This window comes from Juglans microcarpa x Juglans regia, chromosome 7S (genome assembly GCF_004785595.1).
Source record: "Juglans microcarpa x Juglans regia isolate MS1-56 chromosome 7S, Jm3101_v1.0, whole genome shotgun sequence".
Lineage (NCBI taxonomy): Eukaryota > Viridiplantae > Streptophyta > Magnoliopsida > Fagales > Juglandaceae > Juglans > Juglans microcarpa x Juglans regia.
The window spans coordinates 13036168-13108256 of record NC_054607.1 but is presented as its reverse complement, the minus strand read 5'-3'; the positions used below and the strand labels follow the sequence as shown (position 1 = coordinate 13108256).

The 72089-nt window shown below is 35.8% G+C and overlaps 3 protein-coding genes across 3 annotated transcripts; 2 read left to right on the top strand and 1 right to left on the bottom strand.

The window, feature by feature from the left end:
- Nucleotides 1-5830: 5830 nt before the first annotated feature.
- On the bottom strand, nt 5831-6871 carry LOC121240839. The gene is made up of 2 exons (XM_041138363.1): nt 6731-6871; nt 5831-6511 (listed from the first exon to the last, which is right to left on the bottom strand). Exons 1-2 carry the CDS (start codon nt 6869-6871, stop codon nt 5831-5833), a joined length of 822 nt encoding a protein of 273 aa, XP_040994297.1.
- A 2972-nt stretch (nt 6872-9843) lies between these two features.
- LOC121240838 lies at nt 9844-11001 on the top strand. Its single transcript, XM_041138362.1, has one exon. It carries the CDS (start codon nt 9844-9846, stop codon nt 10999-11001), a length of 1158 nt encoding a protein of 385 aa, XP_040994296.1.
- Nucleotides 11002-45150: 34149 nt separating this feature from the next.
- Nucleotides 45151-50978, top strand: LOC121241402 (L-ascorbate oxidase-like). Its single transcript, XM_041139159.1, has 5 exons — nt 45151-45577; nt 45673-45765; nt 45838-46050; nt 47105-47299; nt 49858-50978. Exons 1-5 carry the CDS (start codon nt 45272-45274, stop codon nt 50809-50811), a joined length of 1761 nt encoding a protein of 586 aa, XP_040995093.1. The 5' UTR covers nt 45151-45271; the 3' UTR covers nt 50812-50978.
- The last annotated feature ends 21111 nt before the right edge of the window (nt 50979-72089 follow it).

The following is a 72089-nucleotide window of genomic DNA, read 5'->3' as shown; positions in this document are numbered from 1 at the left end:
TGGCATCATTTAAATCATCATTAAACACAAGGCATAAGCCTCAACATTTTTTTTCGTAGAAAGTACATACAGTAGATATTGCGTATAGTCATCCATTCACATGCATACAATTAATATTTTGGTTGTGTAAAAAGGGGTCAAGAAGGGTCATACATACGTATACCTTTGAACACTTACATTTAGCATATTTTGGTAAAACATCTTTTGTGCTGTTTCGTAAAGCATCGTAAGGGAAAAGCATTTCATTTTCATTTCCTATCTTTTAGAAAACTCTAGAAGAGTATGAACGTAATAGTTACCTAGACTCCATGTGATACTTATTTTATGCAGTCCATTCATGTGCGTGTCAGATGGCAACCTACATGCATACACATAACCTTAACGTCATTCTTTATCTAATGTATAAGCAACTAAACTTAGAATAGAACTACACTTCACTTGAAACACTATCCTTCTATCCCATGCTCTTACGTGTCCTTTACTATGCTAAAACCTTCAGGATCCACTTACGGTCACTACATCTTCCAAACTTAAGGTCTTACCACAAGTGCTCATCCACTAAGGTGAACCCATGATTCAACTAGTATTTCCATGTCAGTTTAGTCTGTCTTTATTTATCACGACCCTAAGTGCTAGGGTGTTGTAATATCCTAATGGAACTCCTTTGTTCACGTTGGAGTGTCTAAACTAGTGTGAAATTCCCTAGGTTGACAAGGTAAAGATCAACAGGCTTCAAATGTGGCTTAATTAACTGGTCTCCAAAGCGAAGTCAGGCACAAATGCCGATGGTGGCCCCCATATTTTCAATTTCAAGTTATACGTACTGGTGCTAGTGTAGATACCTGGCACGGGATACGTACAATATGTTTTCCATTGCAGGTGCAGATACCTGGGAACTGGTATGTATGTTAACGCACTCACAGGTGGTGCAGATACCTGTGTTGTAATGTGCTTAATTATTGAACAAGATTCTAAGTTTGTGTATTTCACGTTCATGTTTATGTTATTTAATGTTTAGTTAAGTTCATGTTCAATTTTAGTCACTTCACATTCAGTTCAAGTTCAATTCATGGTCAGTTTTAGATTCGGTTTCAGTCCAATTCATGTTCAATTCACATTTTGCTTTATGTCATGTTTAGGTCAAGTCAGTTCAGTTCTTCTCATCTCTACTCAGGTCATGTTAGTACACTTTATGTCAAATGTCAAGTCACGTCAAGCTTATTTATGATCATGTTATGCATTCATATATTTACTGTCATACATGCATCTTTAAACTGTCAGTTAAGTTCTTTGTTAACTTGTTGAGTATTCAAATCTCAGAGTAGTAGTCCCAACTACCATTCCCCCCAGAATGATAGGTACTGTGACAAGGATCGATGGAACCAAATTGGACTTGGCTAAGGTTGGCATGGCCAAAACCAAGTAGTATTGATTTTACTATAAGCGATCACTTTCGACCGATAGGCTGCTAAACAAATATTAATATACTGCTGGAGAAGGATAATGTGGGAATCTTGGAGGAGATCGTAAAACTTTTGGGAAGTACAGGATAAGGACTAAAATATTATACTTTGTACTAAGTACGACTCTTTTGAGGTTTGAGAGCATCCACGTTGTACAGACCTTATTTTTATTTATGCATGGTTTAAACTAGTCTCTAAATGGTTTATGTGAATTCAATATATGTGAATAGTTATGAATAAGTAGTTAAGTTTGTGAATACCATTCTGGTACTTTATGTATTGCTCAAAGAAAAAAAAAATTATCTGTTGCGAATATTGTATATTGCTAGATGCATGATAGGTGTATTACATCGTTAATTGTCTTGAACGAGGGTAGGTAACCTTATTTTACATGTCCCGATACGTCAAAGTCTGATCCCAAGCAGAATCTGGGGGCGTTACAGGGGGAAGGAAAAGAAAAAGAAAACTTACCTATACGACGTCGTTCTGCAAGCGAGCCTTGGCCTGGATGTTACACCAATTCTCCTCTCTTATTGTCAGCGTAGCTCTTTTGCCTACTCTGAGTTGTTGCCATCCTTGTGATGCCACCAGATTCCGCTTAGGATCGGACGGACATTCAAAGTGTTGGGACATGGAACACAAGGTTACCTGCCCTCGTTCATGTGATACCCCATATTATATGGATAAGTGTTGGTGGTGTATGGGATCCCACATTGCTTGGGAAGGAAAAGTTCTTGCTCTTTATAAGGTTCCAATGGGACTCCAAATGTATCATTGACTAATCCTTTTAGAGTATAGGCCATGTGGTTTGGGCCTTCCATTGGGGCGTTATAGTTTATGACATATAAGATGCAATGTTCCTAACATGCATCTAGCATTATACAATATTCGCAAAGGGTAACTTTTTTTTTAGCAATACTATGCACCAAACTTATAATATCCCAAATAGTTAAAACATAATCCATACATACTTAAAACATCCACGATTACAGCAAGGGTCTCAGAAAACTGTAGTCTCAAAACAACGGAGACCTGGCTCCACAATTACATTGCAAAAATACACTATTGGGTTAGTTCGTTGAGTAACTCGTGTAACTCGATAACGATGCCGGAATACTATCCAAAGACCTATCTATGGAGGTTACAAGCTCCGTGTTGCGTCTACGGTGTCTAGTCAACCTCCTCAAAACCGAAATCCTCTTGCATAGAAAATTATATCTTTAAAAATAATACTAAATATCTTCAAAATAACATCCTAACATGTATATAAGAGGCTTAGGATCATCATATAAAAATATCAAAACCTTTGGAATAAGATTAAACCACGAAAAATTCAAACTTTCACAAAACAAAAACCGTTTGTCCACGTCCCGTTTTCAAGTTTCTAAATCTAAGAAAATCTATCATCAAAAGCTTTATTCATGCAACAAAACCTCAATGAACATTCATAAACACATGCTAAACACTCCATAAAATTTTCGGACCAAGATATGTCCATTAGCTTGGTCAAAAACTTCGAAACATAGCATACTCTGCAGTTTCAAGCCCAGAATGACCTCTCCATGGTTAAAAATATTGTTGATTGACAAAATGAGTATATAATGAGACTAATAAGATATACACAAAACTACACTCAAATATGAACAACTTTTATGAAGGAGTCATTGTAAGAAAATACATACAAAGGGTCGAAAATATCCACACAACCAGACCCAGAAATCTGCCCGAAAGAGCTCTTTTGAGTTTCTCTCTAAGAACGGGGTGAAGAAGTGATAAAATAGGGTGAAATGTGTCTTGCACGACTTTAGAATCTTGGAGGGGGAAGTTATGGGCTTGAATGACCCTTTAATGGAGTTGGCTTTGTGACATAAAGTGGAGAACAGTGAGGGGCAAGGACTCCCTGCAGCCGCTGTGAGAGATGGAGGTTGATGGAGTGGATTTCTCTTCATATCAAGGCACTACTGGGTGCAGCCAATGGTAGTGGATGGTCTACCATGTTGGGGAGGAAAATTCTTCAAAAATCTTTGCCAAGGTGGCCAAATTCGTAGGCCTTGGTGGGCCCTAACCAAGTGGGATTCAATTTAGGGTTTGAATGGGGTTTGGTTAGGGTTTGAGATGCTATCAAGCCCAAATCCAATTTTTCTTGGCCCAATCAAATTTCTAAGGTTTAAAAGGTTGGATAATGATGTCATAACAAGGGTTTGATTAATTAATAGCATGTGAAAGTGATTTAATCAAGTGGTTAAATACAATGCTAGAAATCGGATTAAATAGGGTTTGGTGGCCAACTTTTGGGTTTAGGAAACCGTTTAGGGTTTCAGTTTCAACCAAGCTTTTGGAGTTTCAATTGGATTTCAACCATTTAGGGTTTCACTAGGATTCAAACCTTATTTGGTCTGGCACAATTTGGTTGATCAGATAAAACAAAGCTTTGCTTAGGTGGCATGATCTCACACCTTGATTTCCTTCACAAATCTATCTAATGGCTCCTCATGGTGCCAAGTGTCTAATACTATTCACTATGTGTGGCTAACATCTTGCAAAGTGTCCAAATAAAACTTTTCTAACCTAATTTGGACATTCCACACTGTGATTTTGAAAACACTACACTGGTTGCGCTTATCGAGGTTACTATTCACTCCGAAGAAATGCATAATACACTTAGTACTGAAAAATCCTAAATATTCATATTAACCTGTAGTGAAAATCGTTTACCAAAATTCAACCCCGAAGTGCCCCTAAAAATAATTTCACAATTTCGAACAGACATTTAGTCAAGAATTATGAAATGAGCTAGTGCGCTATAAAATCCTAACTAATCAACTGAGTCTAATGGCGTAGATCAAAACACATTCTGACACTTCTAACTACATCAAATAATTGAACTCATATTTCTAGCACCATAGTGAGTGATAACACTGACTTTGTTGACAGACTAAAATCTCTGCGATTGGTCTATTCGTAAAAACTTATAGGATTTTCACGAGGTTCCTATACTCAATAGAAATTTCACTAGTGAATTTCTAGCAGACTGTTACATCCTCCCCTCCTAAAAAAAAGATTTCGTCCTCGAAATCGACGGAAGTAAAAACATAAAACACGCTCAAAAGAAGAAGTTGTTTACCAACCTTTTGTCCATCGCTGGATGCGCACCACTCTCAAGGGGCATGTAACGTTCTTCTTGAGGTAACGCCTTCCTCTCGTAGTCAACACTATTCTTACCTATAACCATCACATGGTTATACAAAATAACTACCACTATAAAATAAGGGTATAACACTCCCAAAGGTTATTACCTAAACTTAATGACTTCTAGGCAGACCTTATAGGATACTGAATCCTTGCTTAAATGAAATCACTATTCTCCTTACTATTCAAAGAATTATCCACAACGTATATATATCTGCCATTCTTAACTCTCTCTCAAATCATATCAATTTGTACTAGAATCCTTCCTCAAAATAGGTCAAGTCGTACCAGCATACTCTTTAAATCTAAAACTTCAAGTATTCACGCAGTTCAATTTGGAAGAATTTAATCCATACACAATTGAATTCACTTTCTCTATTTCCTCAAGGAATTCTATCTACCTAGGACTAGCTTATTCCTTCATAATCACAATGAATCGTTCCTCCTCCTAGGTGGTACCTCGATAAACGATCAGCTAATAACCTTAACTCAATACTTTCTCTCTTATGATTGGCATAGCTCTTCTATCCATCATGAGCCGCCTCTTATTCTGACTCTAAACGAAAGGATCTGTTCCTACTGTTCATGTAAGTCCTCAAGACCAAGATTTACTACCCATATAAAAGTCTCCAATATAATGGCGATCTATGTTTTCCACAAACACAATGCTTTGCCAAAAACACTTACTGGCAGCTAGAAAAACTACCATCATAAGCGAATCCTACTACGGCCAAAGCCTCTCCCAAACACTTTACTCCTCTGAACACAAATTCCTTTGGATCCTCAAAATCAAAACAACTCCATATATGTGGAATACTAATTTATCAACCTTCAATATCCTTCCTCCAACTACTAAAGGGTATTCTATATCTACACTGATATGAACAATAATACTGTTAATGAAAATTGTTACTCTTACCACTTGGGTAACAATTCGGCTTCCAAACTAAACTCTCGTGTAATACCACAATCACTAAAGATAGGGACTCACTTGAATCAATAGCGTACAAATTACAAACTTCAATGACTTGACATTCCCCAAAATAACAATAATGTAACAATACAATCAATTGCAATCAAATCAACCTTACATAAGCTTAACAATACCTAGGTCTTAGAAAAATACCAGTGACAGTGCCAGCTTCTTCAGTTCCTGGGGCATCAGCATCTGCGTCTCCCTAAGTGACAGCATACACTCTCATGGGCACGTGCTGCGTTGGCTTTGGTTTGCAACCGCTATTGAGAGAAACCCCCTTTCTTTCATTCCTCAAAGCAACACTGGGGTAGTCTTTGATCATATGACTCAGTTGGCCACACCTGAAACAAGTTCCCAACGCGATTCTCCACTTGCCTCCATGGTGTTTACCGCACTCTCCACAAGGTGGAAATGTGATCGGTATTGAGCTCCCAATCTCAATGCATTTTCCTTTATCTGATCCAGTAAACAACTTCTTCCTTTCTGAACTTTCTTCAGTAGTGTACAATGAAGTTCTTTTTCGTTCAATATTGATTTGGATCACCAGACCTCTCTGCTCAACCTCTACTATCGCAGCCACGTTTACCAACTCTTGGTAATTCTCTATTCTTAGGCTAGCTACTTGGCTACGGATCCTTGGCTTAAGTCCTGCTTGAAACTTCTGCACCTGCATCCTTTGAGTAGAAATCAAGTGTGGTGCAAACCTTCCTAACACCATGAACTTAGCGGCGTATAGTTCTACGGTCAAACTGCCTCGAGTTAAAGTTACGAACTCCTGCGCCTTCAGCTGTTTGACAGAATCTGGGAAGAATCTACTGTTGAACTCTTCGTTGAACCACTCCCATGTCAAAGCAGCGAGGGTTCCTAGTTCCCATATCAGAAGCTGCCTTTAGGTATCCCGCCATATTCCAGCTTCTCCTTGGAATAGGTATCCAACGTATAGAACCTTCTAGTCCTCAGTACATCCATAGATCTTGTAGGTCCTTCTGAGATCCATAATCCTTTTCTCAGCTCTTAGTGGCCCTTCATTACGAGAAAAATTCAGGTAACAGTGGATCAAGAACTTCTTATACATACAACCCCTAACTTCAAGTCGGAATACATGCGCTTGTTGTTGTTGCTGTTGTCTAAGCACACCAGTCAGCAGACGTACAGCTTCAGCTAATCCTCCATCCATCGGGAAATTCTGATTCTCCTTATTTGTGGCTCCCTTAGGGTTTCGAGGTATCCTACCATGAGTCATGTGTCACTTCCAGAAACACACAAGTACATGTATTACAACCACGTATTATCTCTCATACTTCAAAAAATTCAAGCTTAATGAGGACTAAAATTTTAAGCCTAATATTTGGTGCATTTCCCAGATATGTGGATTTAAACCCAGAGATGTATTGCTCTAATACCACCTTGTGACGCCACCAGATTCTGCTTGGGATTGGACGGACATCTGAAGCGCCAGGACATGCAACACAAGGTTACTCGCCCCCATTCATGACATATAAGATGCAATGTTCCTAATATGCATCTAGCATTACGCAATATTCGCAGCAGATAATTTCTTTTTTAGCAATACTATGCACCAAACTTATAATATCTCAAATAGTTAAAACATAATCCAAGCATACTAAAAACATCCACAACTACAGCACAGGTCTCAAAAGACTATAATCTCAAAACAACGGAGACCTGGCTCCATAATTACATTGCAAAAATACACTATTAGGTTAGTTCATTGAATAACTAGCGTAACTCGACTAACGATGCCAGAATACTATCGAAAGACCTATATATGGAGGCTGCAAGCTCCGTGTTATGTCTACGGCATCTTGTCAACCTCCTCCAGTCTGGTAGTGTCTGCTCCTTGCTTTGATCCTGACACATCGCCTACCATTCGGGGGGACTGGTAGTTTGGACTACCACGATAAGATTTGATTTCAAATCTCAGTAAGTTAACAGGAAACTTCCACATAGGTTAATGATGCATGCATGGCAGTAAAAGCATGATTGCATAATCAAAGTCATAGGTAAGCATAGCATAACTTGACATATAGCATGGCAATAAAAGCATGAATGCATAATCAAAGTCATAGGTAAGCATAGCATAACTTGACATATAGCATGGCATAAATGATATAACTTGAACTGAAACTAAAACTAAAACTTAGCTTGACGTGACATGGCATGTACGTGAACTTAAAATATAACATGGACTAGAAACATAGCATGAACGTGAACTTGAAACATAACATAGACTTGAAACGTAGCATGAACATGAACATACATAATTTGAACATGAACTTGAAGATAACATGAACCTGAGCATAACATAACATAAACGTGAAATGGCTGCGGTGATTCCACAGCCTCTGCCTGATATTCACGTCGCCCCTCATGCGCCAAAAGTCATGGACGGAGAACTTTTCTTCCAGTTTTCGAAAGAGGAAATCACTCGTTCGGCTAAGCCATTCCGTTTCTCCATTGTGCTCAAGTTCCTTTGGCAATGTCCCTCCCTGGATTCTATCTGTATATTTATCCATAGCCGTTGGGGTCTGTCTTCTACCCCGGTGGTCTTTTCCATGAAACTTCCCCGTAATGTATTTGTAAGGCTGACCACAGAGGCTAACTTTGTCAAAGCTCTGTCCCATGAGTCATGCAAAGTGAATGGCATGGCTTACTATGCGTTTCACTGGTCTCCAGATTTTAATGAAGAGCATGAACCTTCTAACGTCCCTGTGTGGATCTTGTTCCCGGGGTTACTGCCTAATTTCTATCAAGAATCATTCCTACGTATTTTCACGGCACCTATCGGACGTTTTATACGCAGGAACAATCCCACTCGTTGTGCGACTTGGACGGATGGACCTAGAATCTATTTGGAAATGGATGCAACCAAGGAACCTATTCCCTATTTCTGGATAAGCACCCTTGGTTTGCCAACTAGCCAGAAACAGGAAATCTTATATGAAATGCTACCTACATATTGTGGAAAGTGTAGAGTGCAGGGGCATAATACTCAAACTTGTCGTGTGGGGAAATCCATGCATGGTGAGAAAATTCGTGGCAGCAAGAAAGTTGAAACAACTGGTGGAAACAATACTGGAAACATGCAGGAAGGTGAGACGTCAAAATCTGCAGTCCCTGAGAACGAGAATGGTGAGGCTGCTGAACCACAAGATGAACAACTGAATACCAAGGTGTTACTGTCCTCTGCTCAGGAGCTTAATGTTAGGCAGCAGCAGTAACAGTAGAATATGCAGATGGGGTGCTTACGCCCAGTGATACTACTGATGGGGGGAGATCGCGCCCAGTGAGGGTGCAAGTAATAGCTTAACTCCTATTTTTTCTTTCAGTTTTCTGGAGCCCAACACTCTGATTTTGGAGGAATCTCTTAAATCTACTCGGGTCTCCGACCCCTGTTTGGAAGATGTCACTATGAATGAGAATCAGGAACCCATGCTAGATGATGTAGTTTCTTAGCTTGATCCTGAATTCCCCCGCAAATACTACCTCAAGACAAAGACTATCATTCAGACGCTGAAGGCAAACATAATAAGAAAAAACACCAGAAGAAGAAATTTGAGAAAGTGAGAAGTTCTCTTCGAGTCCTTAACCGGTCTACCTTGCCCTAATGAGTGACTCCATCATTGTTTGGAATGTCCGATGCATTGGTACTTCTCGGCGTTGTTTAAAAAATTTAGTTTGTAAGATCCAGCCTAAGCTTCTAGCGGTTTTGGAACCGTTCCAAACTCTGGACAAAGCTTTTCGGTTGATGCATTCTTTACATTTTGATTGTTTATATCTAATGTAGCTGATGGTGGTAAAATTTGGATATCTTGGGACAATGTTCTTGATTTACAAGTGGTGCGGACAAGCTTGCAGTTTATTTCTCTTCGTGTGAATACAAGGTCTTATCAGTTCTTGTGTAATATTATCTATGCTAAGTGCAGCATGTATAAGAGGCAAAATTTGTGGGAGGAGCTCAGTTCTCTGTCTATGGGTTCGGAACCTTGCCTCTTTGCTGGAGACTTTAATATTATTCGTAATAACTCAGAGAGAATGGGTGGTTGTCCCAGTCCCAATGCTGCGATGGAGGATTTCAATGTCTAGATCCATCAGGGTGGCTTGGTTGAAATGAAATCGAAAGGTAAAACATACTCCTGGTGCAATGGGCAGTCGGGTCTTGCTCGGTCTTGGGCAAAATTAGATCAAGCATTCATGGATGTTCCTTTGCTCTCTTCGTTCCCGAATGCAATTTGTTCCTATCTCCTACGCACGACGTCCGATCACTCTCCCATGGTTATTGAATTTAAGATGGATCCTTTCTCTTATGGTCCCTCGCCTTTTCGCTTTCAACAAATGTGGGTGGACCATCCACAGTTTTTAATGTGTGTTCGCCAGGCGTGGTCTGCAACTGTTGTTGGTCATGGTCTCACTAAATTGGCAGTTAAGCTGAAGAATACTAAGGTGGCTTTGCAGGAATGGAATAAACATATTTTCGGCCGTACCACGATGCATATTACTTCTCTTGAGAGTCACATTGAAGAGCTGGAAAGTAAACTACATCAAAGCTGGGATGAAACAATGGAGAGGGATCTTCTTGTCTCGTCTTCGGAACTAGATATTTGGCTTCGTCGTGAAGATACAAGATTGGCTCAGATTTCTAAATTAAAATGGCACATGGAAGGTGATTGGAATACGAATTTTTTCCATGCTTGCCTTGCCAATAAACGGCGTAAAAGAGTGGTGGATATGAGGTGTTCGAATGGGATGGTTTTCAATTCGCTGGAGAGTCTTCATCAAGGGGCTGTGGATTTCTTTTCTAATTTTCTGCAAGGCGTGCCGACTAGACTGTTACCTGACTTGTCGACTCTTATTTCACCAGTTATTTCAGACTCGGACAGTTCTATCCTATGCTCAGTTCCTACTATGAATGAAGTTTTCTCAGCTCTTTCTTCTATCCCGTCTAATAGTGCTCCAGGACCTAATGGATTTGGGTCGGGTTTTTTCAAAAGCTATTTGGAGGTAGTGAAAGAGGATGTCTTGGAAGCCATATCTCAATTTTTTATTTCTAAGCAGCTCCCAAGATTTTTTACAACCTCTTTTCTTGTCTCAATCCCAAAGTTTGATAATCCTTATGGGTTTGATAAGTTCAGGCCTATTAGCCTATGCTCGGTGTTTTATAAAATATGTTCCAAGATCATTGTGACAGGTCTCCTCCCACAAATGATATTGTGTGAACAAGGCGCTTTCATCTCGGGAAGAAATATCTTTGAGAATATTAGCATTACAAAGGAAATGGTACAGTCAATTAATAAGAAGGCCCATGATGGTAATATCATGATCAAGTTGGATATGGCTAAGGCTTATGATTGAGTGGACTGGTCTTTTCTTATCGAGGTTCTTTGTTGTTTTGGCTTCTCTCCAAATTTTTGTGATCCTATCAGAACCTGTATTTCGACTCCATGGTATTCTATTATGATGAATGGCACTTTTAAATGATTTTTTCAAGGGGGCTGTGGCTTACGTTAGGGTGACCCCCTCTCTCACTATTTATGTATTTTTCTACAAGAAGTTCTCTCTCGACTCATTAAGCAAAGTGTGGAGGCTCGAAAATTTGGCCAATTCTCGCAGGCCCGAGGTACGCCTATAATTTCTCATCTTATGTATGCTGATGATGTGGTGCTTTTTTCTAATGGTAGTTCTAAAGCCATCAGGGAGATTTTAGCTGTGTTTCATAAATATGAAAGTTGGTCGAGACAATGCATTAACCATTCTAAATCTGCATCTACTGCTCTCAAAAAATTCCCTCAGCTCGTAAGAGTCTTTTATTAAGAATGACTGGATTTTCAGAAGGATCTTTCCCCTTCAAATATCTTGGTGTGCCTATTATCTTGGGTCGACTCAAACAGGTGTATTTGGAAGATATGGTGTCTTAAGTCCAAAAGAAAATATCAGGTTGGAAAATGAAAATTCTTTTGGCTTGGGATTGTGTTTGTATTATGGCTGGTACTCTTGAAGGGCATTCCTGGATGTGACATAAAAGTCTTCCTCTAAAGATGTCCATCAATATGCGGATAGCTTGGTATATGGCCCTGAGCGTGGACCATCATCTTCACCATATTGGCATTCCTATTACTTCTCGCTGTGATTGTTGTGCTAACGGTCATTATGAAGACCAGAATCATGTTCTGTTTGCAGGTGATATTGCTAGCACTATTTGGCGTCATTTTGGGGCTAGTCTTGGTATTCTGACCCGCCGCAATTGGAAAGACACAGTGCAGACTTGGTTTCACCGTGCGAAATTATCATCTTAAATTGGCATTATTGTAGGTCTTCTTCCGGTGGTTATTACTTGGAGGCTCTGGCAGAGGCGTTGTTTGGCGTGTATGGAGGGCTGCTTTGAAACCGCCTCTGACATCATTCATTCTGTTCGTCGGTGGATTTGTCTTATTTGTCGTGATATGCATGCTAGTTCTCACATCTCTGATTTTGATTTGCAGGTACTTGAGAGTTTGCAGGTCCAGCCTAGTTTCCCTCCCATTCAGCGTTGCAAAGCTATTATTTGCCAACGGCCACCGACGAGTTAGGGTAAACTGAACACAGATGGTAGTAGTTTGGGTAACCCGGGGGCCTCTGGCGTAGGTGGGATTATTAGAAACGATCATGGTAAGTTAATTCATGCTTTTTCTGCGTTTATTGGTACATGTTCTAATAATCAGGCAGAGCTTTTAGCTCTCCTTCATGGGCTCCAGGTTTGTAAGTCTTTATCCCTCAATTATGTGGAAATTGAACTTGATTCTATGACTCTTATTTCTTGGTGGAGAAGTAAAAGATGTGGGGTATGGTATCTGGAGGATATTTGGGAAGAAGTTCTTGACATTATGAGTTCCATGACTTGTTCAATTCACCATGTTTTTCGAGAGGGAAATAAAGTTGCAGATTGGTTAGCCCAACATGGGGCTTCTAGTAATGATTCAGTTTTTTCCCACTTGATGGAGACTCCCCGAGTTTTGTGTGGCCTCGCATGGACTATTACGGGATGCCTTCGCTTCATATTATTTAGTTTTGTTTTGTCTTATGCTTGAGGTTTTGTTTGTTTCTTGTTTTTATTTCTTCTGGTTTGGTTTTCTTTTGGCATGCTGGGTTGAGTTTGTACCCCAGATGCTTGATTTGTAACCACAGTTTTCCTTCGCCACAAGTGAGGATTATTAATAAATTTGAGGAGGGGCCACTATTGGACAGGTGACCCTAACTCTTTTTTTAAAAAAAATAAATAAATAAATAAGAAACGATCATGAACATGAACGTGACATAACATGAACGTGAACATAACCTGACATGAACGTGAACTTGAAACATGATATGGACTTGAAACATAGCATTAACGTGAGCATACATAACATGAACGTGAACTTGAACATAACATAACGTGAAACGTGACTTGAACGTGAAATACATGAACTTGAAATCTTATTCAATAGACTTAATTAATGAAAGTGACCATACGGGTGCTACACGAGTCCCCTTAAGCCATGTGTCCCTACCGATTACTGCATCACAATATAGGTGTCTATTCCAGCTGTGAGTGCGTTAATACATACTCCACAGTTGCTGTAGCCCCACGTATTCTACGTGTCACAATCGCTGTGTCTCATGTAGTGTATGCTCCACAGTTGTTGTGGTCTCATACTTCATGCTCCACAGTTTGTGCCACATGAATTGTTTTTGCCACACTTGCTGTGGACACATGTAACATAAAGTGTGGCTCCATTGGCTTTAGTGCTTAGCGCGCTTCGGTGACCAGCTAGTTAGGCCCCATTTGCAACTTGTTGACTGTACTTCGTCAACCCAGAGAATTTCACACCTATTTAGACACTCCAGCTTGAACAAATGACTTCTACTAGGATATTACCCTATCCTAGCGCTTAGGGTTGTGATTGACATGAATAACTTAACTAGCACACGTGACATTTCGTAACGTGACTTGACATGAACATGACATAAAAGACAGAAGTCCTGATGTAGCGTAACGTGACATGAACATAAGATGACAGACATAACATACTTTGAGACATAAATGTAACAGACAGCATTCCATAACATGGCATACATGTAACAGACAATATTTCATAACATAGCATACCATGTAGCTGACAACATTTCATAACATGTGACAGTGAATATTACGTGACATGACATACATGTAATAGATGGCATACGTAATGTGACATACTTGCAACAGATAGTAACATGAGACAAAGTATATTATGTAACAGATAAGATTTTCATGATAGAATAATTCGTGTAATAAATAAACATGTGATGACATGGCATATATAACAACATACAAATATAAACTGTAGTACCCTTACCCATCACACATACACAGTAAACTGATAGTAAGTTAAGAGCTAGCTCATCATGATAGTCGCGTTCTATGAGAATAAAATGCGAAACACGAGTAATTGTAAGAAGATATTCTAAAAGTTAGAAATATAATTTACTAACAATTATAAATGTCAAAAGAGACAACTTAGAGTAAATGACCATTTTACCCTCTACATGTGAGAAAATCACCATTTTACCCCTACTTAAAAGATTTTACATCCTAACTCAAAAAATTACCAAAACTTACATTCCTCATGTAAATTTTGTCCTAGACTCAAATATAAACTCAGAAAAATTTAAAACCATTCTCAACTATGGAAAACTCACTATGGCCGAAACATCCATAGGATTTTTCCCTTGATTTTTGTTTTATTTTTTTTTGTTGCAATTTCATCCATCTTCAAAACTCATAATTAAACCAAAATTTTGTAACAAATATCTTCCTATCCTAAGTTTAAAAACACACTAAAAATATCCTTTAAGAAAAAGTTAATCATCAAAACCAAACTTTTTGTAAAAAGACCGAAATTTTTTTAACAAAAAGTAAGCCCTTAAATTACAAGTTTTGACCTGAATAAAAACATCTTCAAGAATTTCAAAAAAATCAAATCTTACTTCTAACACATTCATAACATCATTCTAAGATCAACCATACTTTAAATCATCAAATAAAAGTCACTAAAAATCACAAAACAATACTCGAAGTTTTTGGTTTTACATTTAGTACAAAACAAAAACTTTTCTCTCAACTAACTTTGATCAATCTCTTGATCCATGGCTTAAAGACATGTGATCTTCAAACTAAAACATCCCATGGTTTAAAAATGTATCCTAAAGAAGATCCAACCATCAAACTTAAAATCACATGGCTAAAATTCAATAAAACATAGATCTAACCCAAAAACATCAAATCTTAGACCTAACTGAAATCCTCTTGAATAGAAAATCATATCTTTAACAATAATACTAAATATCTTCAAAATAATATCTTAACATATATATAAGAGGCTTAGGATCATCATATAAAAATATCAAAGCCTTTGGAATAAGAGTAAACCACGAAATATTCAAACTTTCTCAAAACAAAAACTATTTTTCCACTTCTAGTTTTCAGGTTTCTAAATCTAAGGAAATCTATCATCAAAAGTTTTATTCATGTAACAAAACCTCAATGAACATTCACAAACACATGTTGATACACTCCATAAAATTTTCAGACCAAGATATGTCCATTAGCTTGGTAAAAAACTCCAAAACATAACATACTCTCCAGTTTCACACCTAGAATGACCTTTCCATGGTTAAAAATACTCTTGACCGATCAAATGAGCATGGAATGAGACTAATAAGATATCCACGGAAACTAAACTCAAAGAAAAACAACTTTTATGAAGGATTCATTGTGAGAAAATACATACAAAGGGTTAAAAATCTCCACGCAGCAAGACCCACAAATCTTCCAGAGAGAGCTCTTTTGAGTTTCTCTCTAAGAACAGAGTGAAGAAGTGATAAAATGGAGTGAAATGTGCTTTGCACAACTTGAGACTCCTGGAGGGGGAAGTTATGGGCTTGGATGAACCTTGATTGGAGTTGGTTATGTGACATAAAGTGGAGAATAGTGAGGGGCAAGGACTGCCTGCAGCAGTTGTGAGAGATGGAGGTTGATGGAGTGGATTTCTCCTTCACATCAAGACACTATTGGGTGCAGCCAATGGCAGTGGATGGTCTACCATGTGGGGGAGGAAACATCTTCAAGAAGTTTTGCCAAGGTGGCCAATTTTGTGGGCTTTGGTGTGCCCCAACCAAGTAGGTTTCGAATTGGCGTTTAAGGGAGGGTTTGGTTAGGGTTTGAGGTGCTATCAAACCCAAATCTAATTTTTCTTGGCCCAATCAATTTTTCAAAGTTAAAAAGGTTGGATAATGATGTCATAACAAGGGTTTGATTAATTAATAGCATGTGAAAATGATTTAATCAAGTGATTAAACACAATGCTAGAAATCGGATTAAAAAGGGTTTGGAGGCCAACTTTTTAGTTTGGGAAACCGTTTAGGGTTTCGCTAGGATTGAAACCTTCTTTGGTCTAGCACAATTTGGTTGATCAGATGAAATAAAGTTTTGCTTAGGTGGCATGATCTCACACCTTGATTTCCTTCACAAATCTATCTAATGGCTACTCATGGTGCCAAGTGTCAAAATAAAACTTCTCTAACCTAATTTAGACATTCCACACTGTGATTTTGAAAACACTGCAATGGGTGCGCTTATCGGGGTTACTATTCACTCCGAAGAAATGTATAATAAACTTAGTACAGAAAAATCTTAAATATTCATATTAACCTGTAGTGAAAATTGTCTACCAAAATTCAACCCTGAAGTGCCCTTAAAAATAATTTCACAATTTCGAATAGGCATTTCATCTGGAATTATGAAAATGGGCTATTGCGCTATAAAATCCTAAGTAATCAACTGAGTCTAATGGCGTAGACCGAAACACATTTTGACACTTCTAACTACCTCAAATAATTAAACTCATATTTCTAGCATTATAGTGAGTGATAACACTGACTATGTTAACAAACTAAAACCTGTGCGATTGGTCTATTCGTAAAAACTTCTGGGGTTTTCACGGAGTTCCTAAAATCAATAGAAATTCTACTAGTGAATTTCTAGCGGACTATTACAATCCTAGCATGTATGAGTTTGACATGCTCAATCATCTCCTAGTTGATATCCAACCCAATCACCCTGGTTTCTCCTGCCTCATCCCAACATATCGACGATCTACACTCCTTCCACAATGCCTCGTAAGGGGCCATTTGAATAGACGCCTGATAGCTATTATTGTATGCAAATTCAATGAGTGGAACATGCCTTTCTTAACTACCTGAAAGAAATTCTGTAAAAGGGATTGCTTTAGACTTTAGAAACGTCACGAAATCCTTGGAGGATTTCATGAATCGAGCGATCGATTAGGTTTTAGTCCATTAGCGTAGTCAAATTATGATTCGCTAGAGGGAAAGATTGCCTTTTGATTTCTTTGAGGCACTTAGGAGCTTAATTTGGCAAAACATATTGCACCATTAGACTCGTATGAAGTTTTAGGATTTTATGGTACAATAAAAAGTTTCAAGTTTTTCCGGTTAAAAATAGGCCCACTAGAGAGTGCCACATAGCACCTAGACCAAACAACGGCCACATCACCATGTAGGATGTCCAAATCAGTCTAAGATCGTAGGAAATCTTTTTGGACACATGGAACAATCACAATGTTTCATTTGGAGCACACTTTACACTTGTCAAGTGGAGCAAAAATGTGTAAGGTGGATTGAGTGAAAATCAAGCAACCTACATGCCTTCTTACAACACCATGCCTTTCTTACACCATTTTACAATTTCAACCACCAAAAGTACACCATGCAGCCACCAAAGAGGGTTCAAAACCCTAAATGAAACCCCAAATCCTTGCGAGGGAACCGAAACCCTAAATGGGATGCCCTTCATTTTTGACTTATTTTGCTTCCCTCTTGGTTTAAACCACTTCTACAAGTGACCACCCACTCTTGTACTATCTCCTACACCCTCATCCACTCCCTTACACCATGGTACACCTCTTTGAGCAAATTAATTGCAAGTGGACTTGAAACCCTAAGTGAAATCCTATATATACACTAAATGGTGCCAACTGGAGTGCCGAATATAGTTCTAGTCAAACCCTTTCTTTTTCCCTTAGCTTTTCACACAAGCTTTCCCCCATTGAATGAACACTTCATGACCTCACCTCGTACCCTTGGTTCAGCCCGAAATAGTGTACTTGATCACAAGTCGAACACTCAATCTCTCAACACTCAACCTCACCATTTGGCCAAGCATTTCAGCCCCACCCTTCTAGCCGATTTTTTCACCCATCTCATAAGCAACCTTCACACCAACTGTCATGACTTCCACCCACCCCAAGTCAGCCCTCTCTTCACTCCCTAAAGCCCACACCACTCTCTCATTCTCCCTCACGCTTGAGCAACATTTCATTTCCTTCCTAGAGAGCAAACTGGATATGTTTATTGGAAGTTTGAAGGTTGGATGATGAGGTGCTCGGTTTGGAGTATGTTATTAAGTCATGAGAGTTTGTGTTGTTTTGTTGAGTTATCCTACAAATCTAGATTCCATGATGAGGTGCTTTGATATTTATACAAGTTCTTGGTTGGATTTATGGGGTATATGGTTTCAATAAAGTAGATTTGCATGATCCTCTAAGTGTTAGGACCGAAACCCTCCAAGCATAAGATTGTTTGGTTTAGTTTGTCATTCTAGCTTTAGAAACTTAGATCCATGGTTTTGCTTTTATAAACCCTTGTTCTTAAAGTTTTGATTTTATGGTTTAAGCTGGATTTTTAAAACTTTATGTCTAAGGTCTTGGTTGGTTTTTATGAACATGAACATGAACATGCAAAGAGGTACGTTTTTATGCAAAGTTTGGAGGATCTTGACTATTTGGTTTCTTTGGTGTTATTATTTGCTATGATATGTTGAATATGGTGCTTAGATCAAGTTATAACTTGAATGTGATGTATATGGATGTGTTATTTTAAGAATATATGGATGTAAATTAAGGATTTAGTAATTTTATTCAAGGCCAAGCTTGATTAAATTTTGGGTTCAAGCATTATCGTGCAAGCCAATTGTTACATGTTGAGCAAATAGATTTTTGTTGTTAATCATACATGTTATCAGCTAGGACTGAGTGATTAACATGTTAGAGGTTAGGATTTGGAGACTTTTGGAGCCCTTTGTGTCAAAATGCAAGTGAAAGGCCAAAGACACCAAGATTAGGTTTAGTTTGACCTAATATTGATGTTTTGTGTTAATTCTTTGATATGTCAAGTATATGGTCTTGAGAATGCATGTTTTGGTATCTTGGCATGATATTAGATAGGGATTTGATATTTATGAGTTGTTAAATTCGGGTCTAGGCATGATGGTGTGAAATGGCCAAAAGCAAACCAAGTGTAGTTTTTAACCTAGTTAGGTTTGGCCAATTGGAGTTTATGCATTAGATGTGAGGTTGTTGCTAGTTCTAAGTCCATTTACATGAAGTATGTCAATTTTGATAAATTTTGGAGCCCGTTTGTAATTTTTGAAACTTTAAGGACTAATTTGCAAATGAAGTTCTAGGACAGTAAATTATATTTTTATGTAGTTAAAAGAGAATTTCTAACCCTAGAACATCTCTAATTTCAACCCACACTACGTTTTCATTTTGCACGAATATTTGTAAGTTAGCTTATAACTTACTTGTCGCATATTTATGTATGTGAGATAGTAAGATTCATGAAATAAATCCATGCTTTATTTTCTGCCTATTTATTTTATATGTTATGTCGTGCCATGTCATTATAAGTATCAATCATGAATATTTGTCACATGTCACGATTGTCATGTCATAGCATTCAAGTCTGTCACTCAATCCATGTTAAGTTTGATCACAACCCCAATTGTTAGGCTGATGAATTATCTTATTGGAACTTCCATGTCCACTCTGGAGTGATTAAAATGGAGTGTAGCTCCCTGGGATGATAAAGTACAATTAAAGAGACCTAATGCCAGTGGGTGCTGAGACATGCTACAAGCACAAGCTATGGAATTACCTTTGGGTACAACTTTCATGATGACATACTCAAAACTGGTGCATGAGCCTGTGAGAAGTTAGTTGTGACTTGAGATCAGTTAGGATAAATCTCGTGGCTATGGATTTTCAATCTCGATGATTATTTAGGAATGAAATATTCTTAGGTAGCCAGAGGTAAAATATAGTGGACATAAGGCATGGACAAGTGGCATTGAGGATTTGATAGTGACGTAAGTATTTGATTAAGTTGAATGTAGTATGAAGGCACAAGTTGGATACCTTTGTGAATCGAGTGTAAGATTTAGGATCCCGAACTTTGAAGAGTTTTATTTTCGCTTTTCGTATGAGGTTATTATATTATATGGAGACTTTTATTTTACTATTTTATATGAAGTTACGCTAAGAATTGGGAGGAATTATTATTAGGCTTCTAATTCCATTGTTGAGGGTTATATTTCTAGATTTGAACTAGACCCTGGAGAGTATGAAGAGCAATACTATGTGTGCGAATGTGTATACATACAGGATTAATGAGGCACCGGGCGAAAATATTGGAAAGTTAGAATCTTGGAATATTAGTTTCGACATAATGATTTAGGATTAAAATAGGCATGGAATTGGATAAGTATTTTAAACTTTTCTTTAGGTGGAGCAAATTTTGAGGACAAAATTTAGGGGATGTAACACCCAAACCAAAAGCTTAGGTCTAACTCACGTAGGAAAAAAAAATGAGACAGGTGCTAAACGCGCAGTTTAGTCATGTGAGGGAATTCCTAAACCCTCCCCTGACAGTTTCTCCTTTTCCCTTCCATTTTTTTTTCTCCTCCCTGTTTCACTCCCCGTTCTCCCCCATTCACACCACTCCATAATTGTCCTCTCTGTATCTCTGTGCCCTACTCCCTCACAATTCTCTCTCTCATTCTCTAATCAGAGCTTCCTCATTGGATCCTTGTTGAACGATGGCTAGTTCCTTCTCTCTCACTCACTCTCTCTCTCTCTCTCTCTCTCTCTCTCTCACACACACACACACACACACACACACTCGGGTTTCTCATTCGTGAATTTTATCACACAGATTCTCTTTCCCTCTATTTTTGCTCAAGCATGGTAGCCCCTACAAACACTCATAAAATCCAATAGACCCCCTCGGTCGAACACCATGCATGTAGGACACCATTTGTTGCATCTAGGGTTTCTACCACTGTGATCATCTTGCATCCTCCTCTGTTGTCTGCCTCCTCTACATATGCAAATACTTGAATATTAATACATTAGCATAGATTCATAAAAGGTCATTTCATTCCAAGAATACATTGTGATGCCCCCAACCTCCGCTTTGAATGGAACGGAGACTTATAGCGTTGGGACATATAACACGAGGTTACATACCCCCATACATGACAGTTAATATGTAATGCATCCTATAAGTGCAACTAGAGAACGCAATAGTTGCAACGGATTAAGGGTGAAAATAAAACTTATGCCAGAATAACTAGAAACATTCCAATGCAATAATAACCATCATAAGTTCAAACCAAATAGTAGCATAATCTTATTACAAATAATCATAAAAAGTCTAAAAAGCTAGATCAACTACTTCATTCGCTCTAGAGCATAAAGGACTAGTGCCATAAACATTAGGATAAGGTCCAGTCTTCTCTCAAGGTCTGGCTCCTCCTCAATCTGTTGGATCCACCGTTCCATCCAGTCCGCCCTCCTAGAGTCCTGACACAACTTCTATCATTTCGAGTGGAATGATAGTGGGCCCCACAAGGGATGAGATTTTCTTGAAATCTCAGTAAGCTAAACAACCAATGTGCACAAAGATTTATGCATGAAGAATGATGAATATGAAATGCGGAAAATCATAAAAAGTCTCAAAAGCTAGATCAACTGCTTCATGTGTTCTAGAGCATGAAGGACTAATGCTATAAACATTACGATAATGTCCAATCTTTTCTCGAGGTCTAGCTCCTCCTCAATCAGTTGGATCCACCGTTCCATCCAGTCCATCCTCCTCGAGTCCTGACACAACTTATAGAGTAGAATAATAGTGGGTCCACAAGGGGTGAGATTTTCTTAAAATCTCAGTAAGTTAAACAACCAACGTGCACAAAGATAAATTATGCATGAAGAATGATAAATATGAAATGCGGAAAATCAGTGTGTGTCTCTCATCTAGATTCCTTGACATATTCAGAAAAGCTGAGACAGATTTTCATACAGAGAATATTTTTAACTTTACTGGAAAAAATAATCATAAATTTTCATCCTTATTAGCAATTCATATTTAATCATAACATCATAATATGTGGTATCATCACAGTTCTCCATATGCACTGTGAGTATTTGCTGGTGGCTGTAGTGCAACTCACGTTGAAACTACGTTATCTACAAACTTATTCCCAATGCATTGGTAACATAACATAACATCATAACATGTACATCAACCAGCCTTAGGTGTTATAACATTTGACTTCACTCTGGCATTCTTTAAAAATAACTCATCCGAAACTCGTTGACTGTTCTTCGTCAACCCAGAGGTTACCATTCCATTTTTAAACACTCTAGAGTGGACAGAGGACTTCCACTAGAATAATTCTTCATCCTTGACTTTGGGGTCGTAACAAAAATTATTTTTCATGCTATGTTGAAAAATATATTTCATGACATATGCATATGCAGCAAGCTTTCATGTGAAAATGACATTTATAGATGCAATATACTAAAATGGTGAAAATATCACATGTCATGTAATTATGCACTCAATGTATCATATAACACGATATTTTTTGCTCAAAATGACAATTATAACATGAATGTGGCATTTATCAATAAATCATAAATAACTTATTAAAGTGTAAGTTAGAGGTCAACTTACAAACTTCCTGATTTTGAAAAGTCGTAGCGGCTGAAATCAAATTCATACTAAGTTAGAATTTATACCTCTATGGATGATGTTCATAAACAAAGGCTTCAAAAATGAGTATTTACAAAAATACCCCTAAACTTACAAAAATTGTCACTAAGGCCCTAAATTTTTTACTATTTGCAAACAAATCTCAAATTTAACCAAACTTCATGGATTTCATATTTTTTATATTCTAAAACTATCTATACCCTTAAAATTGTAAAATTCAAAGTGGAACTACCACAAACATTCACAACCCGTGGCATCCACTCTAGTTGATGCCTTAGTGTGATTTCAACTATTGATCCCTATAAATACATAAATATGCAAATTTTCTTAGTCAAAAATAATCACTATGGTTCTTAATGATATGATAAAGGCCAATTTTTTGGATAAGCAAGTTCATCCCAACACTTAATCATGGCTAAAAACCTTAATCTTCATTAATCTTCCATTAATCAAGTTTGATGTTCCTAGTGTAAATCACAAAGGCATGCTTTCAAAACTCGCCCAAAACATGTGTGTTCGTTCTTATCCCAATCAGAAGGTTTCTAAATGCTTAATCATTAAGCCTAGGTGGAATAACTCAAACTTCATACCTTAATCACAAACTTACTTAAAACCCATGCATGTTTTGATGATCAACACAAGATAGAATTAAAACCTTTCATGGCATGATTCAAATCAAAAATCAAAACTTCCATATTCATTCTAAGAAATTAATAAGCCATATCAAAATATGATAAGACATGCCATAGATAAAATTTCCACTTAAAACAATTTAAACACTTAAACCATTTGTAATGAACCCGATTTTAAATCAAGCATGGTAACATATTTTAAATTTAACCAAAATTCAATCTAACACCTAAAAACAAGACTTGACATGTAAACTAAGATCTAGGGCAAGAAAACTAACAAATTTCATAGCCCACTCAAGCTTCTTGCACAAGAACTCACAAGAACTTCAAGAACACTCAAGCACACACACATGCACACACCGTTCAGTTTCTCTCAAAACTAAGGGAGTAGATGGCTCTCAATGCTCTCAAGGGGAGTTGGAGATGAGGTGTGAAGGAAATGAGGGGGTAGAGGGGCTTTTTATAGGTGGCCAAGGGGGTAGAGACGTTGGCGTAAGTTCATGGGGATTGGGTGATATGGACGGTGGTGTAAGGAGCTGAATTTTCAACTTGCATTCCATCACCTTGTGTCACTTGTGCAGAGTGAATAGTGCCCTAAGTCACCATGACTTCATCACCTGAGGTGCTACATTCATCCTATGGGTGCTGGTCAGGTCGTAGTGCAGAAAGCAGAGAAGAAAAACCAACAAAAACCAAATATGGAGCTGACGGGTTCAAGGTGGTTTTCCTTCGGCAGTTTTGATTATGGCCATGACTCACCCTCTTGTCTCATCTTCAAGCCTGATTTGTGCAGGTCATAAGCCATTATTGGAAGGATTTACAGGTGAGGGAAGGGTTCTTTGTTGGCTGCCAAGTGATCATGAAGTGGTAGCTCAAATAAAATGGGTGAAGGGAAGTGGTTGCCGTAATGAAGTGGCTTGGAGGCCTTTGGTTTGGTGCCTTTTTTGGGTGGGACAAACTGGTCAAAAAGGGCCATGATGACCATGAGGGCCTCTTGGGGATTTGGTGGAGATGGAGGTGGTGTGGGGTGGTGGCTAAACCATGGGCAAAAGGGAGGTTGAAACTCAACCACTTTGGTTCCCATCCAACCGGTGTCCAAGGTGAATCGGTTTTTGTGCTTTGGTTTGGTTTTTCAAACCAAATTCGTCCAAGGCTTGGTCTAGATCTAAAGGGATCGTATGAGGTATTTAAAGACCATAGTGCCCTTGAAAAAGAGGCACAAAAAGATTAGACTTAAGGGCAAAATAGTCCATTGCACAGAAAGGGCACACATGTGTGCCGATCGGTTTAGTTTGGGGTTTTGATATGTCATTTCTTCTAATGAAATGTGCGGAGGTTTATCTTGGGTCCTAATATGATCTAAGAATGATGTAATTGAATAATGAAACAAGAAATTTCATATCAAAAAGGCTAAAAAGATTAAGAAATAAAATTAAGCTCTAAAACATGGTTTAAAGCCATTAATCATGGGTAAGTTGATTATGGTCTTAGCCCAATTTCAAAACTTAATTTGGGTACTTAGGGTATGATATGGGCTTGAGAAAACTCATGGTATGGTGTATTGGGCTTCAAATTGAAGAGTGAACAAGGCTTTCGGTCTTGTGGGGCTTAAAAGGGCCATGAGTGTGGGCTAATGGTCCATGGCTTTTGGGTTTGAGTGGATGGGGACCTTGTTTCATTTTGAGGGATTAAGAGAGGCCTCAAGATCCACAAAGATTGGGCGTGAAAAGCTTACCTTGACCTAATTGGGCCATGGGTCAAACCTATACCAAGCTTGGCCCAAAGGCCTTATGCCTTCCTCATACTTGGGCCAAGGCTATCCCACCAAGACGTGTACTCCTATGAGGCTTGGTTTGAGGCTCCTAAGACTTGGCCCATAAATGTCCTAAAGTTCTAAAGGCCTTAATGGGATTGCTAATGGGCTTGCTTCTCTAATTTTTCATGCTTAATAATTAACGACACTAAGTGTCATGGTCTAATTAAATCTAATTATCTCCATTGAAATAAAGAAATAAAATAAACAAACAAAATAATATAATAATAAGTAATAAAAATAAATATTTAAAGCCCAAAATCATAAGCTTAATCTAAGGGCATTTAAAGATTAATCCTAATGGTTAATTAGGCTGGGTGTTACACTTTTCATTTTCTTTCATTTCTAGAAAACCATTTCCTTTTTCTTCATTCCATAAAAGGACATTTTTCTCATAAAAGCATTTTGTCTCCTTTTTCAAAAATAAAATGTTCATTTTCGTTTTTATATCTTTAGAAAACTTTAGAAGAGTATGAACATAATACTTACCTACACTCCATTCTATTTACATTTCATGCAATCCATTCATGTGCGTCTCAGATGGCAACCTACATACATACCTAACTTTCCTTCATTTCTTTTCCATTTACAATAGAACATTAAACATAGAATTGGCATATTAAAAATACTCTAACTCCTAGTTCCTTCTCTTCCAGGGGGCTTAACCTTCGATTGATTTCTTACTTAACTTCCTTTCACTTAAACTAGTCATGTCCAAATAACTTCATCAACTACTTACTTAAACACACTTAATGACCTTCTTGATTGTACAATTTACACCTCTAGGCATTCTTGAAACCCTTCCATTGAACTTATACAAGTCATCATTAATTCCTTGAAGCATAACCTTTGCCATAAGTCTTAGGCCTAAACTACGAATATAGAAACCCAACTTCATTTTCTAACTAATAAAGTGAGCTCCTATGCCTCACTTAAATGCCCCATCCATCACAAGACTACCACTCAATCCCACCTCACCATGAATTTCAACTAGAGTTACAATATCATTCCTCAAACAATACCCTTCCTCCATACACATACAATCCAATCCAACATCAAATTAAGTTCCCATTCACCTCCTCACCTACAAACATATTACATTTAACAAAACACAAGCTCCATCTATACTCAATACATTTAACAAAACACAAATCTATCCATTTAGAAACCAACATCATCATCATGCTTTTCAAATTCACGAGAACTCCATCATCTCATCCCAACACTTCAAGACAATCCATCCAAACTTCATATATTCGCCTCAAGCATCTCAATACAATTCAATTATGAACATAGTCCAACTCAAACATAATTGTGCATTTAGAAATCACTTTCGTCCTCACACATCCAAATGCAAATCCCAACTAACCCATCCAATATACAATAAACTCCGATTGCAAATCTATCCTTTACATACAATAAACTCTAATTGCAAATCCTAACTAACACATCCAATATACATAAAACCTGACCAGTATTTTAGAAACCAATTATCACCATACTCCACCACCATCATTCATGCCTAATACACCCAACATATACAAATTTGTCAAATTCTTGGACCTCATGGTCCTCATATAAATTCAAATCTATAAACCATTACATTCAAGTAAAATCAAGCCAACTCTTCGACTCAATTAATATACACACATAACTTAAATCCATTATACATTTAAACCCAATAAACAACAAACAACACAATCATATGGTTCCCCAATATCCCAACCTTCACAAACACTATTCTCAATCAATAAGCCTATTAACAATGAATACAACACACTTGTTCAATCCATCATCCATTTAAACTCAATATTCAACAAATGCAAATAATCATACATACTCCATAACAAGTTTCCAATCACCACATCAATTCTTCGTGGTCTTTTGAAACCTACACATTCAATACATAAAATCTGCCCATTATTTTTGCATCTACACAACACAAAGTCACAAAGCTTTATAAGTTACAAATCATGGTTCCACGAAACCACCACCATATATCACTTCAATAATTAGTACCAATTCATATCATCCCACTCCAATTTCCCATAAACACAACTTCTATTTATAAAACATACTAACTTACTTGTTGTCCATATACATAAATTCAACACAATTACGATATACAAAGATTAAGAAGCTTCATTCACAGCTACACACAAACCCAACCTCCAAAATTAATATATTCAACTAATAAGCATCTTAACAATACATATAGCACATATACTCAATCCGAAGTTCAACTAACTCCACCTAGAGCAACCAACACAATCTCCATAATTCAAAATCTCCATACTTCACTTACAACTTCATTTCAATTCTAACCACACCCCACTTCTTTTCAATCTATCACAACCAATACAATCAATATATATAAATATTAATTTGTCTATTTTCAAACATAATACCAGCAACATCCATACAAACTACATGACATAATACTCTTTAAGGCATAGAGATAGAATTTATACCACAATGTGAGGGGTTGAGCAGCGAGAGAAGCGTGCGGCTGAAGTGGGTTGGCTCAGGGCTGAAGTGGTCTGAGGTGGGCTGAGCAGTGGTGGGTAGTGGACTTTGCATGGAGGAACTTGTGGTGGTGCTGCGCAAAGTTGGTTGGTCATGCATGGAGAGGAGGGGAAAAAGCTAGGCTTTGGTGTTGGTGTAGAGTAGACGCTCATGATGGTTGTCGATGGTGGAAGGAGGTGACTTGGCATGGGTTGCCACAGTGGGGGGGGGGGGGTGCTGTGAGAAACCTACAGTGGAGAGAGAAACAATCATACCCATCTGGGTGGGACTACTCAGGGGATGGCGTTGGGTTAGGGCGATGTGAGGTGGGTTGTAACACCCCACCTATTTACCCTTATAGATTAACTATTAGATCAACACTAGAATTTAGAAGAGTAGCTCAATAGAGTAGTCCACAACCCTAAGAGCTTTGAAAAGAATTAAATTAAGTTTAGAATCTTGGTTAAGAGCATTGATCGATTACCACACAATTAGTGATCTTGAAACCATGTATTAAGTTTGATTTTTATTCTTATCATTTCTCATCCTTTTGTTCTAAAATTTCTTTGTTTGGTTATCCATTTTCACTACTCATACATCATATTATAATTTAATATAAACCTTTACACATGTTATTTAGGGTAATGACATGTCAAATCCTAAAACCATACCAACTAGCACCCATGTGTACTTTTGTGTGCGATGGACTAATGTGCCCCTAACTCGAATTTTTTTATACCATTTTTATCAAGGACATTTCTATCATTGACCCCTCATTTAGTCATGAAACTTCCTACCAAGCTTGATTTTCGAAAACCCTAGCTAAAACCTCAAATTTTGTCAAATCCGAAAATGCCCTTGAATTTTCGACAACCACCCAAGAAAATTTCCCATTTATTTAATTTTATTTGATCACCACTTCACCACCCAATCCCCACCATCTACCACCTAAAGAGGATACTCAAGTATGCCTTAAACTAGCCACAAAATGTCAAGAGGATAGTCCAAAAGAATAAGACAAAGAGTTTTGCCTTGTGACTTACCCCATACCCGGTGGCACCATTAACCGTTAAACATTGCATTAATTGCACCACCCTTTCACCATTACCACACGGCAAAGCCCCTCTCCCTATAGCCATTTCACCCTACTCAAAGGTGCAATGATCACCAAGTTAGCCAACCACCCAAGTAGGATCTATGCTAGGCGACATCATCACCATCGTCCAAACCCCCCAATGGAATGCCACACACACCCCTTGGAGCCTATATAAACTCCACTCCACCCCCACTTCTTCCTCACTTCACTTCCTCAAAATCCCTTGAGTGTTCTTGAGAGTTCTCATCCTCTGGTTCTTTGAAGTTCTTAGGTGTTCTAAGTGAGTTCTTAAGCTGTGAGCTATGAGTAGGAAGCTTCAAAGGCTACAGAATCTTTGTAAGTTCTCTTTCTAGATCTTGGTTTATATCCACCATGTTTAGCTAGAAGCCAAAATATTGGTGGATAGGTTTATTGTTTAAATTATTTCGGTGAAAGTATTAGTTATGGCATGCCTTGATAATTTATGATATGATTTGAGTATGTCTTAGAATAATTTTTTAAGGTTCAGTTTGAGGTTAGAAACATGCCATCATAGGTTTTAATCTCTATCTTGTGTTTATCATCAAAGCATGTATGGTTTGACTTTTAATCATGCTTCATTTGAGGAAATTGACTTATTTTACTTAGACTTGAAATATGAGCATTTAGAAAACCTTTTGATTGGGATAAGAAGAATGCATGATTTAATTCTAGCATGTCATTGATAGAAAGGTCATACCATGCATCACTTGAAGTTTAGCTAGAATTTAAGGATTTTATTAGGCATGACTAAGTGCAGGGATGAACTTGCTCAAACTTAAGCTTTTATTTCATCAATAAGGATTTATAGTGGTCATTTTTTTAATTGGAGGAATTTTTCATGCATGCCTTATGACGATCAATAGTCAAATTTCGTATAGGCATCATCTAGAGAGCATGCCATGAATTGAGAATGAATAGGCTAAGATCACTTTGATTTTTTTAAGGCATAGACATTCTTAGAATCTGCAAGATATGAGGACTATGAATTTTGGTAGAGATTGGAAAGCATTTACATTAGTAGCAATATGTGGAAGTTTATGGGTATTTTTGTCATTTCTCTTTTATCTAGGGAAAAAAAAATTGTTTTCCTAAAGCTAGTATGGATTCTAACTTAGTACAATTTTTCTCACAGCTACTACCTCACTTCCAACTTGAACGGTCTGTAAGTTGGCCACTAACTTAATCTTTGGTATTATTTATGATTTATTGATAAATGTTGCATTCATTTTATAACTATCGTTTTGAGCATGAAATATCATATCTTATGTTCCATTTTTATCATTTTGCATACAACTATCGTTTTTTTTTTTATGTGCCACATACATGCATATCATGAAAATCATTTTTTAAAAGTATTGCATGAAAAGTTATTTTATCACGACCCCAAAGGCTAGGATGGGGAAGTATCCATCCTGGTGGAACCCTTCTGTCCACTCTAGAGTGATTAAATATGGAATGGTAACCCCTGGGCTGACGAAGAACAGTCATCAGGCTTCAAATAGGTTCTTTTTTAAAGAACGTCGGAGTGAAATCATATGTTACGACACTTAATGCTAGTGGGTGTACATGTTATATTTTATGATGTTATGTTACCAATGCATTGAGAACGAGTCTGCAGATAATGTAGTTTCAACGTGATTTATACTACAGTCACCGACAGGTACTCACAATGCATATGGGGAACTGTGACGATACCATACGTTATGCTAATTCTATGATTTTATGTGATTCATGATTTAAAACTATGTTTTTAACGATGGAAGTAAAATTATGTTCTGTGTAAGAAAATATGCATCAAAAATCTATTTTCTTGAGAAATCTGAATGGGAGACAAATATAGTTTTTCTCCATTGCATGCATTTCATGTTTATCATTCTTAATGCATAGTTTATCTTTGTACACATTGGTTGTCTAATTTATTGAGATTTCAAGTAAATATTGCCTTTTGTGAACCTACTATCATTTCAATCGAAATGACAAAAGTTGTAGATGCAGATGGACTCAATGGACCAGTGGATCAAGAGGATTGAGGAGGAATCAGACATCGACATGAGACTTGATCTTATTTTGATATTTCTAGGCCTGGCCCTTGGTGCCACAGAGCACATGAAGCAGCTGGTTTAGATTTTTTTTGGAAACTTGGTATTTTGTACTAAGATTAAGTTACTTATGATTTGAACTTATGGTTTAATCAATATTATTGGGATGATTTTAGTTATTCTGGCATAAGTTCATTTTCACCCTTACTTTCCGCTGCGATTATTGCATACTGCTAACTGCATTTCTAGAATGCATTGTATACTAATTGTCATGTACGGGGGTATGTAATCTTGTGTTGCATGTTCCGACACTCTAAGTCTTCATTACATCCCAAGCAGAGGTTGGGGGCGTCACATGGCCTTAGGGCAAGGACAGAACTGTCGTGGCTAAGATCAGGAGGGAGAGGAAGATAAAAGCATTGGAATGAACTTGGGTACGATGGTGGCATGGAGGTGATCGCAGCAAGGCTTGGTGGCGGAGGTGGCTAGTGGCGGCGCGGGAAGAACAGGGGCTGAGGTCGTGGGTTAAGAGAAACAAAGAAGGATAAAGAGAGACGTGAGGGCTGGGGTCCACAACGGCAGGCTGCGGGGCCGTTGTGGGTTGCTATGCCTGTAGCTTGTACTGGTGTGGCGTCTTTCATGGCAACGACACTAGGTTACGGAGAGAGACGAGAGAAATTGTAAAGTAAACCCTAGCAGAGCACGAGAAAGGGTGAAAACCATAGCAAACCAAAGGTCGAGCGAGAGGAAAGAAACTTCTGGAATTGAAGTGAAGAAAATAAAATGTAAAGTAATTACATCCGTCTACAGTAGTCCTATTTATAGGAATACATGAAGAAATAAAAATAACATGTGACTATCATGTGATACAAAAAGAAAAAAGTGAATAAAAGAGTACAACAAAGTGAATAAAAGAATACAACAACAATAAGATAAAAAATTAATAAGTCTAATTCCTGATACCCCAACTTGAAGATGGAGTTTATATAGAATGAACTCCCATCTTGGAAACTAAATGATGAAATTGTTGAAAACCAAGAGGTTTAGTTAACATATCAGCAAGTTGATGACTGAAAGCTAGGTGAAAAGTCTTGACAATCCCAGCTTGAATTTTCTCCCGAATGAAGTCACAATCCAGCTCAATGTGTTTTGATCTGTCATGGAAAACTAGATTGGCAGCAATGTCTAGAGCAGTCTGACTATCACAAAATTGAGCACTATGAAGATGTGAAGTACCAAAGTCAAACAAGAGATTGAAAAACTAAATGATTTCATAAGTGGTAGAAGCCATGGATCTATACTCAGCCTCTGCAGAAGACCTAGAAACAGTGGTCTATTTATTTGTCTTCCATGAAACCAAAGAATCTCTAAGAAAAATACAATAACCACTTGTAGATCTTCTACTGTCAAGACAAGAAGCCCAATCAAAATTAGCAAAGGCTTTGAGGGACAGTGTATTTGCAGCAGGAAAGAAAAGACCATGGCCAGAATGCCTTTGATGTATTGTAAAATTCTAGGCTACTTGTAAATGAGGCTGCCTAGGCTAAGCCATCTATTGACTAAGCCTATAGATAGAGTAACATAATTCTAGCCGAGTTAATGTGAGGTAAAGAAGTCGACCTACAAGTCTTCTGCAAACTGTAGGGTCAGGCAGCAAGTCTCCCACATCCTTACTCAACTTAATGTTTTGTTCCATAGGAAAAGCAACTGGTTTAGAAGCAAGTAAACCAACATCTTGAAGAATCTCCAAAGAATATTTTCTTTGACATAAAGAAATACTAGCAGGAGACCGAGCCACTTCCAAACCAAGGAAATATTTGAGCATACCTAAGTCCTTAAGCTTAAACTTCTCATCAAGTAAGAACTTTAAAAGCTCAACAGATTTCATATCATTACTAGCAATGAGAATATCATCTACATAGACAAGAAGGGCAACGAAAGAGGAACCTTCAGTCTTAGTAAAAAGGAAATAATCAGGTTTGGATTGCTGAAAACGCATACTGAGTATAGAAGTTGAAAACTTGGAGAACCACTATCGTGAGGCTTGTTTCAAGCCATAGAGTGATTTATTCAATTTGCAAACTTGAGACTCCTTTTTTTTATGGAAACTAGGAGGTAAGACCATGTATACTTCTTCAGATAAATCCCCATGCAGAAAATCATTATTCACATTAAGTTGTGTAAGATGCCAACTTTTCACAGCAGCAATGGCCAAAACAGTTCTAACAGTAGCCATTTTAGCAACAGGTGAAAAGGTTTTAGAATAATCCAACCCTTTAGTTTGAGTATAACCCATGGCAAATAATCTTGCCTTATATCTTTCAATTGAACCATCAGCACGATACTTGATCTTATACATCCATTTGCAACCAATAGGCTTCCTACTAGGAGGTAAAGAAGTAATAGTCCATGTATTATTAATTTCCAAAGTTGTAATCTCAGCCGACTTCATATCTCTCTAATGACAGTGCTTGATAGCTTGATGACAGAACTCATGTTCAGTATCGACAGAAATGGACATGACAAAGGATTTGTGTGAAGGAGAAAGATTAGCATAAGATGAAAAATTGAAAATATCATTTTTGGGAGATGAAGGTAAAAATGAAGGAGAACTTGATGAATAAGAGATTGTTGAAGGATTTGATGTAGAGTACGTAGAAGAAGAATTGCAATGAAAATTCTGCAAGTAACCAGGTACCTATCTAATTCTAGAAGAAGATCTTCTAGGAAGATCAGAAGGTAATGGAACAATGACAGGAGATAGTGGGGAAGAATTATCAATAGAAGGTGAAGAGTCATTGGAATGAGAAGTTGGAGAGCCAACAGATGGTGAAGAATCATTTGGGTGAGAAAGTGAAGAAGAACTAAGAGATGAATCAATAGAGGATGTTGTTGAAGGTACAGTTAAAGAATCTCAAGTTGAACATTCAACTGGTTTATGGAAAATAGAAGAAAAAACAATATTGTTTTGAGAAGTAAAAGGAAAAATATGTTCATGAAAAACAACGTTTCTTGAAATAAAAGATTGATTTGTTTTTAAATTAAGAAGTTTGTAACCTTTTATGCCAAAAGGATAACCAAGAAATATGCAAGTTCAAGCTCTAAGATCAAATTTGGTTCAAGATCTTTGTAGAGTTGAAGCAAAAAGACAACCAAAAGTTCTTAAATGAGTATAAGAAGGAGAAGATTTGAATAAAAGTTCAAAAGGAGATTTATGATTTAAAGGAGTAGGAAGCCTATCAATGAGGCAAGTTATTGTTAAAACAACATCACCCCAAAAATTAATAGGCAAATGAGACTGAATCATCATTGTTCTAGCTACATTAAAAATGTGTTTATGCTTTCTCTCTACAACAGAGTTTTGTTGAGGAGTCTCAACACAACTATGTTGATGTATGATGCCTTTAGGATGCAAAAAAGAAGCAAAGAAAAATTAAATGCCATGATCAGTGTGAAGTGACTTTATTTTTAAATGAAATTGTGTCTTAATCATTTTATAAAAGACTCTAAAAGTATGTGAAACTTCATATTTATGTTTAAGAAAATAAAGACATGTAGCACAAGTTGAATCATCAACAATAGTCAGAAAATATTTGTAACCTTCAACGATGTACTTCATATGGTCCCTAAACATCACAATGAACAAGATCAAAAGAGGCAACAAACATTTTATTCACAAACATTATTAGGGAAAGGCAACTTCCTTTATTTAGCTAAAGGACAAATCATGCAAGGAGTGCGAGGAATAGTCAATTTAGGAGCAAAATTATTCACAAACAGCATCCTCGAATTAGAAGGATGACCAATTCTATTATGTCAAAACTCATAATTAGAGCATTTGGAAGAAATTGAGCAAAACATGCGAATATATTATTTCAGGTAAACAAGCAGCATATGTACTAGGAAAAAAAATAGGTTTAGAAACAGAAAGGCCTGACTGTTGCATTATATAAAGGCCTCCTTGCAATCTACCCACTCCAATCAGCCTCCAACGAATCAGGTCCCGTATTAGACAAGTGTCAGAGGAAACAAAAAACAGCAAGTTAGTGATTGTGTTAACTTACTAAAGGCTATTAATTTGAATTTAAAAGTTGGAACACAAAGAACATCATGTAGAACAAAATGTTCAGAAATAGACACAGAACCAATGTGTGTAACAGACATAAATTGGCCATTAGGAAGCTTCACAAAAGCATTAACAGATCTGGTAATGAGAGTAAAATAATCAATAGAAGGAACTATATGATCAGTGACTCCAGTATCAAGAATCCAAGAATTGGAATTAAAAGGAACAGATTGAGCAACAGAAAAAATGGAATGAGTATTATTTCGAGGAAAAATAATACCAGAAAAATTATGTGAGACAACTGCATTGACAATGGAAGGAACTTCATCAGCAGATTTAGAAGGATGAAGCAAATTTAGAAGCTGCTGATATTGATCCTCAGTCAATGAAAAAGGAGAAACAGCCGAGGAATTGCTATCACTAAGGACAACATTATTAGTCATAGATTGTTGCCTCTGTTTCGGTTTGTAGTATGGGGGAAAGCCATGCAACTTGTAACACTTTTCAACCACATGACCAGTAATTCCACAATGCTTACAAACTGGTGTATCCTTCATAAAAAAGGATTTAAAAGATCTGATTGCATCATTTTGAGAAACAAAAACATGTGAGTCTACAGAGGAAAGAGAAACAGAAGATATTTCTCGTTGTTGTTCCTCTTGTAAAAAAATAGAAAAAACTTTATTAAGAGGAGGCAGAGGCTCCATAAGTAGAATTTGTGCACGAGCAGGTGCAAAAGATTCACTCAATCCCATCAAAAACTGTAAAACATGTTCATGTTGAACATAATTGTTCAACGTTTGTACAACTCCACAAGAACAAGCAAGAAAAGGTTTATAATTAGTAAGTTCATCCCAAAGTCCTTTAAGACGAGTAAAATAATTACTCACAAAAAGAGAACCTTGAGAAAGAGAGGAAATCAATTTCTGTAACTGAAAAATGTGAGGTCCATTTTTCTAAGAAAATCGTTCCTTAAGCTCCAACCAGATCTCACAAACAGTTGCAATATACAAAATACTAGAAGAAATTTAAGGAGAAACAGAGTTTAAGATCCAAGATATCACCATATTGCTATATCAGAGCCATGGAGAAAAAAGAGAATCTGTTGATTCCGGTTTAATAATAGATCCATAAAAAAATCCAAGCTTATTCTTCGCTGAAATAGCCATAGTCATCGAGCGAGACCAGGCATGGTAGTTCTCACCGAGAAGAGGTTGTATAACCAAGAGAACACCAGGACTATCGCTAGAATGAAGAAAGAAAGGAAAAGTGGCATCCTCGAAGACGGATTTGTGAGATGGCGCCATAGAAGCAAGATAAAAGAATCTCTGATACCATGTAAAGTAAACCCTAGCAGAGCACGGGGAAGGGTGAAAACCCTAGCAGACCAAAGGTCGAGAGAGCGGAAAGAAACTTCTGGAATTGAAGTGAGGAAAATAAAATGTAAAGTAAAGTAATTACATCCGTCTACAGTAGTCCTATTTATAGGAATACATGAAGAAATAAAAATAACATGTGACTATCATGTGATACAAAAAGAAAAAAGTGAATAAAAGAGTACAACAAAGTGAATAAAAGAGTACAACAAAGTGAATAAAAGAATACAACAATAAGAAGATAAAAAAATTATGAAGTCTAATTCCTGATAGAAATCGAGGGATGAGATGCAGAGGGGAAGAAAGGGATCAGGAAGGGGAGAAGCCGAGAGGGAGAAGGGTTTGTCGCCGACAAGACGTGGCAGTGCTATTGATGGTGACGACATGATGGCTGGCAAGGAGGCACAATGGGGAGTTTCGGATTGGGAGGAGGGGGGGATGATGGCGCTGGAGGGAGGGGAAAGAGAAAAGAGAGGAAAGAAAAGGGATTAGGGTTTTAATCCTGATGAGAATGCAAAATGTCATATTTTTTTCCCTTAATGTTTAGTCTTTTATACTTATTTGGTTCCTAAATGTACTCATTATTCTTATTTTTTTATTTAGAAAGCAAATGGAGTCGTTTAATGCAAAACGAAGCTAATTGGGCGATTCTGGACAGTTTCAACACTACTTCGTAATCTGGGCATAAATCTCTCATCCGAGCTCAAATTGAGACGATTCAAGATACTATGGAACACTAAGACAAATATATACAACTTTAATTTTTTGAGTTTTGAAAGATACTGACTGCATAAAGGTCTAAATCGGGCTTGAAGTTGACGCACCTGCACTGCTGAAGTTTCAGAACGTTCGGCCTTATCGTGCAATTCAAATATGTGATTTAATTGCAGACATTTTGGAGATCTGGTGTACGAAAGTTACAACTGGAAAACACCACTTTCCTAGTTATATTAGGACTATTTTATTTTTAATATTTCCCTTAATTAAGTCAGATTTGGATATGGTTATTTGGGAATAATGTTTAGAATATTTTAGGAGATTTTGTAGGATTCTAATAAGGGGCATGGAAGTGTAAAAGAGGGGGGAAAATCATCGTACTAGGGCATCTCTCTCCCCTCTTCTCTAACTCCTCCTTCCAGTTTTCATGATGGTTTTGTGTGGCTAAACTTTCATAATTGGTCGAAGGAAACGGAAACCTCGGAATCAATAAAACTGTGAGATCTGATTTGTTTTTAGTGTTCAATTTATGCTTTGAGTATCGAATTTTTTTCTATGCCTATTTTCATGATTGTCTTGTTTAATTACTAGGAGGCCTACTAGTTTATTATTCGTTACAATCTACTGCTAGATTAGACATCAAATCTGTAATTGTTTGATCCCTCTAATTTGTGAAGCAACTAAGATTTGATGATTTGCTGCGTCAAAAATTATTAGATCTTAGGAAGAACGCTCGATGAAATTAAATGCATCCGCTTGTGCTTGTGTTGTTTAGTTTCATCGATCTCTCTAATTCTTAAGGTTGCTACTAGATTAAACATTTAGCGCTTGTCTTGGGTTGTTTAGTAGTTAAGGTTAATTAGATCGCTTGTTTTCTAATTAACAACGACTAAGGAGAGATAGGAAAATAATTTCAACGATGAATATTCGAAGTATGAATTAATATATATTTGCATCGATGATCAGTTGTAAAATTTCGATGGTGGATGTTGACTTAGACCAAGGTTTGTTCTTTTGATTGATTTCGATACTTTAATTTGAATTGTTTCTTAGCTGTTCTTCTTAAAATTGTTTTCGTTATATACTACCCCTCCCCCCCAAATCCTTGTTCACGTAGTATAAAACTAGACTACATACTCTCCGTGGGAACAATTCTTACTTGTACTACTACATGTATTTTTAATAGTATAGGTTTTATTTTTGGTTGCTTGCGACAGCACACCAAATCCTAACCCTACATCTAGGGGTTCCTAACCTAGATCCATGGTGGTGATTAAACATGGAGAATTAAACCAACTAAAATAAAAGACAAATAGAAATAATTGCAAGGAAAATACGCTAAGTTTTAAACCAACTTTTATTCTTGATCTGAAAATAAGAATCTTCATCATAAAATAAAATGATGAGTTTTATTAAATATTTCTAAGAGAAATAAAAGCATCTAAATAAATAGAGTATTTAACATAAAATGAAATAATGAATATTAAATAATACTCTTAAAGAACTAAAATCATTTAAATAAAATGATTTTCTAAAACTATATTATTTTTTAGGCTCCAAAATATAAAGAGGCTTACTTGAAATATGGGCTTGGTTCAATAATACTAAAAACACCCCATTTAAAATAATTTTGGACTTATGAAAATATTTCAAAGACTTTAAAATACAGGACTCCATTTAAAAATCATCTGCTAAATTTAAAACACAAATTCAAGATTTAAAACATAAAAGCGAGACTCGTGACCAATCGAGAGGAAAATGAACGGTTGGTCACAGAGTATAAGGAGGTTCAGGTAGTTGGGACGAGTTAGTTAACATCAATTTGAATGAATCCCAAAAGTAGTGATAATTAAAGTATTCAAATCAATGGAAGTTTAAATTTTGTTTCCTTCCTATAAAAATCGACATATATGCTAACAATCGGCTTTATGGCGAAGGTATCTTCAATCCCCAAACTTTATCCAAGATGTCCCTATCTAATTAGAAGTTCACACATAAAATAAGCAACAAGCTCACAAGATCCAAAACAATGCCAACCAAATATATTAGAGCACCAACAACTTTTCATCCCGACAACATAGACTTAAAATGTTCATCACCTCATTTTTAACTAGCATTTGTTATAGCGGCTACTAAAATCAATATCAATCACTGTTAAAGTCCACCAAAATCACAACTGAAGTTTTGACTCAAGGGAGAGCCTGGGAGTAGGATTGGGTGTGTTTAAACATTTTACACCCCCTAATCCTGAGATGACACGTATAAGTTTCTCCCAATATGAAATAGAATTGGGTGTAGGGGAATAAATGATTTGGCAGGAACTTTCTCCCCCTCTCCTCACCCCTTTCGCCCCCCCCCCCCCCTCTCTCTCCTTCGAATATGAATACAATTTCAGCGCTGTATTACACTGTAAAGTTTCCCATTTGATAAGTCCTATACCCTAGTCCGATTTCTGAAAAAATAAAATAAAATAAAATAAAAATCTTCATCTTCAAATAACTTCTTCATCGTCCCACAACCGTATTCAGCCAAAGGCTTTTCTCGTTGCCGTATCCACCTATCTTGTTATTATCACACCCAATCACCCATCTTCAGACCAGAGCTAGACCACAAGCTACCTAGATCCATTGTCGTACTCCGTCGCTGACGTCAAACCCATCGTCGAAAATTTTTGATACATTTATTAGGACCTAGGTATTGTTTACTTTCACATTGAGTTTCTAGCACATTCTGATAAAAATCACAGGTTTCTTGGGTTTTGATTTTTTCTGAGAACAAGAAGTTTTTCAGTGTAGTGAATCTAGATCTAGTAGACTACATTTTTTCTTCTCTTTCCCCCCTTCTCTCACACTATACGTGGTTGTCAATGCAAATCGCTAAGAGAGAGAGAGAGAGAGAAGCTTCATGAGTTGAGAGAGAGACTAAAAGGAAGAGGAAAACTCAAAGAAGAAAATTGAACAGAGGAAACCATTCCTTCATAAGAATGTGACCAAAACAGGGGTACAGAGTACTAGTCTAAAGTTGCACCCACGGCAAATAAAGTGAAGTTCTTATGTGTTCCCTTTCTATTGGATGGTGTAAAATAGAAATTTACACCATCACCGGTTTGAAGCTTTTCTCTTGACTCAAATATAAACCAGTCCACCCAATCCTACACTCAACCTAACTTGATCACAATCTATACCATCAAATAAGAATATCATTTCCAATAGTTTGCTATACATATATCCTTAGATTCAATAATAATCATGTGTCCAAAAATCTGTAGAGTCTATATCCTTAATTCTGAAAATAATTATTGTTTAAAGTCTGTAGATAACCTAAGATTTGATCGGATTTATGTATTAAAATCCAAATAACCTCAGACTTGATCAAAATCACGTATCAAAGTCTTTGGTTTCTATAACCATTAATCCGATAAACCATAGCTTGGAAAATCTAAAACCTCAAATCTTATAAAAATTGTTCTCCTAAAGTCTACATGATATATAATTTTAAATCTCAAAAGGAATTATGCCTTAAAATCTACAGAATCCAACCTTAAACCTTATCGAGATCACTAATTTAAGTCTGCGGAATCTAAAATCATAAATCTCATAAAAATCATTTCTTAAGGTGTGTAGAATCAACCTCATATTTGACCAAATCATATATTAAAGTCTACAAAATCTAATATCATTACTCTCATCAAAATAAATATTAATGTTTGCAGAATATAAAACGTTATAATTCCAAAAACACATTCCATGACTAGTATTTGTTATAGCGGCAATTAAAATCAATATCAATCACCGCTGAAGTCCACCCTTATCACAACTGAAGTTTTGACCTAGATAAAAACCTATCCACCCAATTCTACACTCAACCTAACTTGATCACATTCTACACCATCAAATAAAAGTATCATTTCCAATAGTTTGCTATACATATATCCTTAGATCCGATAATAATCATTTTCCCAAAAATATGCAAAGACTATAATCCTAAGTCTGAAAATAATTATTGCTTAAAGTTTGCAGAATTTATAACCTAAGATTTTATTAGATTTATGTATTAAAATCCAAATAATCAATAACCTCAAACTTGATCAAAATAACGTATCAAATTCTTTGGTTTCTATAACCTTTAATCCAATAAACCATAGTTAGGAGAATCTAAAACCTCAAATCTGATAAAAATCATTCTCTTAAAATCCGCAGAATATAAAACTTTAAATATCAAAAGGAATTATTTCTTAAAATCTACAAAATCCAAACCGTAAACCTTATCGAGATCACTAAGTAAAATCCGTAGAATCTAAAACGTTAAATATCATAAAAGTCATTTCTTAAGATCTACAAAATCTACAACTTCAGATTTGACCACAACTCATATATTAAAGTATACAAAACCTAATACTTTAACTTTCATCAAAATCCATCTTAATGTCTGCAGAATCCAAAACCTCATATTTTCAAAAACTCATTCCATAGATTCTGCAAAATCTTAAATCTTAAATCTTATCAAAATCATCTCTCAAAGTCTGATGAATTCTAAAACCTTAGATCTGATCAAATTCATTTTTTAAAGTCTACAAAATCTCAAACCAACCTTTGATACCAACTGTAACGTCTAATAGAAAGTTCAAATCATATGGCATATATTTTAAAAGAGAGAATTTTTCATTCTCAAACAATATAAGATCCCATACACCGCATATCCTGACTTATCGAGAGTATGGATGACATAATCAATCTCTATCTTATATACCAATATAATCTAATTATGCCGTTTTAAAATAAAATAAAATAAAATAAAGTTTCAAATCGTGTCGGCGATACGAATAATATTAAAAAGATCATGAAATTACCTGGTTTAGGTACGATATCGATTCAGGGGCCCGCATTGTGGGTACAAACTGTCAAGCAAATGCTTCAGAAAAGCCAGACCCAGACAGAAAAATTAATGGAAACAACTCGTCTATCGTTCCCTTTCTTCACACGAATTGGAAGGATTCATGATTTATTTTTGTTGTCTTCGATCACTACTTTGTTTTGCCTGCTCCTTTCGCCTTTTTCATGTGCATATATAAAGTAGAAGGGCCCCTCATCTTTTTTTTTTTCGTTAATGACTGAATGGTTCCAGCTCGTCATGACCATGAAAACAAAGACAATACATGCATGCGTGTATATCTTTCTTCCGAGAAGCCTAACGCACGATCATGATCATCATGACATACTCAGGATACACTGACCGCCACAAATTACACATTTAATTGTAGATATTTCTTATAGATGTTTACGCACGATTTTAATTGTAGGTTTGCGCACCATTATTATTATTATCATTGTTGTAAATCTTAATTTGATATTATCTTGATTTGATGTTCGTAATTATCAAATTAAAGTTAATTAGATTAATACTACTATTTTTTATAACAAACATATTCATTAATAAGGTTGTAACAGCCAATATTACAAACTGTTTTTGTCAAGTCAAATGGCTTGAGAAACAACCATTGGAACATCAGCCCATACATCTCAATATTCTCAACATTTCAAACTTAACCGGCAAGCATCTTTCTTTATAAATAAGAATCTATGTTTTGTATTCAGGAATAATTGAGAATAGTAAATATGTGGTCTTGAAAGTCTCTCTCTCATTCTCTCTTCTCCCATCTCCTTTCGTTTTCTATTTTATTTCTGTGTTATCAAAACCACAATTGGGTAATTTTTCCTACATTTTTTTTTTTTTTGGATGCCAACCATATCCCCGCTTGGGTAATAAATTAAGAAAATTAATTACATATGGTCATATTCCTTATAGAGGACATATTATATACATTTATTATATATATAATGGTTTATCCATTAAGCATCAGGAAATAATATCGAGGATGTTTTGTTAATAACGGTGGTACAACTTTTGGTCGCACGTGATCTATTTTCAAATTAATTAAGGCTATGTTTAGATATTACGGTGATTTTAGGTGATGTGTGAATATTTATAATAAGAAAAAATAATGAAAAAGTAATGAATGTTAATAGTAAAAAAAATAGAGAATAATTTATAAATAATAATGAATAATAGTGGAGTAATATGAGGTGATGATCAACACGCTTACCAAACACACCTTAAGTCTCGTTCGATTACACAGATGAATTGAAATGAGATGAGATAAAAGTTAAAAAATTGAACAAAATATTATTAGAATATAAATTTTTAATATTATTTTTATTTTAAAATTTAAAAAGTTTAAATTTTTTATTATATTTTATATAAATATTTTAAAAAAATTATAATAATTATATGAGATAAAATAAGTCTCAATATCCAAATTTACGAGGCGTTGATGTATTTTAATATCCAAGCCCATATGTTTTTAACTTTTACGCGTTTACGTAAAGTACGAATGCAGTAGGTAGTGAAGGACGCAGCGCTCGAAAATATCATTTCATTTTCACAAGGGTTGATTTGTACAGTATTGTATTTAAAGACAAAGGGAGCCCAAAATATTCGGGCATTCTAACAAACATGTCATGTGCACTGACATCCTGGAAGCAGCGAAAAATGGAAAACGGTTACAACCGATTTCCTCAATATAACAAATTCACAATTTAACTAAGAAAAATAATAGTTACAGTCGTGAGTGTGTAAGCGTCGCTCAATCACTTTAAAAAAAGTGAATAAATATGAGACTCATATAAAAAAAAAATTAATTTTTTTAATAGTAAACCCCACTATTTTTCAAAACAAATATACGGTACTTGCGCACTCCACGACTATATATAACATTACTATTTAATTAAATACAAAAATCCTGTACTGAGTGGAGAGGTTGAGTGGCACTAGGTGGAACTGAGGTAGAGCAGCCTTCACCTTTAGAGTCGAGTGGCACTTGAGAAAGCTGAGCTTTGTTTTGATGCTAATAGGTAGGCAGGACGTTCTTATATGTAGCATTAGAAAAATGATGTAATTTTTCATAACATTTTATATGACAATATTTTTAAAAAATCTTATTTTCGTAAACAGTAGCATCATTTTACTAAAATATTCTCATTTTACAATATTTATTATGAAATATGTTATGAAATATATTGTATGGTATCATTACTCATTGCATTATCACTTCTACAGTAGGTACTGGCACTTCATGAACAGTTCTATACTTCCACCAGCCGGCCTCGATGCATCAGTGCGTGTGCATGGATCCAGGGTCCTCACAACTGTAACCCAGATATCAACTTTGAACAAATAATTGATTTCTCTGTCGTCTTTATGACATATGTGATAGAGGCATGCAGTTCCATTTGCCCAAGTTGTTCGATCCAATTCCCATCCTTATTGGATGGGCAGCCTCTCACGATCACATCAAGAGTTTGATAGTATGATAACATAAGATTCGATTCTTCAAATAAAAAATCTAAATTTAAAATTCCCAACTCCCATTTGTTAAAAAATAAAAATAAAACATCTGTAGTGCAAGTTTTAAAAGCGCCTCCGTATACATGTGAGAAACCACAAATATTTGTATCAATGGCATTTTTGGTTCATGTGTTGATCTGGGATTATTAAAAATATAATATAAATAATTAAATCTATTTATTTTCGTCAGTTTAAAGCTTCGTTTAGAACATAAATTCATCTCAATTCATCTCAACTCATCATTACAACTTTTTCAAATCTCAACACAAAATATAATAAACAATTCAACTTTTTCAAATTCTAAAATAATAATAATAATATTAAAAAATAATATTCTAACAATATTTTATCATCTCAACTCAACTCATTTCAACATCCAAACACAACCTAAGTGTAGAGTACTTAGGGTTCAAGCTAAGATTTTTGTTCTGATAATATGTGAAATTACTATTTATTTAAAAAGTTAAAACCGATAGAAATAGATAGATTTAATTATTTATATTATATCATTAATAAATGTAACATTATAATAATTGAATCATAATCTAACCCACCTCCAATAACGATATATATATAGATATAAATGTCTAATGTTAATTGGAAATTTGTGATAGTTCTTCGGCCTCTCTCTTTCTTCATTCTTGCTTTATGATCTAATTGTACTAGAGGAACATTATAATTATATATTGTCACGCGAAAGAGTGTTCGAAGGATGGAATAAAACCAATACCAATCGTACCGTTCCAAATTACAAGTCCGTGGAATCCAAGATACTTGAGTTGGAAGCTTTCTTTTAATTTCTTTTGCTTTCTCTTTTTCTGTTTTTTCTTTTTTTTATTTTTTATTTTTCTTTTTTTGGGGGTGGGGGAAGCAGCTTTTTTAGCTCTTTCACTGCTCAATAAATTAATCAATAGTTCCATCACCATTATAAAACCTTCACTACCCAACACCCCAACACAGTTCAACTTCATTAGCCTCTACATTTCTTAAAGGCTTTGTAGGCCCTCTTTTTTGCACTTTCCTCTGTTCTGTTTAGGAGAACATGGTGCCAACAGATGGTTCCATGGTTCGCCCAATTTCAAGGGGTCTTACTCTTAGGGCCTTCATTATTTGGTGCATTTTATTACCGTTTATTGGAATATCTTCAGGTGCCAAGACCAGGCACTTTAAATGGGAAGTAGAGTATATGTATTGGTCTCCTGATTGCATCGAGCATGTCGTGATGGGGATCAATGGCCAGTTTCCCGGCCCGACCATCCGAGCAAAAGCAGGAGACACAGTTGTTGTTGAACTCACTAACAAGCTCTCCACTGAGGGAGTTGTCATTCACTGGCATGGAATCCGACAGGTCTCTCTCTCTCTCTCTCTCTCTCTCCCCTTCACACCTGTGTTAAAGCTATATGTGCTGTATTGATCTGGGTGTTATATGCTCTTATTTTTCAGTTGGGCACACCATGGGCAGATGGAACTGCTTTCATTTCCCAGTGTGCTATCAACTCTGGGGAGACCTTTCATTATAGGTTCAAAGTTGATAGGGTAATCTCTCACTCATCTCTCTCTCTCTCTCTTTCTGTGAAAGAGTTAAACGTTTTGATCAAAAATGTGCAGGCAGGAACATACTTTTACCATGGCCACTTGGGCATGCAGAGATCGGCAGGGTTGTATGGGTCTCTGATAGTGGACGTTGCAGAAGGAGAGAAAGAGCCATTCCATTACGATGGTGAGTTCAACCTATTGTTGAGCGACTGGTGGCACAAAAGTGTTCACGAGCAAGAGGTTGGCCTCTCCTCCAACCCATTTCGTTGGATCGGTGAACCTCAGGTACCCTAAATTTGTTGTGTTTTTATCACTATTGCAATTCCTTCAAATCCAATTAAAAAAGATTGCCGTGAACAAGACATGCACGTACGTAAGAGATTGGGGGGGAACAAAATTTCCAGACCCTCCATCCAAAGAGGATGACAAAAAAACACTAATAACGAGGTTCGTGATCGACCATTTCCTGCTACAGACGCTCGGTTCACGACACAACAAAATAACAGAAAAAAAAATTATTAAAAAAATAATAATAATTTGGATCAGATCTATTCCGACTGCAAAAGATAGACACGTGAACATGAATTTTGAACTAGTGTATTGAAATATTTTTTTTATTTTTTAAAAATATTTAAATATATTAAAAATGTGAATAAAAAATTAAAAAAAATTGTAAAAGCAATTAACATTAAGTCTAAGCAATACTACTAAGGCGACAGAGTAAAAACGCTCTTTTAATAAAGGACACAGAAAATTTCTACCGAAATTTTTTACGGAACCCTCAAACACTTTTTTTTTTTTTTTTTTTTACTTTTTCTTTTACTATTTCTTTTACTATTTTTTGAACTATTTAGACTTTTTTTAAAAAAAATCACATATTCGTTTAAAAACATTTACTTAATCATTAAATAAAAAAAAAATTATGGTAGAAGATTTCGATAGAGATCTTATGTGGGAATAGTGTTTTCCTTTAATAAATATTTGATCACCATGATGTAAAGTAATCTCCATCCGAAAGCAAAGTACACAATTCTTTCTCTTGCATGTGCATGCATTTAGTTCTTTTCCCGTCGATTGGTTTCTTGCGTGGGTTTTAACTTTTCACTTTAAAAAATGTTACTTTAATCGATAAAAGTAATGTTAAAATTTTTTATTTTTTAATTTTTTACTTAATAATTAAAGTATTGATTATTAATGAATTGATATTTTTTTTAATTTTTAAAAATATATAAAAAATATTGAAAGAAAAATAAAAATAAAAAAATACATTTGATCAATTTCATTCGTTAAATTATCGATGTCAGCAGCAGTCCCACTTTTTACATTATATGCTTCCCAGAGCTTACTGATCAACGGAAGAGGACAGTACAACTGTTCCCTGGCAGCTCAATATAGCAACACCACCTCCAGCCAGTGCAAATTTAGGGGAAGCGAACAATGCGCACCTCAGATCCTACATGTGCGTCCCAATAAGACTTACAGGCTGAGGGTTGCCAGCTCCACGGCACTTGCTTCACTCAACCTGGCCATTGGGGTATGTAATATGATCTATTCCAAATACCAATCATGCATTACTTTAACTAGATCATGCTACGCCACACATCTAGTATTTCTTCTTTTTTTTTAATTTTTTAAATTTGAATAAAAAAAAAAGAAAGAAAATGATTAAAATTACGTCATGCCAATTGCCAACTATCATTTACCTTACTTTAATCATGATGTATATATTCCAAGGCATATATTATAATGTTTTAAAGGTAAAAAGGATATTCTACTACTTGGCTCTCACGCATAACTTTCTGATCGGGTCATTTTCTTTCTTTGAACTTTCTTTCTTGTTTATGGAGAAAACGTACGATTCGCTCGGGCTCCTTTCTTTTGTATAAATAAAATGAAATGAGTTGAGATAAAAGTTAAAAATTAAATAAAATATTCTTAGAATATATATTTTTAATATTAATTTTATTTTAGAATTAAAAAAAATTGAATTGTTTATTTTATTTTATGTAAAAATTTAAAAAAATTATAATAATAAAATAAGATAAATTGAAAAGTTTCGTAAAAGTTAACGAAGTAAAACCTTTGATTCTTCGCTCTACATGCAGCACCACAACATTTTGTAGATAGGCTGATGTAACAACACACGCTGAATAGAATATGTAACCATAATATACTTTCTCCACCAATCTTGTTCTTAAGATTCCACGACAACATGGTTTGAATCGGCGAAACTTTGATAGGTAGATAAATCATTCTCCATGACATATAGTTTCCTTATCAAGAAAACTCTATTTATCATTATTTTAGTTATAATATCTTAATTATTTTTCTATGATAATAATTAATGATTGACAGATGAGTAAATGATAATAAATAATCTTCTAATAATTTATTGTCACAGAAAAATGATAAAGGAACGATAATAAATCTCTCTATTAGTTATTATTCACTACCTCACACCTCATACTTTATATAAAAAAAAAACTGTCAAGTATGGTGTGTGGGGTGAATATGAGTTGATGCATAGCAAAACCCTTTCTCTAATAGTCACAATGGCTGCACATAATATCTCATTCTGATAAGTAGTGTATGAGATCATACATTATTTGAGAATCATTGATACATAATATCTTACTAATCTTTATAATATTCTAATAAAATTCTAATTATATCATTGACTATTTTTTTAGAAATATAGGTGATGTGGCTAAAAATTTCTAATAGTGGCTACGGAAATAGAATTATAAAATAAAATTAGAAATTGGCAATGATTTTAATGTTCGCGATACGCTTAGGTTTGTTTTATATAAAAAAAAAAAAAAAATTATAATTCGACATATATCTTATCTATGTGAAACGTAAACCCAATTAGAAGTATATATCCCCAACGTGGAAGCGAAGCTAATTAGAGATAGTTATGTTTATTTTGTGAGCAAAAGATAAATTACATAGGATTCAGAAAAGTATGGATCGAACTGAGAAAAGTAAAATTGAGAATATATATATAAAGTAAGGAAATAGAAAACGAGTCATTGGATTTATTTTTCTTTGTCTGGGCGGATCTGTGTAAAACGCTAGTCATAGCAGCGTGGTATTGGTGGCAGAATGCATGCGAAATGGGTACGAAGTCTTGTCACTTTTACACAGTGCCATCCAAGGACCCTTTATGAGCTTGCTATTTATCATATAATTAAACATTATATATATATTTTTTGTTTTATTTTTATTAGATTAATTGATTTTTTTTTTACTCATTATTTATATGTCACGTACTTAATAAACAAAATTAAAAAAATCACGTGTGTAGTATGTTAACAGAGAGATACCAGGAAAATCTTTCAGCTAAATAACTTTTGGCGGGTCCAAAAACGAAAAGCTTTTTTTCTTCTCTCTTTTTCCTTGGGAAACTCCGAAGCTATGGTTTGATTATAAAGCGAAAAGTCCAGAAGCTAAAGCCGTAACTTTCTACAGAATCCGTACGATTTTTCTAGTTTGTGTCCCCTCTTTCTCTCCGGAATAGCAGGCTTACTTCTTATATTTTTTTATTTTCTTTTTAATTTTTTTAAGTTTTTTTAATTTTTTTTAGAAAGTGATTATTAATAAAATTATATATTTTTTAATTTTTTTTAATGGTAAAGGATGCTAAAAAAATAAAAATTTTAAATATATGCTTATCTTTTTATCGTTTTCATTTAACACAGGGAGCTCTCGATCATGAGTACCTATTTTTTTTTAGTGTTTTCCATTGTCCTTGGGCCTTTGAAGATCATGTGACATGTTGAATATTTCTTTCTCCATATTGTACGACTCTGAAAATTTTACTGAAACAATGAGGCATGCTGCCATCTGAACATGCCTGCTTTATCTGTTTATCATGACCTGTTCATCGCCAGATCCTTTCGTGTGAAAGGAACATGCAAACGTCCATTAGTTAAACAGGAAAGCACGAGTCTTTCCAAGGCCAGAAGGATATTGGGGAAGCTGCTTATTTGTGTTGTTGTCTACTTGATGCATGATAGCTGGTTGCTGTATCTCTTTCATGTCCTTTTGTTAATCTAAATACTTTGTCTTTATGTGTTTGTATTCCTTCAGAATCACAAAATGGTGGTGGTAGAAGCTGACGGGAATTATCTTCAACCATTTGCGGTCAATGACTTGGACATATACTCTGGTGAAAGCTACTCAGTCCTAATAACTACAGACCAAGATCCTTCCAAGAACTACTGGCTTTCTATAGGTGTAAGAGGAAGGCTTCCAGCGACCCCTCCTGGCCTTACCATCCTAAATTACCAACCAATTTCTGCGTCAAAGTTCCCCACTTCTCCACCTCCCGTGACTCCTCGATGGAATGATTATGACCATAGCAAGACGTTCTCTAAGAGTATCTTTGCTCTCATGGGGTCCCCAAAACCTCCGAAGAATTACAACCGTCGGATCACCCTCCTCAACACCCAAAATAAAATTGATGGGTTTACCAAGTGGGCTATCAATAATGTCTCTTTAGCATTACCGCCTACTCCTTATCTGGGCTCCATAAAATATGGTCTACGAAATGCTTTCGATCAAAAGAGTCCACCTGAGAACTTCCCCGATAACTATGACGTGATGAGACCTCCGATAAACCCTAACTCAACTACTGGCAGTGGAGTTTACATGTTTGGCTTGAATACTACGGTAGATGTGATACTTCAAAATGCCAATGCGCTAGACGATAGTGTTAGCGAAATACACCCTTGGCACTTGCATGGTCATGATTTTTGGGTGTTGGGATATGGAGAAGGGAAGTTCTCGGCCAAGGATGAGAAGAAACTCAACTTCAAAAATCCGCCTTTGAGGAATACTGCAGTCATATTCCCATATGGATGGACAGCTTTAAGGTATGTGGCAGATAATCCAGGAGTGTGGGCCTTCCATTGCCACATCGAGCCTCATTTGCATATGGGTATGGGCGTGGTCTTTGCCGAAGGTGTTCATCATGTGAAAAGCATACCTAACGAGGCTCTTACCTGTGGTCTAACTGCGAAATTTTTGAACAAGAAAGGCTGATTCCACCTAACTTTAGTCCCTCTAGGAGAGATGATCCAAGAGATCATGAATCAGTGTTATTATCGTTGTTCTGATCCTTCTTATGCAGTAAGTTATTCTTCCCATATCAATAATGTGGTTGATCGGTAATTTTCCTAGTATATGCCAGGCCAGGGATGTTCAACATATATATTTTGTGGCGAACAACTAAGGTGAGGCCTTAGTTTAAAAATAGTAAAATTATATTGAAAAATAAATCAGGAGATTTTATTTAAAATCGCTCTTGATTCTTTAGATGCTTATACTCAAGTTTATCCTTTTCAGTTGATAATATTGCCAATTCATTTATCAATTTGATTTTGAAAAACTTCTTTATGTAAAAACGAATGTTATTTTTATTGTTAATAATATTATATAATATATATAATAATTTGGAAAACAATCCAAATTTTTTTATAATTTAGTATCTCAATTAATGGAGTATTATCTCCTATTTGTATAATCAAGGCCATCAATATTAGAAAATGTTCAAGAGCTAGACATCTTTTCCCTACATCATCATCGTTTAAAGCTCTTAGGTTTCGAAAATTGAATAAAATCCCAAATATATCTTCATACATTGTAAATTGCTCAAATCTTTCTTTCTTTGAGTTATATGTTTCTCATGGATTATTATAGGTTCTATTTCATTTCATATGAAATTCTTTTAAAGGAATCCAAAGCAGATGCAAATCCACTATCGCTACAGTTTTTTAAATAATATATGAGGCCTTTTAATTGATCTATGGCAACATCCATATGCATGTATTTGAATAATAAATTCTTACACTACAGCAAAACCCACATTTAGGGATGAAGAATTTTTTCCCAAAATGTGGGATTTTCATCCCAAAAGATTGAAAAACTTCTGTTCCAATTAAGTCCCAAAAAGTATATTTTGCAATGAAATTTTTTCAACCCGTTCCAAGTTCATTCGAACAGGTAATAAATTTCAACACCAAAGTATTTTGTCCCTAAATACCATTCAAATGCCAAACTCCCATTCGAACTTAGAAACAGAGTTCGAATGGTTACGAGATGAGGCTAGCATTTGAACACTTTATGTCATATTCAAATGGATTGACAAACATTCGATGGAATGATAGATCGTTCGAATATTGAATCCATGCCCATTTGAATAAGTGTGATACAATGATGAGATCATATATGGTTCGAACATATGTTGTAATTGTTCGAACATAAGAGAAACATGTTCAAATAATAATGTTTCTTATTCGAGTGTCCGTTCGAATAAGGATGATATGCGTTTGAATGTTGAGACCATATATGGTTTGAACGTATTACTCAAGTGTTCGAACATCATATGGTAATGCTATTTCTGTTCAAATAGTAGCGATATGCATTCAAATAAAAATGATACTCATTCAAATATCTTCCAACGCCCCATCCCGGATGGATTAGAGAGTTACTCCTAAAATCATTTTTCAACCAAATAGTTATAGACTCCAAAGTTTTCAATGACACGTACAACTCATTGTTTCAGATCAACTACTCTAATAAGATTAATCTAAACACCACAAAAATCTCCAATTTAACAACAACCTTCCAAGATACCAAGTCAACAAAGCAAAACATAACTATGGAATAAAATCTCCAATAACCAAAATATCATCTTTGTATTTAATCTACTATGCTCACATAGCCTTATACATGATTTCTAGTCTTGATCCTCAGTTGTACCATCAAAATTATTTGAAAAATATTATGAAGATAAGGTTTGAGTTATCAACAACTCAATAAGCAAATAACATATACTAGTATTTAAACATGAGCATTTTCAAAAAATTCGGTATGCAGAAACAAAACATTTCATTTTCATATATAGATCTTAGAAACATGTTATCAGAAAATTAGAGCGATTTTTCAATCTTTTCATACTCAAAGACCAATTGTTCATATTCAAAGATCATTTTTCATATTAAAAAACAATTTGGCATAACATAACTGAACATCTTTATCTTATCATATCATATCGTAACGTATCATATCATATCATATATCATGTTTAACCCCCGTGGTAGGATTGTGCTACCCCCGGTGGCCAAACCAAATAGTATCGTATTGTGAAATTTTCTCTTATTCATTCAAGAATCCCCGAGTGTGCACACAGGAAAGAACACATAAAAGACCACTTTGTTTCCAAAGTGAGTGCACTCATATCATATCATATCATGTCGATACCAACCATGTCACGTGAATCAGTATCATCATATCAGAATTAGAATAAAAACAGATAAGTCATGCCAAAAGTTTTTCAAATGCATATCATATCAAACCACGTGTTAAATATATTCATAAAATTTACATATAATCAAAAATAAATCCAAATCATTTTCATATCACATGTACACAAATTTAGATATATCACATTTGCTCTTCTTCACATTTTAGAAACATATCAAATATTACTCATGTCTATACTATTCATGTCAAAAGCATTTATTTTTTCTTTCATACATATTTCATGAGTGAATACAAAACATATACTAATGTTGTTTCGCACCATTTTTTTTTTAAACAGCATTCACATTTTTATAAACTAACCTCAGTTCATTTTCCTTTTATACAAATCTAGAATAGGAACCCTGCTTATCTAAATTTCTTAGCTTTTCAAAAATTTTCCGCAACAATGCTAAAACAAATCAATCGTCACCTATAAAAATGTCACGTAATTTTCATAAATTTTGGTCGAACACGTATTTGGATACTGTAATACCAAAATAACCTATTTTACCTAAATGTCTAAAATTCACTAAACCCTAAAATATCAATACTTCCCAAATTTGTATCGATATTGTTTCACTCTACTGATCAATACATTAATATTAAAGATATTTATATAAAATAAGATTTTTGGTACTAGTATAAAGTGATATTAGACCCACTTAAAAGAATATTATATTGATTCCTGTAAACATACCCATGGTTTCAAAATAACATAAAATTATACGTGGTAATTCAAGGGACAAAATTGTAATAACAACTAATTTTCTAGAGCTTTACGTAAAAACCCATTAGCCATGTTTTCTTTGTTTGTAGGGAAGTATACCTAAACTTAGGTCGTGCGATGGAGGCTCACCGTGGGGGGCAGCTATGAGGTGGTAGAGACACAGGTGGAGCTGGAAGCTGAGCACTGATGAGAGAAAGAGAGATGAGGAGTGATGAGAGAGAGAGAGAGAGAGAGCATGGCTAAAGGGAAGACTTACGCACCAAGCACAATGGGGAGCTACGGACTGGGTTCACCTAGGGCAACATCCGAAATTGGAGGCTTGTCCTCCGGCATCTTCTGCTGCCTATGAAGCTGCCTAAGGGTGGTGGGTGATCGTGTAGGTGCTAATGTGTGTGTGGGGCTGGTTCCCATTTGAAGTCACGGAAAGGCTGGGCCATGGCTATCCCACGGTGCTACAACTAGGCACGACTGGTTGCTCTTGTCGTGCGTCCTACATGGTCTGGAGGTGAAAGGTGGTTTGCGGAGGAGGAGACGTGCGACAACTTGGTGCAATCCACTAGTTGCCGCATGTCTCCACCTCCAGAGACATGCAGCAAAAGAATAGTGCCGCAACTATAGTACTAAGACTACAATAACTCGCTATAGTACATCTTTAAACCCTAGTTTCTTAAAAGTTACTTTCTAAATAAGCTCTTGGCCAAAATACAAGGCCTTTCCAAAAATCCTAGTTCATAAGAAATAAGACATATGCGGGCCAAGCATCTTTAAACTCAATTATTTTGAACTAATTGCTATAACTACTAAAATATGCCCCTTTAATTTAAATAAACAAATACAAGGCCTTCAATTAGATAAACATAATAATAGGCCCTAATTTATGTTGCACTCTTCCATTGCTTGTATTACATAGATGATCACTGAATCTCATTCTCTCAAGCCCATCTTGAATATTTGGCTCTTGCTAGGCTCATCTCAAGTGGATTGCACCAATCCTTGCATTGCCTCCTTGATCATCTTGGCACTTGACCTTTTAATTGGCACATCTGGAACTTACAAATAATCTTTAAGACTAGGTCCATCTTAGTACCTATAATTCAGCTTGTAGGACAGATGATAATAAGTCTATACCAACTTCTCTTCTTTTTTTGCATGAACGAAGAATTATCCTGAAGAATATGGGTCTTTCATTGTTACTATACTTGTTGACGTCGGAGAGACTGTGTAGTGCAGTAACAATGAAAGCCCAAAGTTTTCTCAAGATAATTCTCTATTCATTCTTCGCAAGATAGGAAACCTATATAGACTTATTATCAGTCGTCTTGTAAGCTTGTGAGACGAATGATAATAAGCTATACAAGCTTCCCGTCATGAAGAGAATGAATATATAATTGTCTCGAAGAAGATGGGTTTTTTATTGTTACTAGTAGTGTAACGCCCCAATCCCAGAGATTTGGAGAGTTAGCTCTTAATACTTAATATCAACTTCAATAACACAACTATAAAATCTAGAAAACTCCATAAAATGTTAATCCATTTAATCAACCCAAATATCTATGTTTCTTCATGGAGACAATAAAGAAATTCTCAATAACATAAATTCAAAACTCTCCAAAAACTCGAAAATATCCTTAACTCATCAAATTAAAATAACCAAATAAGCATTTGTACCCTCAGACACTTATTCCCCTATGATTATCACACCTTGCTAAAATTTCATATTCTTGTTCTCCAGCTAAACCATCAAAATTATCTGAAAAATATTTGGAGATAAGGGGTGAGTTATCAACAACTCAGTAAGCAGATGACATATATTAGTGTGTAAACATGAGCATTTACAGAGTTCAGAATGCAGAACAAAATATTTTTCTTTCAGAATGCAAAATCAAAATATTTGTTTTCAAAATGCTGTGTTAGAACATGTTATAAAAAATATCAGAGTGAAAGTTCAAAAATATTCATAATCAAATTCCCTTTGGCATAGGATAAACTGAAACATCACATCTTATCTTATCATATCAGAACATGTATCATGTTTAACCCCCGTGGTAGGGTTGTGCAAACCCCGATAGCTAACAGAGTAGAAACAGAATGTGAATCTTCCCCTTATTCATTCTCGGAGTCCCGAGTGTGCACATAGGAAAGATCACGCAGAAAACCACTTTGTTTTCAAAGTGGGTGCACCAGAAATAGAAAAGTTGGCACCAACCTGAACAGATACCACAGTTTTACACCCGTGGTTAGGTCAGAACGGAACAGAAACAAAAACAAAATGTTATGCCAGAGGTTTTCAGAAAATACATCATATCATATCAGAGTACTGAACATCTTCATAACATAACAAAATCAGATCAAAACATAATTTTATGTACAAAATTTCATATTCGCTCTCTTTTGCAAGGTTCAGAAACAAAATGTAAAAAATAAGCTCATGTCTACACCAGTTATGATAGAAAATATTTTCTTATTAAACAGAATCTCATGAGTAATGCAAAACAAATAACTGAGGTAGTTCAAATTTCTTTTCATGACCAAATATGTATATTTAAAAAAAATCAACATCAGTTCATTTTATTTTAATGCAAAGTCTAGCATAGGAACCCCGCTTACCTGGACTTATTAGTTTTTTCAGAATTATCCTAAAAAATGTCGAATAATAATTAATCGTCACCTATAAAATAATCACGTAATTCTCATAAATTTCCAATCGAACACATATTCCAATATTTAAGCCTTAGATGCTAAAATGATCTATTTTAAGTCTTCAAAAATCTAACTTCAAGTAATCTTAAAATATCGTCACATATTCTAAATTCATCAATGTCCCAATAATCAGTCTGAACAAAACAAAAAAAAAAAAAAAATCTAACTTATTTACTAATGAGATCAAATTATAAAATTTAATTCTAGCTAATATATTTATACCAAAATATTTTAAAATTAAACAACTAAAACTATAATAATCCAGATCATAATAATAAACACAACATTATTGTTTACTCATAAAATAAATTTTTACTTAATAAAATGTTAAAATACTTAAGTGATTTTCTTTAATCATATTTAAAATGTTCAAAATAAAATTTCACACTTACTGTAAAAATAATATGCTACCATTAATACAATTTAAAAATCCTATGTATTTTCTGTACAATATCTTATACTTCCCACAAAGACCACGTAAAATAGATTTAACATAAACAAAATTCCCAACTACAACCATCCAATAAAAAGGGCAATATTGTCGTTTCATACCAAAATAATATGTAACACTATAATTACGTAGCCTCTATAACACTTAGTAAAAAAAACATTTTCCATGTGTTACGTAGTGCCACCGTTGGCGAGGCAAGAGCTTACCCAAGGGAAACCAAGGCACGCGTGGAGGGGTGAGGCACGATGGGGCTGGCTGGAGGGATCGAGGTGGCGTGACAGAAGAGCAGGAGTGCGGCGGAGACTCCATCGAGCTGGGCTACACACTAGCGAAAGAGAGGGAGTGGGAGAAAAAAGAGAGAACCTGAGAGATAGGGAGAGAAAGAGACAATGGCTTACGGTGAGCAATCGGGAAAAAGGATCACAACTTCCGTTGCTGGGGGCATTGGGCTTTGTTTTGAGGAGCACGAATGGGGACCCAAGAGGTTGAAATGCGGAGAAAGTGGGGCTGAAGGCATTGATGTGGGTTGATCTATTTTTGGTATGGAAAACACAGGATTTTAACTTGGGCTGTTGAATGTGTTTTCCAATGGTTGCTCTGGGCGTCGGTTTTACGTGGAGATGGAGGTTGGGGTGGATGAAATGGGCAGCAGTGGTGAAGCACATGTTTGGGCTTCCGTGAGGGTGTTGGACGGCAACGGGGATGGCTGAAAGGTGCAGAGATGACTATGGGAAATCGAGAGGAGAGGGAGAAAAATAAGAATCGACTATTCTATGTTTTCGCCATGCACACTGATGGTTGGCTGCGGGTGCAACGTTGACGAGTGCTAAGCCAAGGAGCTACGGGTTGTGTGAGTGAGGCATTAGGCTTGTGGGGATGAAGACTTTCGTGGGAGGTTTGCGGCTACTTCTTTTTTCCAAGAGAGGAGTACATGTATATAAAGAGTTGATTGGAAAAACTCTAGAGAAAGATAGGAAAGAGACGTGCAAGATCATGCATGCCATGGACATGAGGAAAACTCTAGTGGTGAAAATAGACAGAAAAGAAAACGTGCGGGAAAATTAACATGTGAAAAAAAAAGGGTGATTAAAACAAAACAAAAACAAAAACTCTAAAGCTGAGAAGAATAAAGGCGTACGTGCATGGGAGTGCACTTGTGCATAGTGGCCCAAAAAAAAAAAATTTTGAACTTGACTGAGAATCTTGGTGTTACATGTAAAGGTCAGAGAAACTATAGTATGCAATAACAATGAAACACCCACACTTTTTCAAAATAATTTTTCATTCATTCTCTGCAAATACAGGCTTACTGTCTTGTGGAGAATGAACGAAGGGTTATGTTGATGAAGTTGAGTATTTCATTGTTGTTGTACTGCTGACCTTTTGACGTGATGGGCAATTTTGGCATATAATTGTTTAGTTTGATTTTTTAAATGAAATCGGAGGGAAGAGAAACATCATTTAAGAGTTACTAATGGAATCGTACGGAATTAAACTTTTGCCTGACATCGAAATGCATGTAGACCGATGAATTTGTCTATCTTTTCAGAAGTCATCGCCATTGTTGATTTGAGATCTTCTTCGTGCTGGAAATAACAAAAACTCCCATAACCAAAACAAGATTAGATGCAAGTTCAAATCTTCTAATTGAGAGGCGTACACTTTTTTTCCAATGTTTCTTTTCTCTTTATTTGATTGTGGCCCTCCTGCATGCACGCATCCTTTGTCGTTTACCCATATTACATAACACTTATATTTTATAGATTTTTTATAATCTACTAATATTTGTATTCTTTCGATTTTATTATAATTATAATTTTTATAACTAGTATTTTATTTGGTTGACTACTTATAACTTGCTACTATTCTAATTATAATCATCAAAATAGTATAATTTATAGTTTTTTTTTTTATTATGGACTAACATTAGTATTCTTTTGATTTTATTCTACTTATAATTTTTATAACTAGTTTTTATTTCCTTACTAATTATAACTAGTATTCTAATTATAACCATCAAAATAGTATTTTATTGTTTAAGCTATCATGGACTAATATTTTCATTCTTTTGATTTTATTCTAATTATTAGGCCTGTGCATAAAGGGTGGGGATCCAATCCATCCGAGACACCCGATTTGTCCAACCCGAACAAAGACGAGTTCATCGGGTCAAAATTTAATATCGGGTTTTAAACAATGCAATCCGTCGAAACCGATTAACACTAGTAAAAGCTGAATTTCAACAGAGGTACATACAAAGTAGCATACAGATCTGAGAAAAAGGTAAAAGCTAAATTTTTTAACAACTACTTTGTTTATATTCAACAGAAATTTTGAACCGCATCATACTATAGTGAAAGAGATGAAATCCTGAAACCCTAGATAGAAAAGAAAAAAAAAAAAATCCATTCACAACAGACCTTGCCTCTACAACCAGAAAAATCCTTCCAGCAACCCACTTTGCCGCAACCTTGAGTTTTGACTAAAAAATTCCTTCAACCCACTACGGCACTATTGAAGAAGCTCTAGACCAGAGTTGAAAAAAATTAAAAAAAGGTTCAGTCGACTGAAATCCTTAAAGGGAGAAGAAACTGAGACCCAGGAAGGCTCTTGCCTCGGCCATTCTTGATCTTGAGGACGGAGTAGCGTGATGAGTTGAGGATGCTCTCGACGGTGCTCTCGCAGCGAGCCTTACAGGAAACGATCCGAAGGCAACCCGACCAGATCTTGTAGATGGCCACCTCCTGGATCACCAAAAAGGTCTGCTCCAACGCGGCCTCATCGTCCTCCTCCTACAGCTAGTTAAACAACATAGTTCTAATGTTGGTGATTTTCACTTTTGGGAGAAGAATGATGAATAAGAAAGGAAAGGAGATTCGGGAGCAGAAGGCGAGGTGGAAGAAGGTACATGAGAGAGATAGAGAGACGTAATAGGCATATTATATACTTAAAACCGACCCAACCCGAATAAGACCCGGCTTATTCGGGTGCTTATTCGGGTGTTTATTCGGGTCGGGTCGAGTCAAGTTCGGGCCTTTATGATGCCGGGTCGGGTCGGGTGTAATTGTTATCGGGTTGCAGGCCTACTAATTATAATTTTTATCACTAGTATTCTATTTGCTCAAGTAATTAAAACTAGTGTTTTGATATTATTAACTAATTATAAGTAGTATTCTAGTTATAATGAACAAATATTATTTTATAGTTTTTGTTTTATCATGGAATAACAATTGTATCTTTTTTATTTTATTTTAATTATAATTTTTAAAACCAGTGGTTACTTCCTTGACTAATTATAACTAGCTAGTATTCTAGTTATAATCATCAAAATAGGGGATTTTTTTTTTTAATTATGGACAAACATTTATATTCTTTTGATTTTAATCTAATTATAATTTTTATAACTATTTTTTATTTCCTTGACTAATTATGACTAGTATATTTTTATTAACTAATTATAACTAATATTCTAATTATAATTATCAAAATATTAATTTCTAGTTTTTTTATAATGGCATCCAGATTTGTATTTTTTTTATTTTATTCTAATCGTCCATTTTTATAACTAGTATTTTAATTGCTTGACTAATTATAAATAGTGTTTTTTTATTGAGTAATATTATGTGGAAATACAAATATAACAAATTTTGTTCTTCACACAATTAATTATTTAACAAATATATAAACAAATCCCGAGCGAGTGACCAATATTTAAATCACTATATACTATAAAGCCCAACATGCTTGCTAATTCCAACATCCATTAAATCCTAACATTCATTATTTAATCCCAACATGCATTAAATCCCAAGAAGTCAATCCACAACATACATTAAACAATCCCAACATGCATTAAAGCTCGAGTAATCAATCCACGACATGCATTAAATTCACTATATGCATTAAATCTCAATGTACATCAGAAGTAATCAATCCACGGCATGCATTAAACTCACAACAAGCATAACATGCATTAAATCCCAAGTAATCAATCCAAAGCATGCATTACATCCACACAAGCATTAAATTTCAAGTAACATTTTATATACAGTCGTTAGATATAACTGACATACAGTCGTCCATGCCACGTTAGACACATATTATTATTTTTTTCCTTTCTCTAAACACACATGTTCTCTCTCATCAGCTTTCTCTCATCAACTCTCCCTATCTCTCATTCCTCGGGTCGTTTGAGTCGTCTCTCTCTCATCAGCTCGGTCTTTTTTCTTATCAGCTCGATCTTTCTTTCTCATCAGCTCTCTCTCTCTCTCATCAACTCTCTCGCCCATCCCGATAATATTTCGAATTCAGGGGACTTGAGATGAGTGGTTTCCACGTCAGCCCCGTTTGCACCAAGCACTTGCAACAAGTGTTTTTCTTCAATTAATCAATCCACAACATGCATTAAATCCCAAGTAATCAATCCACAACATGCATTAAATAATCCCAACATGCATTAAATCCCAAATAATCGGTCCACAACAAGCATTAAATCCACAACATGTATTAAATCCTCAATAATCATTAAAATCCCAACATATTAAATCCTAAGTAATCCATCCACAACAAGCATTAAATCCCAACATTTATTAAATCCAAAGTAATCAATCTACAACATGCATTAAATCCCAACGTTCATTAAAAAATATGCATAAATAAATATGAAATACAAGTAAGTAAGATATTTAGATGTCCATAACACTTACCTCAAAATGCAAGTTATGAAAGAGTCCAAGCAACTCAACAAACCTACAAAAGCAAATAGATCAAAACTGTGTAATCAAATAGTGCGGACATGTTTGCTAGTGAGTATTCGAACACCCGTTAGAAAACTTACCCGATTATTTGAATGGGCATTCAAACACTCGCCGTGTGTGAAGTTCCTCTATAGCATGCTACTTTTTTTTCTCTGACAGGTTGTCTCTTTCTCTTTCACTGTTATACATCTCCTTCCCTAACTAATCTCGCTCTCACTCTTAGAAAATAAAAAATAAAAAAAAATCAACTAAATAATGAAAATCAATAAATCTACAACCATATGAATCACTTAAATTCAAAATACATACCAACAATAGCCAAAACAAATCTGCTTCTCAAGTCCCTCTCTCTGTGTTGCACGGCTTATCTCACTTTCATGCCCAACCAAGTCACTACATCTTCCTCTCTCTCTCTCTCTCTCTCTCTCTCTCCCTCCCTTTTCCTGTTTCTCTCTCTATCCCTCTCTATCTCATGGTTGGCATGTGGCGCTCTATTCCTCAATAAAGGTCCTAGCGAGGATCCGTGGTGCCAAGAGTACCAACCAAACGATCAACACCCCTAGTTGGTGGAAAAATTGGTGTGCCTCGTTCAGATGGAAGTGCAAGTGTCAAGTTTCAAATATAAAATCGCAGCAAAAAAAGTACAGAGGCTTAGTCGATAAACTAAGGCCTTATAGTACCAGAAGTCAAAATATAGAAACAATTACTATCATTCCTGAGTAATTTCAAACTTAGTAATACATACAACCCAAAAAGTTCGTTCATCACCTAATGGGTGGCAGGTTGAATACAAGTAGTCACCTCTTTGAAAGGACTATCTACAACTCAAAATGATGCATGGTTCCAACAACAGAACAAGCCTTTGTTCTCAAGGTTCGGGTGGGATCAGCTCTCCTTCCTTAGGCATCAATCTTGATTATAACTCTGAATCAAAGTTTATGGTTCCCGGGATAAAACCATAGGTAGTTAGGCAACTATGAAAAAATTGTTAATGACAGATAATGCTCTTGAAGATGCAATGAACAATTTCTTGTAAATAGTGAAAAGACACGTATATGTATGTTTGGCGAGGAATCACCCTCTCTAGCATAGATACATGAATCTGTAAACGTGACGATGAATCACCATCTCAATGTAACATATATATATATACATATATAGATATAAGCATGGCGATGAATCACCTTTCGAGTTACCCTCTGCGCAATGTATTTTAAAGCATAAATACTATTTAGGCGAGGAATCACCCTCCACTTCAGTAGGTAAAATCTTTCAAATCGTATTGATTCTTGATTCTGAAGGTCATAGTTGTCATCACACAAATGTTCATCACATAGATATTCGTCACACAGATATACGTCGCCTGATGGACCAACAGGGGATGAGCCTCTTTACCGTCAAAATCAGAGAAATCCCTTCTACCTAACCAACATGGTGCATGTTAGCTCGCCTATACCCCAACATAGGTCAACTCTCACACAAAGATAACATGTTGCATCGGGGAAACGTCTACCCAGACTCAACTCGAGGACTCTAACACGTGACATGTCGGGGTAACAAGAATCGCAACGGAAATGGTAAAAGAGGATTAGTAAGAGACTAATCTAGTAGTACCAAAGAAGTGTATAAGTATTCTTTTACTAATAATAATATCCATATGTCACCATCGCTTCACCCCATATATAATTACAAATCATTATAAGTTCATCACTTGCATCAAAATATACTAAACCATAAAGAGTTCGCCGCCTAATCACAATAAACATCTTTGATTACAAAAGTATAAAATTAAATGGAGACAGACCTTCAGGCTGGATTGGTCTTTCTTCCTCGAGATAATTCTCGTGGGCTACATCTACATCACAATCTACCTGGTCAGCACATAAAACAAATTCACCAAACACAACAGGAAATCATTCCACCCATCTGACATGGAGAATCCCTCAACCTAGTCAACACATGGAACACCTCCACCAAATCATCATAGAGAATGCTCTGCCTAATCAATACGGGGACTCTCTCTACCTGTGATATCATGTGAAACCATACAGAAATGCCCCACCTTGATCATCACAGGAAATCGCTCTACCCATATGAAACTCGTGGTAACGTGCAATATAGGAATGGTGCAGGGAATCCTCAATCCGATCCCATAAATACAGAGCACATTGAAAGCACATCACTTCAGAGCACAACGTCTTGAAATCACATCATTAAAGTTAATCAATAAATATAGTGAAAAAAGTATGCACTTTCATGAGAGAAAGAGATGAGAAGTAGAATATGTAAATCTTGAACATACCCATAAACATTTACCCCACATTTTTCGTATCGTCATAGGAGTTAACCTACTTGAATAGTATTTCTAATACAAATGTTGTGTTGGTGACGATTCCTCAATTGATGAAGAGCATAAGCCTTATGCTTCCTCGAATCTTCGAATAGAAGAAGAAAGGAAAGAGAAAACACTTTAAGATCTCAAAAGTGAGATATTGACTATTGTCCAATATCTTTTATACAACAGAACTGTCAGTTACATTCCTAATGGTTCTTGATGTTTACTCTTACCTCTATTTTTCTTGAATGAGAGACCTTTGATCTCGACTGTCTATTTTTCATCTGGACTTGAAGAATGGTAGAGACAAAACGACTAAGTGGACAAGGTGTGCACGTCTTTGCAACTTGCCTTGGGACCAAACCTGCAATCCTTCTCCATATGAGAATCTCCCACGTGCCATTAGGTCATATTTCCAAGGTCAGACGATATGGTCTGCATGTCCGTATTCCATCTTCCTAGGCGTGCTGTGATGTTCCTAATGGAGCATGGGCCTTGAGTATGATACTTGCTACCTTCTTAGCTCCTTTGTGTTATCAAAGTGCTCTTAGCTTTACACCGAGCTTTTTCTCACCCGTTGTTCACCTTTCATACGGTCAGCACACCCTTTGCTCACCTGGTGTAGGGTGAACCTTACTTCTTCGTCATGTGCTTTCTTGCATCTGTCAAGCTCTCTACAACATGCTACTCGCCTTACTTCTACCCTAGCTGTATGTTGCCCTTCCGACTGCCTCTTTGTCTATAGCATTTTGCCCACGTGAGGGGATGCCTTCCCTTGTTTTGGCACAATCCTCATAACGACACTTAGGGCTACAACCTCCTATGGCCCAACTAGAAGAAATGGTAGGTAGGTTGATGATATTCATGATTACGCACCATCCTTGAAAGACCACTAGAAACGATCCCTTGGTGCAACAGTAGAGGGCAACTAAGTAAGGAAGAAGCACAAGAAGAGTGAATCGAGATAAGCAAGGAGAGAAACTTGAAGAGGGCATAATGGAACTTTCATAATGGGAGTGTTTTAGTTAAATGAGTGTTCTATTTCATATTTGAGGTGATTCATGATTAAGCACCATCCTTGAAACATCACTAGAAACGGCCCCTGGGTGCAAGGGTTGAGGGCCATAGAGTAAGAAAGAAGCACAGGAAGAGTAAATCGAGATAGAAGCAATGAGAGAAGCTTGTGAAGGACATAATGGGACTCCCATAATGGGAGTTCATCGTGTGCATACAAAACTCTTTGGAGTACAAAACACTTGAGGGCATAATGGGAGTTTTCTAGTTAATGAGTGTTCTATTTCATATTTGAGGTGATTCATGATTAAGCACCATCCTTGAAGGATCACTAGAAACAGCCCCTAGGTGCAAGGGTAGAGGGCCACAGAGCAAGGAAGAAGCACAGGAAGAGCAGATTGAGATCAAAGCAATGAGAGAAACTTGCGAAGGACATAATAGGACTTCCATAATAGGAGTTCATTGTGTGTATACAAAACTCTTGGAGTACTAATTGTAGGTATAAAGGGCAATTCCTAAGACAGTGTACTCCCCCAATTTCTCTATTGTTATTGCATATTCTTACGTTGTAAATTTAATCCTTATTGGATAAACTAATATGGATCATGGAACAAAAGGAAGACTTCTAAAGTATGTATTCGACTTATAAAACTTTTCATGTTTCAAATGGGTGGATTTTAGATGTTGCACCATTTTTCAGTTTTAACTGTGTAATAGGTGAGATGAAAGCATGATATGTGTGTGAGGGAGGGGGGGGGGTACTATTATTAGTTTATGAAAATGATAGAGTTACGACTTTTACACAAATTGTATTGAAGAATCGTGCACTGTTCATCCATTCTGTTTTTCTATTTCTCTGTTTGTTTCGTTTTCAGTGTTTTGCTGGTGTTTGTTTTTCTCTTTTTCTGTTCTTTGGTTGACCCAAGTGAGGTGTTGAACCTTTGGATCGAATGCAATCTGGGGAAGGAGCTATTCGAGAGTGGTGGGTGATGTCACGGTTGAGGATCATACGGCTAATGCTCGCGCATAGGTGCTACCTACACAGTAGAGGTTGTTTTGTTCGTGCGTGAGCTGGGTGCTCATGTCGTCAGGGCTCAAGATGCAGATGCTTGCGATAGGCGTAATGTCCGGGGTCACACCAGTGCTTGCGGTTCTGTAGTTCAATTGCTAGTTAGTAGTTGTTTAGTTGTTAATGGGCTTTATTTGTAGTTTTTTTTTGTTTATTTTAGTATTTAATAAAATAGAAATAGGCTATTGGATTTAGTATCCATAGCAGTATCCCATACTTTTCCTCCTTAGGAGGACAGAGGGGACCTTCAAGTTCTGTTTTACAGAGCTTTTTCTCTGATAGGAGAGAGTTTGTTGAGAAGTTTAGACAAAATCCACTACAAAGGAATTTTTATGTGGGGAAGCTCCAGAGCTGATGCATAATTTGGCTTATAGTCTGGATCTTTTCATGTATTGATAAGTCTCAATTGTAACTTCTATGTTTCCATCAAAAAAAAATATATTAAAATTAATTTTTTAATACTTTTGAATAGTTGGTTCTCTAAAACTATTTTTGAATTAAAGTGTATCTTTTTTAATGCTACATGTGTTAAGTTGATTATAAGTTTAACCTTATTATTGTTCTTTAGCTAATTGCCTACTATATAATAAAATATATGTTATATTTGTCAATTGTCGCGTGGATTATTTCACTACAATAGAAATGATTTTTTACAAGGAAAAAAATCTATTGGAAAAGTTCTAATTTTCATTTCAAAAGACTATTTGCAACGATGAGATGTTATTGCCCAACTCTTGCAAATGCCATGGTGGGGAAAGTCTATCCTAATGATTCTTTTTTTTAGTTGCAAATAGTCTAGGGGTGCTACCCGCCTCCTATGGGGCAAGGCCACCCCTTCTCCGCCCCCTGCCCCCCATAGGCAGGGATGGGTAATTTTTCCCTGTACCCGCCCCTGTCCATGCCGGGGCCCGAGGGGGGAGGGGGTTACCCCATCTGCTACCCGCAGGGGTGAAGAATCTATTTTTGGGCCACTTTGGGCCCAGAATCTATTTTTAGGCCACTTTGGACCCATAATTTAACTAAAATAAATAAATATATTTAAAAAATGAAAACAAAAAACAAAATATATAGATAGAACTATTAACTATATACTAAGTTTCAACTAATACTATTAAGTATTAAATAATTAAGTAATAATCATCACTAAGGCACTACGCTATCACAATTTACAATTATACAAATTAAGAGAACTAATAAACTATTACAATATTACAAACTCTTCTAAAAATATTAAATATTAAAAATTGTACTATTAAGTATTGTAGCAACATTACAATTAATTGTAAATTAAAAAAATCATAACATTTCAATTTGATCAATTTGGGGTGGCGCCGTGGCAGTCACTGAGTGGTGAGTTGTGTCGATTGCTGTGAGACTGAAAATCAAAATCATAAAAGTTAATAAGTTATAAAACCTGAAATATAAATAAGTTAAAAATAAAACAAATTAGAATTATAAAATTATAAAGATGAAACAAAAATTTAAAATACAAAATATTAAAAGTACTAACCAAGATGAGATTGGGATTGTCCCATTGGAATTTGGGATGAAGATGAAGCAGATGAGCATAGATCGGTCATTAGGATTCGACATATGTATATGGAGAATATAAAAGTTAAAAAACATACAAGTAAAATAATTAGATAATAAAATATTATATAAAATTATAAATGCAAAAAACAATTAAGGGACAAATTGTACAAACCATGGCAATGGTGGATCCAATATACACAAAGTCATACTACATCGGACGTAGCCGTAGATGCCGTCTCATGTATCACTATAATAATTAAATTTGAAATGAAATTAATGAATACCAATTAAATGAACATAAATAAATTAAAATAAGAAATAAGAAAATGACATTAAAATAAATATTAGATCCAAGCTGATCACTACCCTCCTCCTCGACGTCGGCCTCCTCATACTCAAGAACATCCGGAACATGAATTGGAGTACCCTTAATCCAATTCTACATGCAAATCAAAGCCTCCACAGTAGTAGGAGCTAATGAACTCCGAAATGAATCTAATACACGCCCTCTGGTGCTAAAGGTCGACTATGAGGCTACGGTGCTAACAGAGATGGCCAAAAAATTGCAGGCTATCTCTCTAAGGACATGATACTTCACGGTATCGAAAAATTTGGGGAAATGGTATCGAAAAATTTGAAAGTCACTTATTTCATGATATTGATCCTTTGTCCTGAGTTGAAATTTTGAACCATATATATAAACAAATATATATATATATATATATCAGCTTTGTGATAAATAAATAAATAAATAAAAATAGTTCAAACATTAAAAAAAAAATTAGAGCTGTGAATGCAATGAATATCAAGTAAGCAATATATTAATATTTTTTTCTTTTTAAGGAAAGTTTTCAAACTTAATCCAAATTAAATTTAGGGTATTTCGAAATACCATAAATTAATTTAGGAGTTTCAATCTATACATTAATTTAGGGTGTTTCGAAACCCTAAATTAATTTATGGTTCCAATCCGAATTAATTAGCCACAAATTTACTATCAAAACACATTACATAATACAAACTCAAAAAAATTAAAAACACACGGATAGATTCACACACAGTCACACATCATTCATCAATCATCAACGATTCAAACCACATGCACAATCAAGTCTCCATAGCACACAATTCACAAAATCTCATCCTCCATCTCCGATTAAACCACATCCTTTCTCCAATCTCCATTCCATAAAATATAAATAAAACTTTAATTTAGGGTTTCTTACGTTCGACGACAGCGTAATTTGCTAGTTCGACTATGGCGTAATTTGCTAGTTCGACTACGATGGACTATGGAGAATCGGAGATAAAAAATTGCAGAGAGGGAGCGACACTCAGAGAGAGAGAGGGAGAGAGATTCAAAGTGGGTGAACTGAGCTGGGGGGATCTAAACAAATAACGAAACAACGTCGTTTTGCCATTGACAAAATGGCATTGTTTCGAAACTTATATATGTAATTATATAAATATACATTATGTATGCGGGCGGGGAGGGGGTCACCCCTATCCCGCCCCCGCCTTAGGTGCCAGATGCCATCTGGCGGATAGGGTAATCTGCCTTGCCACACTGGGGAGGGGTGGAAGCGGGGAGGGGCCCTGCTGCCCACCCCTAAAATAGTCACTTTTAGCCATGAGTTTTTATCGTTGGAAACAAATTTATCGTCATCACGATAATATGTACATTCATTGAAAATATGTTTATTATCAAGGACATACCTTTCGTTGCAAATAACTATTTATGACAAAAAAAAAAAACTATTTGCAGCGAATGTATCTTGCTACAAATAGTTTCACATAAGAGAAAAAGAAAAATACAATATCACACATTAGGGGCCACAAGTTTCCATAACAATTTTCCACTAAGCTTTAAGTCTTTTTTCTCCAGTAATTATGTTTACAAGAACAGAAATCTGAAGGTCATTAAATCATGAGTTGAAAATCCTATATGGAAATATTTACATTCATATCAAACATCTCAATACAATTCAATTAGGTAGCAAAGTCCACGATCAAGCATAATCATGCAATAAAACTCACGTGAAGTTTATACACATGACAATTAGCTTCTTGCTTTTGGACTTATGATTTATGTTTCCTTCCACAACGCAGTGGTTTAAGGCTGAGAATGGTGTCTAAGGCTATTCATGGAGGGGCTTCAATAGAGGACTAGAGGAAGAGAGCAAAATCAAGAGGGTTATATAATTTTCGTTGTTATGGATGCTGTTGCAGAAATTCCGCCGCACAGCAGCTTGTGGTGGCTGTTTGAGGCATAAACTCCTTGCTATAATGGTTGGGGATGCCAAGAATGGTGTTGATTTGGAGAGGCTTAAGAAGAGGTGTTGAAGCTTGTTGTTTAGAGCTTGAATGGACCATAAGTTGCTGACTTGATGGCCTGTATAAAACAGAGAAGGAAAAGGGAACAAAGTGATATAAACATGGTCCGAGTAGGTAAGTTGGGGCTGTTTTTGGTTGTTGGCAGTAACAACAATGAAGTGGTGGTGAGTTTGTCTTCCAACACATATCTTATGCCTATTTGCGAGCTAATGTAGCTTGAGGAATTAAAGAGATCAAATAGAAGCCAAGGAAAAAGAGATAAGATCAGAAATTGATGCAAAACCAAGGACTAGAAATTAATAGCTACAATTTTGTCCAACATACAAGCTTTATCCACACACAACTTACATAATACATACAAGTCACTCCAACCCTCCAATTAAATCAATTGAAGCTCACTAAACAGCCCCTTGACCTCATAAATAATAGTACGACTATACTCCAGGATAGCACTTAATATAAATCTGTCCAAATGCGTAGAACCAACACCAAGACACACATTTCATCCATTTATCACTTGAACTCAACACAAATCCATCACACAAACATATAGTCATATAAACTTCTTATTGCATTGAATATGCATAAAACCTATCCGCCCAACTTTCACAAACACTTTACGGTCAAAAGCTATCCAATGAAGAGCTAAAAAATTCATGATTAATTTGAAGTTAAATATGGCAATGCCAACAGCAAAGCAAACAAAGTACGAAGTTTCTAAACCTAACATCTTTAAAATTTAAGTATGCCATGCAAAGCACACAAAAAAATGACAGGAGTATCTTCCAATTCATTAGGTATAAAAACATGATAGCAGAAAAGTAAGACGGAAGCTTCAAGATCAACACAAAAATGGGGAATCAAAACAAAACCTTAGAAATAATATCATTAGAAAGAACGAGGTGTGTGCAGCAGTGCTTGCAGCTATAGATCCATTTCCTTCAAGACAGATCACAAACAGTCTTCCCATTTCTACCCGTTACTTCTAACCACTAGAACACAAAATCCCACTTTTTTTCCTTCTCTATCTCTTCAAAACCACCACATCGGATCACCAAGTTAAGAAACCTAATGTGGAGGGATAAAATGAGCATAGCCCATAGTTGGGCCTAACCCACCAAGCCACCACTAGAGACAAAAGGGAGACAAGAAAAGAGACAAGAGGGAGACATAAGGGCCTATAAGTGTCAGAGGATCAGAAGAAGAAGGAAAAGAGTTCACGTAAGGGAGACCTGTCATCTCATGGCAGACTGGCATGTGTAACAAAGGCCTAGACGACATGAAAAAGGGGATTTTTTGACTTCTCACACTGACTACACTCCCTCAATCAGATCTTCTTCTTCAAGCAGCCTCTCAAGGACAGTACCTCTAATAGGAAGAGCTACAACCTTCTCTATATAGTAAGATATGAGGATCCATGAGTAATTGTAAACAGATATATTATAGTGGACATTTGATTACACCTAAAGAATAATGCAGTAATCGTAGCACAGTTTTGGGGAGTCGATTCCACATAGAGACATTAAAATAATAGTAGGAGGAATAAAGAAACTAAAGAAAAATATTAAATAATTAATGGAGAACAAAGATTAATTTTAAATGCAAATTAAAGTGAAGCAAAGTGGTTAACGGAAAAAGTACTCAAATTTGACAAACAGTAAAGCGCTGGGAATCCCTTGCACAAATCTGGTATTTTAATTATTCCTAATTCATTGAATAACTCAATTGGGAACTCAATTTCCAAAATTTTCAATCGGAAGGTATAGATTTATAAACTAAAATTAAACCAAATATAACCATTTGAAAAATCATTCACCACTTTTAAAATACGTAAATTATTATCCATATGGAGAAAATCCAACAACAACAATATACTCAGTGAGCGATATTGCAGCAAATAATTAAATCAATATAGATAAATAATTGATCCAAACATAATCAAATAACTAATCCATTCAATAGAAAAGTATGAATGAATCTATAAACAGAATAAATTATATGATTATTTGGAGAAGAAAACATCAACAATGAATTGAGAATGATAAAACAAAAGAGTTTTAGTAATTAAAAGTCAAATACATAAATTAAAAATACCA

Bases quoted from the DNA above. Each gene is read 5' to 3' on its own strand.
- LOC121240838 (XM_041138362.1), top strand. From the start codon at position 9,844: ATGGATGTTCCTTTGCTCTCTTCGTTCCCGAATGCAATTTGTTCCTAT.
- LOC121241402 (XM_041139159.1), top strand. From the start codon at position 45,272: ATGGTGCCAACAGATGGTTCCATGGTTCGCCCAATTTCAAGGGGTCTT. The intron at 45,578-45,672 runs GTCTCTCTCTCT...CTTATTTTTCAG, and splicing joins ACTGGCATGGAATCCGACAG to TTGGGCACACCATGGGCAGA. The intron at 45,766-45,837 runs GTAATCTCTCAC...AAAAATGTGCAG, and splicing joins ATAGGTTCAAAGTTGATAGG to GCAGGAACATACTTTTACCA.
- LOC121240839 (XM_041138363.1), bottom strand. From the start codon at position 6,871: ATGACTCATGGTAGGATACCTCGAAACCCTAAGGGAGCCACAAATAAG. The intron at 6,512-6,730 runs GTATTCCGACTT...ACCTAAAGGCAG, and splicing joins AGCAACAACAACAAGCGCAT to CTTCTGATATGGGAACTAGG.